The following is a 72,089-nucleotide window of genomic DNA, read 5'->3' on the forward strand; positions in this document are numbered from 1 at the left end:
AGAAAATTCATAGCAAGGAAACTAGCTACAAACATGAAATGTAAGTGGGTTTCAATCAATATTCAGTCTTTAAAGAGCAGCAGACTATTCCTGTTCAATTAACTCAATGTAAACTTAGTTTAACTTCTCAGGACTCATTCATCCTTTAAAATATGAAAAGTTCATCTGTCAAATAACCTTTGGGATATAATCAATATGGAAATCTTTTGTGGCAATATGCATGCACACACACACTCATTCAGCCAGTGGATGGCAAAGACTTGTCCATCTTTTCCTATAGGTGAGATTGAGATTTGTTAGACTTTTATACCTGAAAAGAACCTTAGAACATGTCTACGCTTAGCTCCTTATTTTGCAGTTTGGAACTTGAACCCCAAAAGATAACCTTACATAAGTTGGTCTAGCAAACTGCTAGGTGGCAGATACTGTCCTGCCACAGGTACGCAATGCTCATCATAGGCTGCTCCTCTAATTAACATTATTGAGTAGGACAGAATATTTGTTTCTGTCTTGGTATCATTAATTCAAAGATGCTCTATGGAATCATGCAAGAGAATTAATCTAGGGGTACAGAAGTCTCCATTTCTGCCCTGGCTCTGAAGCCTTTTGGCAAGATGTTTACTTATATATAGCACAGCTTCAATATCCATGTCTAAAATTAGAACATTCTTCAAGTAATATATGATCGAGTTTTATATACCTTCACTTTTGTCTGAGTCAATCTTGTTAGATATAACTAGGCCAAAGCAGACTGAGTTTTGAAAGAACGTTTTGACTTTGTCAGAACGACAAAGGGTGTGAGAAACCCAATGAGTTTGAATCTCTTGAGGCAGGTGGCTGCCCTGAGAGAACATGCTCTAACCCTAGAGTGAAGCCTTCAGGTTTGTGTGTGATAGGATGTGCCTACACTCTGCCCTCATGAGCAAAGACCTTTTTCACAAACAATAAGGGAGATGTGTGTTTGTATCCCTTCCTGGATGCAATGGGTCTATTTCCAGAAGGGTTCGTTTGTATCCCTTCCTGGATGCAATGGGTCTATTTCCAGAAGGGTTCTTCTGGAAAGTTCTTCTGCAGAGGTGGTTTTATTTCTTTTTGGAAATAGCTACCAGATGCTTGACTTGGCCCATTTCAGCTGCTCTAACAAAATAGTATAGCTTGGGTGGTTATGAACAAAGACATTTATTTCTCATGTGTCCGGAGTCTGGGAAATTCAAGGTCAATGTGTATGTTGAGGAGCTACTCTGGCTCATAGACCAAATAGACTTATCCTTTTCTCACATGATAGAAGGAGGGGAGGCAGGTCATTGGATGTCATTCATGAGGGCACTAACCCATTTTCAATCACAACCAAAGTCTCCATGTCCTAATGATGTCACATCACTGATTAGGCTTCAACATACAAGTTTGGAGGGATTTAAATGTTCACTGCACAGCACATCTTTTTAAGTTAAACATTATTATTTTTTTTACACGTATGCTAGTTTGCCTACCTGTGTGTCAATATATCATGAGAGCACCTGGTGCCTTCAGACGCCAGAGGAAATCAGTTTCCTTGGAACCGGAGTTGCAGATGGTTGTGGGATACTATGTGGGTGTTGAGAACTTGGGTCCCCTGGAAGATCAGCCAGTGCTCTTAACCACTGACCATCACTGTGACCCCCACAGAGCAAATGTCAACAATTGATAGTTGCTCATTGTATCCTAGGTCTTGCCCTGTATGGCTGCTAGTTTTCTAAGTCATGCCTTATATGCCTTCCTCCCTTATAGGTGGTATTTTCTGACCCCTATCTCTGGATTTAATCCTACCTCAGTTAGACAATCAATCAATCAATCAATCAATCCACCAGCTAACCAGCCAGTCAAATCCTGCCCTCAAGCAGAAGAAATTGATTAAACATATATTTGGTATTGTTATTTACATCTGTTTATGGGTTTTGGCAACAGGCCCACATCTTGTTGAAGACTAAACTGCCAGATTATGCACAAGTTTTAGTCTCTGAGAATCTGGGTTAGCAGGAACAGGTTTCTTATCGTTAAAATATTCTCCCCAAATTATTAGTTTGTTAAGCATTATTTTAAAATATGACTAATGTTATGATGAAGATACGTTGAGGAAATACTGGAAAATCATATTGAGCAGCCAAAAAAGAGTTAAATACTGAGAGTTAAGTACCTATTTTTAGATACTTATCTCCCTCCAAGTTGATCTCATGCCCTTTTCATGGGCACCATGCTAGAGTTCAGCTCTCGACTTCAGTTTCATGGCTTTATTGCTTCGGGGATCTTTGATACCAACTTACTATATACTTTGATCTCCAAATTATGCATATGCTCAACTTAGTTTCAATGATTGATGTGTTCTGATTATATCTTGCTGAATGTCTCTGCTACCTACTGATGATCTAAAGTACCACATTCCGTCCATCACTGTGTTGGGAAGATACAGTTGTCTCACCTCATCCATCCAGTCTTATGTCATTCTCTTCCTATTTTTAATCTTAACCTGTTCATTTTCCAAATGCCATTCAGTTCCCACACTGCTGCCTTCAACAGTCACTGGTGGGATGGTAAAGATGCTTAGAAATATGGTGGGCAAAGCTGGATTGAAAGTCCTTTCTATAGTTTACACAATTCTTTGCTTTTCTGTGCTAATTGGATGACCCATAAAGTAGTGGGATAATAATGTAATAAAGTACCTTCCTTTCTTCTAACTATTTTCTGTTTTATATGAATGGGCTCTTTGTCTAATTCAGGAGTCCTCCTGACTCCTATCTCCCTTCAAGATTTATAAATGTGTAAATTAACCTTTTCATAAAAGTGATATTAAATAATGTGTGTTCAGTGTCTTAGTCTGAGTCCCTGGGGTAAGAGAGTCCGTGAATAGCTTCTAGTGAGGTTGATTGGGGCATCCTGTCAAGAGCACATGAGGGAGGAAGGAAAGAGCATAGATGTGAGAGAGGCCGCAGGTTCCATCAGACAGCTGAGAGAGTCCTTCAGAGCTCTGAACCGAGGCAAAGGGGATGACCCTTTCTCCACATACCTTGCGTAGGTGATGGGTGTGCTGGGCCAGCAATGCGTGTAATTTTACTGAGTCACCTTCCTCTCTATGAGAGTACCACTGTAGAGAACTGAGGTGTGAAATGTATGTGAGACATGAAGTGTGCATCTAAATAGCTCCTCACAGCATGCACATATTGCCAAAATACAAACATATACTGTATAAACATAGATCTATGGACATTTGCATATATTACATACAGCATACACACAGCATACACAGCCTTGTGTATGTACATATTTCATATGGTGTCTTGACCCACATCCAACAACTAAGAAGATGTTTTCATTCAACTACACAATTCCTCAAGAGAAGAGTTCATTCCATTTCAAGAAGAAATCCTTCTGGAATTCTCAAGTTCAAATCAGGCTATTTTATACGCAGCATTAAAAAGTCATTTTAGAGTCTTAAAAATAGCATTCTCCCTACCTCCACACTATCACCACTACCCCACAGCTACACCAAGAAGCTTTTATAATAAATTATCTGAAATGTTTCTAACGGCTCTTCTCTCATAGGGAGAACAATACCCTCATGTACAAAAATCTATATCTCAGCTAATGGCTAAGGATTACACTGAGTACAAGCATAATGAGGTCACTGTGTTTGCTTGATATAAGGATAGTCCTCTTTAGTCTTTTGGGCCTAAGTGTCAGAGTGGTTATTTCTCTGTGTTAAAAATTCTATATTCTTCCTCCCTACTAATAAAAAATTCCATTAAAATAGAACTCTGGCTATAATCTCTAACCCTGGAATCAGTTGTGTAGTTCATTTCTACTCCCAGTTGACATTACACACACACACACACACACACACACACACACACACACACACACACATGTGCGTGCACATCTATATTTTTCCTTTAAAAAACTTTGGGTAATGTCTGATTCATACCAATTCCTATTATTATAAATTTGTTACTAAATTAGTTGGGTTCATTGGTTTCCTATCTTGTTATGAAGTGAACTGAAATAAGTGTCTATGCTATGGTAAGTTATATCTTGTAGTAGCCATTGAAATGGACATTTGGAGGAAACTCTACTACAAGTAATGTTGTTTGAAGTAATAAAGTATGAAGCAAATTACTTATCGAGAAGCATGAGTTTTTTTTTTTTTACACAAGCATTAGATTCTTTTTCTCTGCTCCTTGGACAGGAGAGGGATGAGACTCTACACTAATAGTCTCTGAGCCACTCAGAACAGGAACTCTAAGTCCTCCCTCCCATTAGAACTATTATGAGTTCATTTTTATTGTTTGCATTACAACCATCATCAGTGACTAATTATTATCCTTGGCACTCAAGATGAGTGTTAGAGAAAATAAGGCGTTAAAAAGTGAAGGTAACAGGATGAAAGCTTTAGATAAGCCTTAAGAGATGTTAGCAGGTCGCCTTTCCTGAGAGCTTAGTATGCGGCAGACAGAGCCCTAAAAGCTTTAGTGTTGTATTAATATATAAGGCAGAGATTAATTCTGAAATTTCTAATAGGAAAAACCAAGGCACAGAGAGAATAAGAAACAGCCTAATCCCAAATTGGCCAGTGTGATTTTAGAACAGACAGTGTTGTTCCATGATCAATGTCTGCAGCTGTTAGACCACAGTGTCTTCTAATTGCAAAGGCTGTTTATATTTGTCCCAACACTCCTGTATTTTAGGATGTCTTTTGTGTGATGCAAATGATTAATTATTAATGATTTTTGAAATACAGAGAGAGATTATAGAGAAATTAACACTGGGTCAAAACCTACCATAAAAATAAGAAGGTAAAGTTTTAAAGACGTATAGTTAGTGGTATATATGGAGCACTTGGATCAGGACTCCTCCAACCCCATCTTATAGCTCTTTGGGGTGTGGTCCAGGTTGTAGATATCGGTGGTGGATACCACTTCCAAGATGCGGGTCTATGGTTTGTTTTATTGTTTTGCTCAAACCCAGAGATGGAGAAAATTTACAATGATTTGATCAGGAGCCACATTTTTTTGAAGTAGTGATTTGTAACTGGTCAATAGTGACTGCTAAAACATGTATGTCTATGTCATGAAACTTGCATGTTAATGATACCGTGAAACTCACAAATCATTGATGTTTCAATCCAAAGAAGTGAATGTATTCTTTTTGTAGGTAGAAGATGTAGGAAAACAAATTCTTAGCTGGGTGTGCAGGCACAGTTCTGTTCTCTCACCCGAGATGGGAGGGACGTGGGTTTAAGGCCAGTTTGTCCACAGAACAAAAATGGCAGAATAAAAAAGAAAGAAAAATAATTCACTCATTAATTTCCTATTTATTTCTTTCATTGGAGAAGGAAAAATATAATCTATTTTGCACTCATATCTACTGCTCACTGCTGTTTTGTGTGTGGCTTGCTCTGGTGCTGCTATGTATTCAAATGCTAAATTCTATACCCTGATATCTGGTTGCCCCATATCCCATTGAATTTCTAATGTATATTCACTATCAATAGAAGTTTCTTGAAGGAGTCACCACTATGCTATAAATGCTGTACTGGAATTTCTACTTCCACTGTGCAAATTTCTCAGAAGGGTAAGCCTATTTATGCTGCAGTCTATACAGACTGGAAATAAAAATATTAAATCTTTTTAAAATTCTACATGGACCACTCTGAGTTCAGAAGTTATGATGGTCTGGTAGCAAAGAGAATAGATTTTACCAATTAGGAATAAATTGTCCTTAGAGTAAAAACTTTTTGTCTCTGTTTAAATCCTAACTTACTTTGTAGCATATGAGAACAGGTTGTAGCCCTCCTCCAGGCTCAAGGCCATTTTTCCTTGGGCATATCTGGAAGTATTGTAAGCAATTTGCAGTGCTACAGTGATTTTAAATAAAGGAGAATAATTTGAAAGTATCAATATGCTTTAATTTTTGCAATTTAGAGTACTTAGAAATATCCATTTGCTTCAAGGGGAGATTATGTTATGGGATTACATAAATTATATCAGAAGTGCATAGAAAAAGAGCCACTTCTGGCTCTAAAATCAAAAGAAGATTTTAAAGTAAAACAATAGTTCGGAAGATAATAGCTCATAGGAAAAAGATTATAAAAATTCCCTGAGGGTGTTAGAAAGAATGGAGCCTCAAGAACTCAGAATTGAATACTTCTTCTCTAGTGTAAAATGATTTCTCTTTCTGACTCATATCGTGAGGCTTTCTTCACAAAGCCGCTCTCCTCTGAGACATACAGCTAGAGAACAGCCCTCAGCTTCCCTGACAGGTACAGTCATATCAATGAATCCTACTCAGTAGAACTGAGGAAGAAATGGTTTGCATGACAGTGCCTGGCCTACTTCATAGCAGCCTTATACATAGGGTTCTGCAAAGATAAAGAGAAATCCAGAATGACATCATGGAAGAAACCTTGCCTCTGACAAAACAGACAGATGGCTAGCCAGGAGTGTCCATACTGAACTGTGACAATATGAAAAGCCAAACACAGGCTATGACAGGTATATTTGTTTCAGCAGCAAATATCCTCTTAACTGATATAAAGATATGATTCAAAGCATATGGAACCCTCCTCCCATTGGTTGCAAAGGATCATGAAAAGGCATGTCGGGGAAAGGCAAAGGAATAGTGTCAGGGAACAGTTCTGATTACCCTTCTGTAGGCCTTGGCTTGGACAGTGACTATATCAAAATAACAAGGCTCAGCTAGTTACAAAGGACTAGAGGACAGATTTCAGATCTTTCTATTCCTCTTTTTGGAAAAGAAATATAAATATAAAATATCTCTTTGGATATTTTCTTGTACCCTCGAAATGGAATCCAATGTTCTTAAAGTGGCAGGTTGGGGACATCCCTAGTGTTTGCGGTGGGGGGGGNGGGGGGNGGGGGCTGTTAAAAAAAAAAGAGGCACAGTGAGTAAGAGAGCAGCGTTCTGGGGTTGGTAGCCTGAAGTGTGGGTATGATTTTGTCATACTTACTTGAAGTTTTTATTACTGTCATAGAATGCCATGACCCAAAGCAACTTGGGTAGGAAAAAAGTTATTTGACTTACATATCCCAGGCAACAGTCCACTGAGGGAAGCCATGACTGAAACTCAGGCAGTTTCCATGCTTGAATCCATGAGAGATTGTTGCATATTGGATCTTCATGGTTTGGCAGCCTTCATCTACAACTCATCACCCACAGTGATCTGGGCCTTCCTACATCAATTATTGATGAAGACAATGTTTAACAGGCTTGCTCAGAGTCCAGTCTGGTGGGAGCATTTTCTCCATTGAGGTTTCTGCTTTCCCAATGGTTCCAGTTTGTGTCAAGATGACCAAACAAACAAAAAACAAAAAACAAAAACAAAAAACCAAACCAAACCAGACAACAAACTAATAAGGATGGTATGTGTTGTGTCCAAGTATGTATTGTATGTGTATGTTTGAAGATTTTTTAACTAGAGAAGTGAGAAATATTCAGGAAAGGGCCCTGAGTGTCATTGCTGCTCCCCCAAAACAGACCAACTTTCAAGTCTTAAGAATGTCCTAACATCAGCTCTTCAAACTTCAGGGTGCTAAGCAGTCAAGTGGTGACTGAAAGAACTTGCTGTAGATACAGAGGCAGCAGACTGCTGTCTGGAGGATACATGAGCCATGAGGCTCCTCATATTTGAGCAACAAGAAATGGGAGGGGCAGAAATAGGAAGGAAAACAGTCAGCTCTGGTGGCTCAGGTCTGCAATCCTGGTATGGGGCTGAAGTGGGAAGATTGCCTCAAGTTCTACACTGGTCTGAGATATATAGTGAGCTCTAAGTTAGCTTGAGCTACAGAGGAAGAGAGAGAGAGAGAGAGAGAGAGAGAGAGAGAGAGAGAGAGAGAGAGAGAGAGCTGAAACATGCCAAACCCAATCAAGGAAAGGAGATTTCAAAACCAAATAGATAAGGAATTACATTCTGACAGGCTGAGCATTCAAATTGAATGGAGGTTTAAATTGCTGCATTAGGGTCATAGAACATTCACTAGGCATGTTCTAGAAACTGAAGGAATCTCATACTGCTTAAGTCTTAGTGTCTCTTGTTGAGTCACCTGCTTTCTGCTTTCACTTATGGTTTGTATTATTGCCAATGCATGTTTTCTACACAGGTTAACGGGATTCAGCGTCATGCTTTTCTACATAAACACCTCACGTATTGATCATGTCAGTCTTTCTTTGTCTAACCCCACTTGTGTTCCTCTTTCTGTCTCATCTTGCCCATTTGCCCATTTTCCTCTCTGTAACTATCACTCTCTACTCTTTCTCTCAAACAAAATCAACCTTTCTATGGAGACTAAAGATAGCCTCCCTTCTGTCAAACCTTCTTTCCCTTCCTCCCTCCTACCCTTCCTTACTTCTTTCTTGCTACCCTGGGGATTGAACCCAGGATCTCATACATGTTATGGAAGGACTCTGCCATAGAGCTGTCTCTGGCTTTCAGGATGGGTAGGAGTTATTGCGGTTACTTTGTATTCACACAGAACTTTTGTTCAGTTACAGAATATCAATCTGTCAAAAGATTCTAATTCCTTAGAGAGGCTATTTGATTCACAACAATATAAACTACATTAGAGAGAAAGAAAAGAAGCAAACAAAGAAACAAAATCCTCTTAGTTAAACCAGTCTATAGTTAACCCTAGTGCTTTGGAAGCAGAGGCAGATAGATCTCTGTGAGTTCTAGGGCAGCCTGGGCTACATAGAGAAACCTTGTCTCAAATGACAACAGCAGCAACAACAATCCTGAATTTAGCTAAAACGGAAGCAGAAAACAAAGACTAAATCTTAATATAATTAAATTTAGTTTGAAATGACTGTCAATCTTAAAAGAGTCAAGACTATAGACACTGGTGAAAAGCTAAATATATCTGCCCAGTGACCAACAGTGATTTAAAATTGTCTCTCTGTATCCTGTATTTGTCAAGAAGGTTTAGATGCAAATTCTGATTTAAGTACTGAAACAACACGAGTAAGTGATGTCTCAGTTAATTTTTAATAACTGTGTATATTTAGATTAGTGCTTCTAAATTCTCTGGAGAGCTCTTATAAATATGAATGGTGTGTCTTAAGATCAAGGACCTCCTAGACAATAGAACATGAGTTTATTACCCGGCTCCCCCTCCTTCAAGATCTTGTCTCTGCTTTGCAAATGATCCCATCATCCTTCCCAAAGTCTCAGTGGATAATCCAGCTCCGCTGAGCAGCTCCCACCTGAAGAACTATACTGGGCTTCTTTAAATTCTGCATCTAACTTGCATTTCTGCTTAGCCTGCTTTTTCTCCTACCCTCGAATGCAGTTTTCCTGGCTAACTCTTCTTATTACAAGACAGAACTCAGACATTCGACTTTGGAGTGAAGTTTTCCTGACTCTGTATCAACTCCCCAGTATACCCTGTGCTTGTCCCTGGCACTGCGCTTTCAGTGCCGTCTTATATTTCTACTTGCATCGATTCAACAACACACAAACAAAAGCAAACATATTCCTCGTGCAGCATGGCCCCTCCACGGGAGCCAAGTTCTTCATCTGGTGCTTAGCTGAGGAAATTACGATCTGTTTCCATGCAGCGGGTGTGTGATCACACCGCCTGTGAGAACTATACTGACTCATTACAGTTTGCTTTAGAGAGTTTCAGGACTCTGTTTGGAAAAAAAAGGGGGGCAGGGGGGCAGAAACTCATTCTGTTTGAAGCAGGATGAAATATGATACAGAAAATCAAGCCCTACATACTTCTGAGAATTGGAAACATTTACAGCCGAATCTTCCTGATGCTCCAGAGGCCAGGTTGCTGTTCTTTCTTGAAGGAGGCAGGATTAGGGGTCCACTTCTGAAATGATTGCGTTTAACAGTGCAATGCCTATAGGGAGCGGAGGAAACCCTGAGTGACTCCTGAGGGTATGTGTATTGTAGACATGGGCACACAAATGACAAAGACCAAGGCCTTGGGCCCATGGTAAATTGGCAAGCTGTCCACATATGGACCAGGTTCAAGAGGGATGACCAAGGTTTCCTCATGATGCAATTGTAAGTGACCAGTTTACACAAAAAATAGCAACAACAGCTTCCTCCTCCCAGATGTTTACAGTCTGAGACTGTTCCTGCAGGGACCTCCAGGAAACTAGGCAACATCTGCCCCATACTGTACCAAAAAACATCCCTGGGTTCTTGGTTGCATGGATAGTAGGTGCCACTTCACCAGAGTGTGTGCACCCCACTTGACTCTAGTGTATTGTTGCCCATAGTCAGGGTTCCAGGGTTCTAAATAGTTCACATTGAGAAGCCATTGAGTGGTTAAAGTGGAGGAATCATTGGTGAGTTTTTAACATTTAAAATGATTATTTTCTTTGTCATGTGAAATAAGGGTTTGAGGCAAGGAAAGGTAACTTAGAGAGGAAACCTGCTAGAAAATAAATTATGTGGGCTCAGGCCAGAGATTGGGGTGACTTAAATTGGCAAAGGTTAGAGAGAGGAGGCAAGGTCAAGTAGATTTGGTGTTTGATTATTTTGGCAAGGGTGGGAGGTAAGGGAGACACTGAAGGAGGAAGAGATGCTTAGGATGGCTCTGGCTGGAAAATGGAGAAGGATGCTGGTGCCATTTACTATGGGAGGAAGGAAACCCTAAGGAACAGGCAGTTTTTGAATAAAGCTAATGACAGAAAACCTGTGTCCTTTGTGCTTTTCTTGAATCTATAGATGACTTTGGATTTCTTTTATCCAGTGATTGTTAACCATGAACAGTCTCTCAACCTTCCCATAGGGGACCTTTGGCAATGTCTGAACCCATTTTTTGATCGTCATTACTTCAAAAGCATTTGGGTGGCTTTGCCCTTGGTGTCTATTAGGTAAAGACCTGGGATGTTCTTGAGTCTATTACAATGCACAGGAAGGTTACCTGAAACAAAGAATTACATGGCACAGAATGTCACAAGGACTGATGTTGAAAAATGTGCTCTAATTATTTCCTGCTCTCACTTCTGTCTGCCATAATATTCTCCTGTCAATAAATCAGAGCCCTTGAGAATGTGAACATGGCCAGAATTTAAGCCCTCATCAGTCTTCTTCCTCTTTGGTAGGGTTTCCCCCCTGTAGTCTCTTATTACATGCTAATCATTTTCTTCACACATGCATTAGTAATGGACCTCCGAGATTCAGGCTGGCCTTTAAGTCTCCCTTGGAGAACATAGTGGAAGAAAATTTTAGATGTCACATTTTCACTTTTTTTTCCCATACTTAATTTCACAGTTCTAGATTTGAAATTAAAATTTCATCCCATTTAGATAATGCTTCAAGAGAATGACAAATGTTATTCTAATCTATTTTGAATGTTGGTGGGCAAAAATGCTCATTTTATTGAAGTTGAATTGAATTTTGTCTTATATTTCTTCTTTAAAAAAATACATGACAAGTGAATAGCTGGTGGTTTTTCCAAGAAAGATTAAGTCAGCCAGTTATCTCAGCCTGGGAGAGGTAGCTCTTAGTGATTCTTAGCCAGGAAGAGACTCTCAGCATTCCCATGGGGGACTTTTGGTAATGTCTAAATACATTTTTGATTGTTACTATTTCAAAAGTGGGCAGGTGGCTTTACCCTTGGAGACTATTATGTAAAGACCTGGGAGACCCAGGAGTTCAAAAATCACCCTTAATGGCACAGTAAGTTCCAGGCCAGACTGAACTACATTAATAAACAATGCAACAAAACCCAACCCAAACAATGACATAAACAAATAAAGGAAAATCTGTCCTTAAAATGAACTTTCTAGAAAAATCCAGAACTTCTTTTAATTTTGAGAAATTTGTTGAATCTTAAAATTAGATTCTTGGGAAAGTGTAAATATAATTTAATAAACACCATAGTTATTTACCACACATAGGTAAGGCCTATGTCTAGTATCCAGCCAAATATATTGCTGAACATAACAGGGTAACTGGATTTGCAGTTATACCCAGTTTAGTTTTCCAGCAAGCCTTACTGAGTACAGACTCTGCTTGGCTGCTGTCCTTTGAGAATATACTAGTAGGCAAGTTATACCTCGCCACTCTTTCATGGAGCTTGCCCAATAAAGTCAGATCTCACAGATATCAATGGGGATTTCCTTATTAAATCACAGGGTGGTGTAAGAGTTAATACAAAATCCCATACTATTTATAATCTAATCAGGGAGATTTCTGTAAGAAAGTAGTAATTAAACTCATACCCGAAAGCCGCACACAGTGGAAGGAACGGCACCCCTGGCAGAGCATATGTAACACCCTCAGGCAAAAGTCAGTTGATTTTATTCAGAAAACACACAGAAGGATTTGGGAGGTAACACTTCATGTTGAGAAGCCATTGAATCGTTTGAGTGGAAAAATTATATGATGAGAATTTACATGTAAAATGATTCCTTTCTATTGTCATTTGAAAAATGGGGTAGAGGTTAAAACAAAAAGTGGTCTAGAGGGCAAATCCTTTAGAAATAAATCATGTGGGTTCAGGCAGAAGAGGAGGGTGATTTAAATTAGAAAAGGAAGAAGAGAGGAGGCAGGACCAAGTAGATTTGGTGATTGATTATTTTGGCAGGGGTGGGGGAGCTAAGGGAGACACTGAAGGAGAAAGAAATGCTTAGTAAGGCTCTGGGTGAAACATGGGGAAAGAGGCTGGTACCATTTACTATGGGAGGAAACCCTAGGGAACAGGCAGTTTTCTATCAAGGTAGTTAAAGATCATAAATTTATTTGAAAGCACCCCACATTAAAAATTCTTAAAACACATTTCAATGTGGTACGTAGAGCTACTGTAAGGATTCGGAACCATGTTTCTACAATTTCGAAGAATGATCTGGATTGAAGATGGGATGTTGGGAGACTGACTACAGATGACAATGGAAGATAGGAGAGAAGATGAGCTCTCTTCAGGAGAGAACGTGGAGAGAGCTACACGCAGGCTCAAGGTATGAGCAAAGACACATGAAAGGCTGAGCAGAAAGGAAGTGTGTAAAGAAAACAGATGTCAGAGGATAAACAAAGGACTTATGTGCATCCATGTGTCTTCTTTTAACCAAGGAGCAAAAGGATATCTAGAATTTCCCAACAGACCTCTGCTTACATCTGGGGCCAGAAGCTGATAGGAGTCTAGGAGAGAATGACTTTAGCTGGAGACTTGGTAGGAGAGTATGGAATAGCCTTTGTGCAGGGCAACCAAGAATATTACTCAACAATAGTAGGGGAAGGAGGCATAATAAGGGAAGAGTGGTATTTAAAGGAACTGAACTCACTGAACCATGCAATGAAAGTAAAAGCAATGAAAGACGAGGCCAGGGCATTAGGCAGAACTGGAAATACCAGGATGATATCAGAGTGGGGGGGAAGAAAGACAGAAAGAAAGAAAAGAAAAGGAAATAAAAGAAAAGGAAAGAAAAGAAGCAAAAGCTATACAGAAACAGACTCTCTGTAAGAACCTTTCCTGCTTTATCCATAAGCCCATTATTAAGAACTTAGCACAGATAGCACATTGTAAATGGTCACTGACTTAATGAACAAATGAATCATGTAAGAACATGGAAGCCGGGCAGTGGGGGCGCACGCCTTTTATCCCAGCACTTGGGAGGCAGAGGCAGGCAGATTTCTGAATTTGAGGCCAACCTGGTCTACTGAGTGAGTTTCAGGACAGCCAGGGCTACACAGAGAAACCCTGTCTCGAAAAACAAACAAACAAACAAACGAGCACGGGTGAGGAGCCTGGTAGTGGTGGTGCATGCCTTTAATCCAGTGCTCAGGTGTTGGAGATTGGTTCTAACGCTTTGATTCAACCAAGAATCTGCATGTCCAGACGCTGAAGGACCTTCTTTTCAATTGGGTTTTGATGGATCAATAAAGATGTCAATTGGGCATGGGGATGGAACACTTAGAGTTGTAGAGAGGAACAGGAAAAAGAGAATCGTCATGACTCAGGGAGGAAGAATGGGATGCAGGAGTGGCAGGAAATAAAACCAGCCATTTGAGACTTCCAGTAAGTAGCCACTGGTCAGTTCCTGGATTTGGCCTGGGGTAGCAGGAGAGGGTTTAGGAGTATCAGCCTTTGTGGTAGGTAGCTAAGGCATTTTAAAGATAAGCTAATGTGTGTGTATCTTTCATTCGAGGATCCAAAGATAGCTCCTGGGCAGGTTCGAAACTTTGATCTGCAGAGAGCCCAAAGCAGTGTAGCTAAAATCTCACTGCTACTCTCAGGAGGCTGAGGGAGACTGATCTATGAGTTTGAGTCCAACCTGGTCTACAGAGCTAGTTCAAGGAGAGTCAGGGCTGCACAGAGAAACCCTGTATCAAAACAAAAGGGGGAAAAAAACCCCAAACAACAACAACAAATCCCACAACCCCCAAAACAAACAAACAAACAAACAAACAAACACACACACACACACGCACACACACACACACAAACACAACAACAAAACAAAAGAAAGAAGATGCTGAGAAAAGAAATCACTCCACAGACTGACTATGCCTCCCATTCTGTATTTTCAAAACATACATTGAATAAAGGGTTAATTAGCGTGAGAAAATCAATAGCAAGAAAACAGAAAACGTGCAGAGGACTTTCACAGGTATTTCCCAAATGGCTAAGACATATGAGGAACATTTTCGTTGAGCTATCACTTCCCTGTTAGAAAGAGAATGTGGGGTCAAGGCAAATTTGCACACCATTAGCATGAATGTAGATTAGTGAAGCCACTGATTGTGGAAAACACAGCTGGATGCTCCTAAAAAATAAAATTGCCATTGAGATCCCAAGCAAATGTAGAGTACATTTCAAGAAATGGGAAGAAATTGAGGTGGTGAATATGTGGATTAGCTTGATTCAGCCATTCCATCTTGTGCATATATCAAAACATTACATGAGACCCCATAAATGATTTAATTATGATTTAACAAAATACAATACCAATTGGTGAGATAAAACCAAGGTAACAGACATAGGAATGTAGTACTTGTTCAATTTGCAACTTACTTATTCTGTTGGCATTGGGGTTATCTTGACTAATTAAAATGGTTACATTTCACAGGCTGGGAGCAGGACACACCCTCTTTCATTCTTTTTCCAGTGTCCGTCCCTGAAAGGGAGACCTGTTTACAAGAAACATAAACAATAGTAGAGTTGAAGATGGAGATATGTTTTAAAGCTTTGCCAGCTGAAGTTGTTACCACTTAGGGAGACTGCAGACCACTGTGTGAGATGAGTATGAGGAGCAAGCCAGCTTGTCACGTCTTGTCCTGAGAGGGTATTTTGTACTTGCAGTTAGCAAGGGACCTGAATACTTGTGGAAATCTCATTCCTGATTAAGAATTCCATTTGCCTCTCAGTTGAACTTGTTTAATAGAAAGGAGAGAGTGAGTGTACCTTGTGCTTTGCCTCACGCAGATGAGTCACAGTGAAGTGAATCTTGACAATTTTTGTTCAGTCTTCTTTAGTCTGCTTAGTCATGCGTATCCCCAAAGTTCTCAGTATATTGAAATTAATTTTACAAATGTGAAGATTCAAAACTCCATTTTTTGTTTGTTTTAGAATACATAGGGGAACTAAGCAAGCTCTTATCTCAGATTTAGTAATTTACCCAAATCTGAAATTTTTTATATTATTTGACAGTGGCTTTTTTTCTTTTTTCTTTCCTTGCACTTCATTGTTGCAGATGACAGAGTTATAATCAGTGTTTCTATAAAACATGCTTATTCTAAAAGCCATTTTCAGTGAACTATAAAACTGATGAAAAGGCTCTTCTCTCCTTCCTGAGAAAAATTTGAAAGTTAATTTGTCTGAAGCCACAAAGGGACCAAAATATTAGAACAAATAAAAAGAAGAAAATTAGATTAAGACTGCTTTTGATATCTTTTCTCAGTGTGGACAATTCTTTCTTCCATTGAGAGGCGATGAGAAAAAAAATCCGATAAGTAAAATCATGTACGGCTCAGGCTATATTCTCCTCACTAAATTATAGCTAGCTCTGCTCACTTGCTTTTGAAATTCAAACTAAGGAAACTTCAGTGGTTTTCATTGCACAAAATAAATTCTATTCCTGAACTTTATTCTGTATATGGATGGGAAAAATCAAAGAAGTGAAGTTAAAAAGAAAAAAAAAAAAGGTAACCCCCAACCAAAATGGAGGAAGTAAGTGTATGTTTGAGACCTACCCTAGAGAACTACATTGGAGTTAATCAGAATGGATGAGATGAATACATTTAAGCAGACACATACAGAGGACAAACGGAAGCTGAAGTGTGGTATGGGTCTAAGCTGGAAAGAGGAATTAGGCCCTAGGGAAGAACAAAAGAGGGGCAGGGATGAGGAATGAACAAAGAACCGGAAACAGGAAGTTGGAGCAGGAAGCCAGGGATAACTGAAGGGACAAGGGTGTGTGTGTGGGGGGGGGGCGGGGCGGGGGAGAGCAGATACAAGTGTGTGTGGGTTCAAAATGTGTGCAAGAGAAGAAGATCTACGCTTGAATGTAACCTTGTTTGGCAGACAGCTACTCGTGTGACCACATGGGCTGTCTATTTTAAGAAAAACCGCTTCAAAGGAAGAGAGGGAAAGACAGGGAAACAGGGAGAAAGGCAACGAGAAGAGAGAAGCCTACCTGTAAAAACTGGTAACACATGTCCAAAGCCAGGTAAATGGATGTGGGAAAGAGAAACACCCCATGCTTTAAAGAAAGGGCTGGGAAGTAAAACAGGCTATGTGGCTCACTATATTTTAAGTGTATTAACACAAGCTGCTTGTCAAACTCTGTGGTCCCCCTGTATGACTGGCTGCACAGTGATTTATCATTGTCCCTTAAACATCACATAAGTGACTTAAGCATTAGTCACAGCTTCTCAACGTAAAAAACAAACACAAATTTAACTTTCAGAGGTACCGTCTGTGGTTCTTACCAGAATTATAATGTGTGGGGGCGTCTAATTATTGCTAGCTTTTAACCTAGATTTGTAGTATCTAAAACCTCATCATTGATAGATGATAAGGAAATTAATAAAAAGTGTACAACTTTCTGTATGACATATATACATACATATTCAATATCCTGTATGTATACACACATATCTCTCCCTCATGTATAAGTGTGTGTACACATATTTACTGTGCTGCCCTATATTAGCAACTGACAAAAAGTCCAGTAATAGAAGACCAACAAGGATACTTTGAAACATTAAAGAGCAGAGTTTCAAAATTGTAAGACATGAACTGTAGGGATTGAGGAAGAGGCTTGGTGGGGTAGCTATCGAAGAAGATTCTTAACTTTGATGAATACAATCTACTATTTTGTTATTGGAGGTACCAGTCAGAGGGTGTTAGCACAGTTTAATTTATCTGGCTTCTAGATCCCTACACATGGCCAGTCCTTTTTTAATGATTAGAATTCAAAGCTTCAGTGAAGTCTGAAGAGTGTGACCTAACATCTGGAACCTGGCACAACTGTCCAAACTCTACAGTCCTGGGTAATTTTAGGCAAATCAGTTCTGCCTCTCAGTTTTAGGTTCCTTCTTGGTGAGTTGGACCAAAACTTTGGCCCTCAGTCTTTTTTCTGTCTCAATTTATTGAACATATAGCTGCTGTCCAGTCTATGCAACGATATTAATAGAAGCAGTAGCAGCAGTTGTTAGACATCAAAGTATTTCTGCATTCCTGTCCATTATTATCTCATGTTCAGAGACAATTATATTAGCTCAGAGTAGTAAATCTAGCAAGATCATATACCTGTAGGTTACATAGCCTTTATTCACTCAGGCCTACCAATGTTTAGGTGCCTGTTCTTAGTCTCTACAATAAGGAGTATTGTAAGGCTTCCCAGTGTCATGATTCTCTAGTGGCTAAGGATGAAGTCATGTCCCTAACCCATACTAGGGAGAGGTTAACTTTCAAAAATTTGCCAGGATATATTTTTTTTCAAAAGCCGAGTTTGGAAATCCCATCTTTATCTCCTAACCACACATTTAAATATCATAGAACCAAGTAACTTTTAGGCTTTTTTAAATTGCTAATCATTTAAGTTTTGGCGATCCTCTTGTTGAGAGAGGAGAAAGCATCTATTGTGGTAGAAACCACTTGTGACTGAATCCAGTAAATTCCATTGATTTTCCTTTTGTTTTCTGACTGTGTCCATAAATTTACTAGCTATCAGCTTCTCTTTGTCTCCTGCAATAACTCACTGTCTTCAGAGAAGCCTCTGATCAGAAACTTCATTAAGTCAGCTCTGATTTGTCTTCTGATCATACCTCTGAGATAGCATATTGAAAAATGCCAGCTGGGTCGCCGATGGTGCGCCTCTAATTGGGCTGGCATAGGCACGATTGCGTGAATATTGCTCTAACAACAAATAACCATGTCACTGATGGCTGTGATCCAATTACAGCCTGCAAATCAAGCAATTATTGTCTTAATATTGGGGAAATATAAGTTGACCGAGGATCGCTCTAAGGGAGTGTGGCACCCCACTTCAATGTTCTGATAACTGAAAGATGTGTCGCAGCTTTCATCAGGATACTGTCCTGTGAAAATATCCTTCTGCAACAATTAGTGGGAAGAATACAGCATCAGAATCAGACTTTTGCATGAACACAATTTCTTGTATTTCTTTTCCTATCCTAGTTAACAGCAGGGGCGAAAGGGAGCATCTAAAAATAGGTGGAAACCTTGACCAAAGAAAAAGATTGGGGAGACCTATTGGGAGCTGCCCTTAGAAGCTTGGGCAGATCCTGAGGGCTAAAATGTCACTCAGGGAGGGAAAAAGGATGGCCATCCATTCCACTAAATGGCCCGAGGAGGCACTCTATGCTTTGTTTGTTACTTGGTATAGCATGTGGTATATGCTATGGTCCAGCTGTCAATAGTATTTTTACAGCTACTTAACCCCAGTACCCCTGCTTGGTAGAAATGTCTTTAGTGCATGTCTTAGGCACTGGAGGCACTATTTGGAGGAGACACGATGACTAAGGCAATTCTTATAAAAGAAGGCATTAAACTTGGGCTTGTGTACTGTGTCAGAGGGTTAGTTCATTATCATCTTTGCAGGGAGCATGGTGGCACACATGCTAGAACATTAGCTGAGAGCTACATCTGGATCTACAGGCAGAGAAAGGAAGGGAGGGAGGGAGGGAGGGAGGGACGGAGGGAGGAGGATGCATGCATGCACTGGGTCTAGCATGGACTCTTGAAACCTCAAAGCACACCTCCTAGTCCTTCCAAATAGTGTCATTCCATGGTGATTAAGTATTCAAATATATGAACTTATGGAACCATTCTTATTTAAACCGCACCACAGTCATGTCATAGCTTCAGCTGACCCAAATATAGTCATTTGGGGAAGCAGGAACCTCAACTGAAGAACTGTCCAGATTAGATTGGCCTGTGAACATGTCGTTAAGGCATTTACCTAATTGATAATTGTTGTAGGAGGGCCCAGCCCACTGTGGGCAGTACCATACTTAGTCAGGCAAACCTAGACTATCTAAGAAAGGAAGCTGAGCAAGCCAGAGGGAGCAAGCCTGTAAATTGTTTCTACTTGGTTACTGCTTCAAGTTTCTGCCTTGAGCTCCTGCCTTGGCTTCCCTCCATGGTAACCTGTAAGAGGAATGAACCCTTTCCTTGCTGAGTTGCTTTTGGTCATGGTTATCCTATGAATAGGAAGCCAACTAGAACAACGCATAAAAGTCTGTGCCTAAGCCTCAACCTCTACCTTGTTTCTCAGGCCTACTGAAAGGTTTTCTTTCATCTTCTTGTCTTCTTTCTCATTCCATCCTGTCTCATGCTAGAATAAGTCTCATGCCTTCCATTGTTGCTTAAGCACTAGGGTGGAGGTATGGAGTGGAGGACGGAGAGAAGAAACAAACATGAAATGACAGGAGAACCCCATAAGAGCCCCAGACCACAGCTTCCAATTTCATGATCCCAGCTCCTGCCCTGCCTCACTGACAGAGTCTGCCACCAATATGCCAAAGCTCATAAAGGCTTGGAGTGTCCTATTTCTCAAAAGAGAGTTATTTTCCAAATGGGTGTGTTTTAATACTGCTTAAATACAGCTTCCAAAGCAGTGTGGAGGTAAATTGTAAAGAGAAGAGTCTAATAGAAGCAAGCAGGTCACTGGAGGAATGTCATCTTGCTGGGGATGTTGGCTTCTGCCCTGTCCTCTCCTTTTTGCTTCTTGGCTGTCACTGAGTGGCTTTCCTCTTACCCACACTCTGCCAGGTGTACTGTTGTATCACAGACCCAGAAGTAATGGGCCAAGTGATGTGGACTGGAACCTCTTAAATTATCAGCTCAAATGAACCACTACCTCTCTAAAACTTTTAAGTTACAATTTGTGTGCCATAGTTCACCCATATAGGCACAGTGGATGTCTCCTTCCACCATATGAGTCCCATGGATCCAAGTTGGTGGCAAGTTACCCACTGAGCCAGCTCACTGACACAAACCCTCCTTATAGTTTGGATGTCCCAGGTGTTTTGTCATAGCTACAGAAATATTACTAATACAAAAGTTTGTTCCAAAGGATAAACAAGAGAGGAAAGCCTGTAATTTGGGGACTAGGGAGATACTCTTTTGGTAAAGTACATTAAGTTTGAAGCATGAGAACTGAGTCCATTCTTAAAATCCGCATAAAAAAGAAACAATTACACACTCAACCCAAAACCACCACCACCACCACCACCAAATCCCACCCCAATGAAAACAAACAAAACAAAACAACTCCAACAAAACCAAACCCAGGGGTGGTGCCCAGTGCTTGGAATCTCAGCGGTAGGCAGAGAGAGACAGGTGTCTTTATTGATCCCCGAGGCTCATTGGCCAGGCAGTCTAGCCTATTTGGTAATCTGGTGAGAGACCCTGCTTGAACAAACAGGTGGACAGTGCCTGAGGAATGATAATACTGTCCTCTGGCTTCTACACACCTACACATAAATATGTGCAACACACACACACACACACACACACACGCCCCTTATATTTTATTTATTTATGTTTTGGTTTTTTTTATATAGGGTCTCACATAGCTCACTCAGGTCTTACACTTACTATATAGCTAAGGAGAGCCAGAAGCTCCTGGCCTCCTGCTTCTACTTCTGGATTACTGGGACTATAGGCATTAAATACCAGACCAGAGAGTGTCTCAAGACTTTGGTCTTTTAACACAGTGAGGCACTTGGCCTCATCTCAGCCCTAACTTTCCAGACATTCTCAGTAGCCAAACAAACAAACAAACAAACAAAAAACCAACAAACAAATAAAACCAAAACCAAACAAACAAAACCAAAAAACCCCCAAAACAAACAAACAAACAAACAAACAAACAGAAAACAAATAAAAAACCAAAAAACCCAAAACAAACAAAGAAAAAAAACAAACAAAAAACCCCTGTCTCCTTCCTTACTCAAGAGTTCTCCCACTTCAGATTCTTAATTCTAGAGTTCCTGCCCTACCTTTCAAACTTAGTTCTTGTCGTTTGTCCCTAACACCCAAGTCCTCTACGAGTGTCTGCAACCTGGGGACTTTTCCTTCCACCATCAGATGTACCAAAAAAGCAAGGGCTGTGGGAGTCCTGAAGGAGTCAGCTGTTAGCACTACCATTCTTGTGTTGGTTTTTAGGAATATATGTTAGCATGAGAACACACAGAGGCTTGGCTTTGCAGTTACATTACCATCTCAGGCACTTCATTGTTATATTTGCCAAATATAACGAAAAGTCCAACAAATACTATATATTTATGATGTGCTTTCTGAGTTGGAGACCTTCCAACTGAAGTTTCCCAGCATAATCCATTGATATATTGGCCACTATCTATATTTTTGGTGGAACAAATATTGCATAAAATATTGTTGAAATTATGGTTTTGACGAGTAGCCTTGTCTTTTTGTTTTGTTTTGTTTTTTTGTAACAAGAACTCAAGTTGTGTCCCAAGGGGAGGGAGGCAGGAATCAAATTTTGCATGAGGTTAGTGAGTTGTTTTAAGTCCAACTCTAAGCAGCAGGTCAATAGATTGGCAGGTAGAAAGAATACCAATTCAAAGTGCATTTCTTCAGAATAAGACTGCTGTCTTTATCTCTAGCTGATCACACCTAGCTCAGCTAGTTCCTGGCACAGTTCCAGATTTCAATAAATGTTGATGAATGTTGTTTTTAAATAAATAGTGCTCTTGGTGAATATGTTTATTGAAGCAAATATTCTTAACTTCAGTAAATTTCTTTATATTAAACTCAGTCTTCTTTCTTCTTTCCAAAATCCTTTCCTTTGTTGCTTATTTATATAGAGTGCAATTAAAGGTTGGCGAGCGGCTGTTGCAGATGATGGAATATTGGTTGCATGCCCAGATCAGGAGGAGAGATTCACACCCTGTCTTATTCTGATCACACTATCTTTGGATAAGGGAGTCGAGAGTCGGTTTGAAGCTTTTGTGTTTAGCCTGTCACTTTGTTTATTATTAGTCTAGAGCCCTTTATGGTTGATAAAAGGAGGCAGAGTCCTGAAGGGAGCTCTTTGAGGCAAGGTCCCTGCTCCCATTCATCTTCCTGCTCCTTCTTAACACCCTTCCATCTAGTTAAAGAGGGAAGGAAATGACTACCCTTTATTGAGTATCTGCTAAATCAGGCACTCACGGGCACACAGAATGCATGATCTTACTCAATGAATGCAATGATCGAAAGACACAAATTGCTCTTAATTTAGAGTTGAGAAAACTGAGAAATGCCAGGAATAAGGGGAAAAACTCCATAATCACATAGTCACAAGCATTGCCACCATATACAACTGTGGGCATAGTGGCCAGTTCCAGCTATCCATTCAGCGAGGAAATGTTCTAAAGTCTGTTCTCTCAAAGTCTTCACTCTTTACCCCGTGTTGGCTGCCTCCCCAACAAATGTGCTTAATTTATAACAACAATGGTCTGAGATGTTTTGGTGAAGGTACAATGGATTTCATATCTGCGTATGTATATGAATGTATATTACTATATACTTGTCTAATTTATATTTATAGCAATGTTTTTCATAGCTATTTAAAGAAAATATATGGTTGCATGAGTTAAACTCTCAGAAGTCTCAGGAGATTTTTGATTATGCACAGGTTTTAATTTAAGCTGTGACTGATCCATATGTTGGAGGAATACTTGGCACTGGGGGATCAGCTAAGAAAACCAGGTAAGATCCACAAGAACAATCAGAAGAAGCCAAAGAGAACCTTAGGGTGAAGATAGAAGCTGTGGGAAGAAGAGAAGAAGTTAGGAACAGAGAATCGGCTCTTGAATTCATGTAGGAGCGTGAGAGAAAGGCAAAGAAAGAAGGGAGCATGCAGACAGTAACTAGGTGAATATGATCATAAGTGGGGTTGATAAAAACTAAACTGACCGATGAGCCAGTTAGGGGAGGAGGGCCGGCAAGATAGGTCAGTGGGTAAAAGCCCTTGCCACCTGACCCAAGGACCCAAAATTCAGGTGGCAGAAGTAGAGAACCCACCTACACACAAATGAAAAACGATAAAAATAAAAGCCACGTAAGAACATAAAATTAAGGAGCATAACTGCTAAGACACTGAGGCATGGGAAGAGGAAACATGGGAAAGACCTGAACTACGAGTAGAAGTGAGCAAGTGAGAGATGTGTGAATTCAGATCCGCACTTCTGAGCCTCGTTCCAGTCTTAGACAGTCACGTGAGATCTTGTCAGAAAGCCAAAGCTCCCTCTTCCTTAGAGCGAGCTTAGTTCACCAGGATGAACATAATCATCTCTTGAAGCCTTGAGAAAATCACGTTTCAGACAAAAACCCTTGATTCTGTGTCTCTTACTCCTCCCATCCTCCTCCCCCCTCTCCCCCCTCATCCTCCCTGTCCTCCCTCCTTTTCTCCCCTCTCTTTTTCTTCCTTCCTTTTTTTTCATAGGAAAGTCTATTCCATCATACATATCCAAAAGTCTGGGCTGTTCTGGAGTAAGCTTGTGATCCTCCTGCCTCAGCCTCCTAAATGCTATGAGTGCAGGGGGCACCACTCCATCCAGCGTTTTCATGAAGGTAAAACACGGGTTAAAATGAGCATTGTGAGAAAGAGTCCCTGAAGAGAACATGAGGCCCATGAAAGGTTTGAAAGGACTTACTAGCTTGTCTGTACTTCATATAGACTCAATGCTTGCTGGCTTTTATTTCCATGTTCCCTCTCAGCCTCACTCCTGTGCTCATGTCTGTTTGTCCTTCTGTCTGTCCTCTTCTCCTCCCTACATTGTGACAGACCTCATGAGTGCTCCTTTTTCTCCAGTACTGGGAATCGTTTTTCTGTTGCTCTCTGCAGCCCACCCCCATCCGTCATGCCTTAAGGGTTGTTTGTCTACACACGTTTTCCATTGTGCTTAGTTAGTGCTGTGTGTATAAACAATAGAGAACATCTTTTGTTTTCTCTCTTATTCTTCACGAACTCTTGTTTCTGTGGGGGAAAGATCTATCAGAGTAATATAGTTCCCTTTTTACAAAAAGCAGAACAAACGTAATTACAATTAAGGAAAAGTGTGAGCGTTAGAGCTTAGGTTCAGAACATACACCTTGTGATTCCTCACACAGGCATTTGTTTCCTACAGAGCAGTTTCTTGCAAAATCTCCGACTGTCTGATATATATTCAGGAAGTGGTAATGACATGTGCTCTAACACTCAGAACCACTAAATACCTCAGCATGTACTGGTGATCCTTCTCTTTTGTAGAAGCTGTTTATGTCGCCATTTGCCTAGGTCATGTCTTCCTTCTTCATGTCTGGGTACACAGTGTGCTGAACTAGGGACCTAGCTGATCCTTGCACATTCCTTTGCTGTAGAAACTTACATAGAGATTCACCATCTAAGCCGACGCATTTAAGATTTACTCTGGACTTTATTAAGTGTATTGCATATGGGCGTATTTTTAAAGCAATGTATTAAAGGCTATTGTGTACATACATATGTAAATTTGTAAAAGAGGCTCAAAATATTGGATTTATAAATGAAAAAAATTGGTGTTATATAATAAATACCAAACTGAATTGGTTTTACTGTATTGCTTTTCGAAGCTTGCTTGTTCTTCATTCTCCAATTGCTAACTGGGGCTAATTAAAACTAGTACATATGTGGAGAATATTTTCAGTTTAATAGGATGGATGCAGTAGGAAAGAGGACTCATTCAATGGGTTAAGAAGTAAGGGAAACCTTTCTAACCCCCTGCTTTCTGTGCTATTTAGAAAAATGACATTACAGTAACAAGAAGGTATGACGTCTAAGATGAAGCTTACCCTGGGCATCTCACTAGGATATCTACCCTGCCATGTGAAGATTTGTAGTGTTATAGTGATGAGGTTCACTTTCTTCACAAATACATCTTTAGCTTTTGCCTTTTTCCTCTGTAGCAAATGTGCAGGACCTTGTATCTGCCTCCTTTCAAGAAAATGTAAAAAATGCCGAACTGTATTTCTTCTCATATCTAATTGACTAATACAGAGGAAACTGACGAGGAAAGAAAAAATATTCTGCTGTTGTAATTCATATTTTCCTTGCAATAACTTGGACTTTCGTGTGTGTGTGTGTAAATAAAATGACTTTGTTTGATGGGTATGTGTGTGGCTGAGTTTATGCGTGTACATGTAGATGGCTCACAGAGGCCAGAGTGGGCACCAGAACTCTTGGAATTGGGGTTTCAAGCAGTTGTCAACAGACTGACAGGTGTGTTGGGAACCAAACCTAGGTTTTCTGTAAGAAAAGCAAGTGTTCTTAATGTCTGAACCACCTCTTGGGCACCAATGCATTCTTAAGTTTAATAGTTTTGAAATGGATTTTTTTTTCTTGATGTTCGAATTTTTGTGTCTCATATCACAGATTTATCTGCCAGGGCCACTAGAACTGATGTGGAAGCTGACAAATATCCCCATTTGCATTGACCCTTTCATTCTTGGTTCTGATTATTTACGAAAGCACACACAGGTTAAGTCTTCGTGAACTGCTTGGGAGTTGGTTCAACGAGATGACCGATACAACTCAGTGTTGGATTGTGGGACCTTTGTGGGCAGTGGGCATACACACAGACAGCAAGCTAGAGTTCACAGACAGAAGAGACACACATGACTACTCGAAGCAAACGGGCTACATTTATTTTGCCTCAAGCCAAGCAGGAAATAACTCTAAAGTCGAGTTATTTCCTCTTTTGAGGAACCGAAAAGGCAATAAACATAGTGGAAAAGAGAGAGACAGATTGTGGCCAACCTCCCAATGGCTCCGGTGAAGGCGTAGTCTCTCTGGGGTATGATTTGTGGTTCCTCAGGAAGGATGGTGGACCTAGACAGAAGCCACTGCATGAATTCCTCTAACTTGGTGGCACTGAGGAAAAATCTCCAATTTCCTCCATGAACAAAAGTGAGCTTGATCCATGTACTGAAGTCAGGGTAAATATAAATATTTGACCTTACCTTTTTGCAACCCACTGATGCATTTCGGAGGCTATTATTTTTCTTCAGAGTTATATTCTGAGGTGACATTGTATTTTTCTTAAGCTCACCAGTGGGCTCTGGGTAACTGGGCACTCTCTCTGGCTCTGCTGAAGAGATGACAGTGTCTGGAGAGGTGGCTGTGCCCTTTGGGGTTTCAGTTTGTAGGAGTTTATGGAGGAGCTGTACAAATTCTTTACCCCTTTGTCCTTCCAAGACCTCTAGACAATGAATGCTGGAGTAAGAATTCTGGCTTTCCAGCTCCGTCACCTTCTTCTTTAGAGTGTTGATATCTTCTTTCATGGAGAGCATGTCTTTGGTGGTTGCAGTCTGTCTGTCTTCACTAATGTTTATTCTGGCTTCCAGGGCTTCCATCTGATTCTGATAATGGTTGATCTTTTCCTGAATATTTGATATTGCACTGACAATGTTCGTCATTTGGTTGAGGAGTTCCGTTTGTCCCGTCTTAATGTCTTGGAGCATTGCTGGTAGATTCATTTCTTCATTCAAACTGAGAGTATCTCCGTCGCAACCGTAAGAAGCCCTTGTTGGGTAGCTAGTTGAATATGAGTGGTGGGTCTTACATTTCTGGTAAACATTTTTAAGAGATCTTCTGATCTTGTGGAGGTTTGCAGTCCACACCTGGCCAGCGGCAGCTCTTACTCTTCTGGTGTGAAATCTGTACATGTTTTTCACTGAGACATAAGACCCAAAGTGCTGAGACACATGACATCGGAAGAAGCGATTTTTGTGAGGTTACGGCTTTTCTCTTCCTATGTACTGGAGTTCTTTCCTGGTCACATCATTGAATACCTGTGGAGAACATCAAAGGCAGCGTCAGGCAGGTTAGGTGGCTTACTTCTTCCAAGCAGCCTAACTTCAGAGCTTTGTGTATTAACTGTCTACTGCATGTGATCATTCCTGTGGTCTTCATCTGATTGTGATGTCACAATGGCCACTGGCCTAGATCATTTCTGCTCTCAAGTTTCACCAACTGCCACACTTTGAGAACTGTTGCCTCTGATGGTAAAAGTGTTCTTGGAAATATAAATCCTTTGGATACTAAATAATATTTTGTCCATATGATGCATTGAGGTAAAATTTTTATTCTTTGAACACTTAAGCCCGAACACTTCAAAATCAAAATGAATACTACTGGATACCTATATGTCTCTCTGGAAGCAACCCTTTCTAAGAATTAAAAAAAAAAAATGAATGTCATTTACAACCTGCTACTAAGTCACTATTTCTCCCATTTGTGCCAAATTGCATGGCCCGTCTTGGCATAGGCTTTGGTATAAACTCTGAACTTAGCCAAAAGTGATTTAAAAATTTTGGCTCACTGACAGTACCCAGGGTTTTGCATCACTATGCCTCTGAATTGCTGCCTGGCTCTTTCTAAAATGGCTAGCTATCTCTCCAGACTCTTGCTGGGAAAGAGAATGTTCTCCAGCAAACAGGCTACACTGGGATGGGGCTTGAGGCCTGAATGACTAGGGTCAGCATGGTCCTGTTTACCTTGGCCAAAGCCGTTCTTTCCATCAGCTCCCACAATACCAGTGCTTAGGCCCTGTGAAGATTTTCTAGGGCCAATACAAGCATCTGAGACCAGCGAGCAAATACAAACAAACGATGGGCTCAGCATACTAAATGAGAGCTGTAAGACTGACACGATAAATGTTCAATTAGGTATCTTAGAGTTATAATATATCACCTTCATTAATTGTCAAGTTTAATTTCATTGATATTGTATACATTCAGAGGAGGAGGTTTATAGATGATATTCTAGCTTATTTTAGGGATTTTCAAATTAGAGTCGTTGCTTGTAGCAACCGTTCCATCCAGGCTAAAACCAGCTCACTTAACATCACCGAGACACAGTGTATGTGTTATTTTTTCTCTCACACAAAAAATACCAGCCAGGCAGTGGTGGCACACACCTTTAATGCCAGCACTTGGGAGGCAGAGGCAGGCGAATTTCTGAGTTTGAGGCCAGCCTGGTCTATAGAATGAGTTCAGGACAGCCAGGGCTACACAGAGAAACCCTGTCTCAAAAACAAAAAACAAAAAACAAAAAACAAAAAACAAAAAACAAAAAACAACAACAAAAAACAAAAAACAAAAAACAAAAAAACAAAAAAACAAAAACAAAAAACCAAAAACCAAAAACCAAAACCAAAACCAAACCAAAACAAAACGAAAAGAAACAAAAGACAGATAAAGGAGACTTGCAGTGGGATTCTTTTGGCTCTGAGTTTGAGGGTCAGGTCACCATGGTGAGGAAGGCATGGCCTTGTTGAAAAGCATGAGGCAGTTAGTTGGTCACACTGCATCTACACTCAGAAAGCAGAGAGAGAGATAAACACAGCGCATAGCTTGTCTTCTGCTTTGTATCCAAGACAGAGCTGTACTCCCAAGAGATGGTCCCGACCCACATTTAAGTGGTCCTTCCCACTTTTATCATCCGAATCTAGAAACTTCCAGACATACCTAAAGGTTTGTGTTCTAGGTGATTCTAGATCCTATCAGGTTGACAAGATCAACCATACCATGTGGTTACAAATTCTACCCATTTATGTGATGTTCAAAGAAGTTAGGCTACTTCCCTATGGTGATACAGCTAAAAAAATAGGTAGCCAAAGGCTTCACATCTTTGTATCCTGGTTCTAGAGGCTATGCATTTGATCTCTACTGCCACACCATGACAAAGATGTATGCATTTATCATAATTCAGGAGAAAATAGACATCTCTTCTTCAATTACACTAAAAAGTACTTAGCAATATGAGAATCCAGAAGCTTCACCTAGATACTTTATTTAGTAAAGATGTTTGAAGTAGAAATTTGGAAAGATTTTAGAAGCTGGATTAGTTCTAACTCCTATGTTAAAGTGAGCTACATAAATGGTAGAATCTTGGGAAGGTATCCAATTTTTAACAACAATAAAAAAAGAATCGTGGATTCTGATTACTTTTTGAGATATTTAACTTAGCGGGTTTCATCCAAACATGTCTATCTGATGTTGACACATACCAGTGCTACTGAAGGGAGCAAGATTTGGGACTCGTTAGGCACTGAATGGACATCCCGGGAAGTCCTGCCGATGCTGATTTGGTGACGTGGGACAAGTCCTTGGGAAACGGGAAACCAGATGACTTCCTTTCTTAGAGTTCATGCCAGGGATACACGGGCAGCTCAGAACGAAGCAGCTTGAGGTTAGGGGGAGGCCTTCTGAGGAAGACTACACAGGAAGAGGCCGGTTTTCCCAGGAATGGTGTGGTTTCCCCAGGAATCTAATTTGGAGCCAGAACAGTTGGAATTCAAAACTGTCCCATCGCTCACCATGCTCATAGACACATGACTGCCTTCCTCCTAAGTGTGTACTGGTGATGATAACTGTCTTTGTATTATAGATTTGGACATTCAAGTGCTCAGTGGAAGGGTGACCTTTTCCCCTTCCCTCTTTGACATTTCACTTTCCTTACTCCAAATGGAAGAAGAAAATGGTCAAGAGTTTGCAGCTTTGGCTGAGGTAATTCGCTCAGTTTTGTCTTTGTTTCTCTCAATCAGTATGATCAAGATAGAGAGTGGGTGCCCTCATCCCACATGGCAAGTGGATGGAATGCTTTTGTCTAAGAAGGACCTCAGCAGGCAGACAAACCAGCAGCCTGTTTCCTTACACGCAGCACTGCTCACTCAGGCAGATGGAATGAGATAACCTCTAGAGAGGAGTTTCTAATAATAAATAATATTTATTCCCAGACACCGATGTATTTGGGTATAATGGTTATAACTTTATTACGACAGAGTCAAGACTGTCTGTATAAAATATATTCACCCTACCTAACCTTCCTTTTCCTGTGTGCACATGTGAGAAGGACTAGGATAGTTAAAGGCTTTTATTAGCAACTGTACATGACTGGGAGAGTTTATGATACACCTATCGTAATCATGGTCATAGTGGTTACAAATAGAAAAATTTATTGGGTCTTTTATTTTGCCTATGAAATTATGTGGCCAGATTTACAAGAGCTCACTCCTTCCACCAGGAATTTCTTTCAAATGATCAGAGTAGCTAACCCTAGAGAATCTGAATATTAATCAAGGAGCTTAAAGCTGATGTTTACTCAAACCAAGTATTGATGAATAGTCTGAAGGTGAAATCATCTTCCACTTCTTTTTTTCCATTTTAGCTTTGAAAAATATAGAGACTGGGGAAAAAAATCAGATATACCACACTCACTAAAATTAGGGAAGGAGGGGCAGGCAGAGATGTAATGTTTGTAAAGCAGCAGATTGATGCACAGTCCATCGAGGGAACTGCTGGGACCCAGCAACACAGGTAAAACAACCTGGGCACAGTGACACTCGGGGAAATAAATGTCACTGACGGTACCAGTGAAACTGTATGAATCCAGAGGCTGAAACAGTATGGCAAACACATTTAGCAAAGAGTTAGAAGAGTAACTGCCCTTTATGTGATACTTGAGAATGGGAGTTGCTCCGTGGCGGCACACTTGCTTGGCAAATACTGTGTTGCTAGTACAGTCTCAACTACAGGTGTATGTAGGGACACACACACACACACACACACACACACACACACATGATAATGCTACTTTACTTTCTCACTGCTACTAAAATTGTGTGGGCTGTTTCTGGATTGCTCTACTATTTATTGCCCTGGCAAACTGGTGCTCATCCTTCATGAGTCATCCATTCCTCCAAAATGTTTTCCTTTCCTTCCCAGTCAGCTCCTCTCATTGTCTTCCTAGTGCTCCTAACTGGCTGAGTATCTACCTGTCACTGATTCACATATTAGATTGTCATTGCTGGGCAGCTCCATCAACAATTAATCAGTGAACTCCCTAATAGACATAGTCAACTCAACCATGCTTTCTTCTCACAAACAACAAGATATGGTTTCCGCTTGTAGTGATTTGAATATGAAGTCCCATCCCCTACAAAAAGACTCATATGTTAAAGGCTTCATTGCTATGTGACAGAATTATGGAACACGATAGGATTATGAGAGACTCTGACCTAATCAATGGATTAAACCATGAATAACTGATTTTATGCTGTTATCTTAAATTATTCATTTTCGTGTGCACATGCTTTCAGAGTCCATGTGTACCATGTGCATATGAGAGCCATGGGAGGCCAGGAGAGGATATTGGTTCTGCTGCAACCGGAGTTACAGAAGGTTGTGAGACACCTTGTGGTTGCTGGGAACCCAATCTGGAACCTATGTAAGGACAGCCGGTGGTCCCAGCTGCTGAGCCATCTCTATAGGCTCCATCAATAGATGCATAATCAAATGGATTATTAGGTGGTGGTAGAAACTGTGGAAGGCAGGGGCTGACTGGAGGCATAATCCGATTTGAGGTCTCTTCATTTGTTTGTCTTTCAGCTCTTTTAATGCACGAGGTGAGCAGCCACTTCCAGCATACATTGCCATGCTATTCTGCTTGATCACAGGTTCAAATCAATGGATCCAGCTGACCTTTTGTGTTGAAATCTCTGAAACCATGAGTCCAGATAAGTCTTTTCTCCCTGAAGTTGTATATTCCGGGTATTTAGTCACAGTGATGCAAAGCTGTTTATATAGTACTTAAAAGTCCTTATCCAATGAATCAGTGAACAAATGAATTAGTGAATTAATGAATGAATGAATATACCTGTGGATGATTATCAAGGAATCCATTGAGTTTCTCCTCGGCCAGTTTCTATGGACTGTAGGACACACACTGCTGGCCCTATAGAAGGAATAACTTTTCGCAATCCCTCCAATGTCATTTAACGATTTCAGCACAGGGATTCATTAATTGCTTCCCCAAAGGCCAGAAGCAGTTAAATGGCAGAAGGGGTGAATGGAGACGAGGGAGAGATGGTAATTATGTGTCTGGAAACAGATATGGCATAGGTAAAAGGGAGAGCCAGTAATGATGGTAACAGCTCTGAGGTTAATGACACAGACTCTGGAGGTGTCTAAGCTATGTAGTATACTTTCCCTGTGCAGCATATTAAGGCCTCCAGAGTAACAAAGGCCACCAGTGGATTCTCCCTGCCCCTGTAGGGTTGCCAGGGGAATTTGTCCTCCGTTTAGGAACTCAAGCACTTGTCTCTTTATATGCCATCTTGTATTATGAACTCCACAATTTAAAAGGAGCCCTCCCTACCTTATCTAAACACACCGGTGGCTCACCCTTCAGCTCCAGAACTCCGGGGCCTGTGAGTATTTTATGTCATCTCTCTCTCTCCCCTGCCGCCTTTCTCCCATTCTTCTGTTATGGTTGGTTTTCCCTGTCGATATATTATATGAGGTTGCCTGGTTTCTGTAATGCTCAACTTCATCTCTTGGTTTCCCTTTTCAAATATTACCTTTACACCTCTGCTCGAGTTATCTGATGATTGACACTCCTCTTGCAGTGCTCGCTCTCTAGGTCCTGATGTGCAGGATTGATGTAGTCATAAAAATAAATGGCTGGAAAGGGGGCGAGAAAGCGAGAGAGCTGTGCTTTGCTTAATCACTCACCCTGCCCACAGTGGGGCCAGTGAGGAAGCACAGTGCACCCATCGAGCCAAACACTTGGTTTCCCCTGCTTTTAATCATTTAGCAGGCTTTTTTTCTTTTTTGAAACATTATTTGATGAATACAGCACAGTGTCACCTTTCTGACTCATTTCTTGATTGCACTGCATAAAAAAAGGAAGAGAGCCACAGAACAAGTAGTAATCACACAGGAGACTGTAAGCAGATCCAGAAATCATGCAGTAGAACTAGCACCATGTTCTGTTTCTGAAGCTTTCTTTGATCCTCAGACGTTAGAACAATTTCCCTTCTTTGCTTAAAGCTACCTGCCTTCTTTCCAGTTCTTAATTATAAATAGTGCGGACCTCATTATATGAGCATGTTAATATGATATCTTTTCCTAATCTCTTAGAGAAACTGATGGGTTTTTCTGTATCATATTTGATAGTGTGTCAGACTACAAAACCCAGGCTAGCTTCTTTTATATTCTAGAATTTGAAAGATCATTATGTGAATTGTGGTGGGCTTTTTTTCTTGATAGTTCCCACTCTGAAAAATAGCTATTATTGTGGCATTTTATTTCCAGGGGAATTGGCACCAGTGTCTCTGTGAAGTAAACAAGTGTTTATCCCTAGACCCTCATTTTTATTCTTCTCGTCATACTTTGTCCTGGGCATATTATTTTCCACTCTATTTCATCCCTACCATGAGCAGCACTAAAGCACAGGCAGATACTGATGGGGCTCATAATTAACTTTAAAACGTCTAATACATCTAACTTATAAATTCACACCTTGCCTCTTACTTAAGAACCCCAAGCTGGCCTCACGTTCTGTTTCTGTAGTGTTTTTCTTCAATAGCTTGATATTCGAATCATTTCCTTCCTTTGTTTAAAGCTACCTGCATTCTTGCTCCTGTATGGGTTTAGATTACAAAGAGCTATTTAACTTCCAAGCGGTATTCTTTCTCCTTACTCTGATTACATACAAAATAAGTAGCACCCAATGGCAATAATAAAATGAAGCTTATTTCTCTCCCCATCTCCCTTAATTTCCAACCTAGGAGTTTTACCACTGAGATCCAAGAAAAGTATTTATTCACTGTTTTAAATATTTATTATGATCTCCCTCCTTGAAAATGTATACTGCCACTGCAGATGTTTCTAGTATGTCAAAAGCCAACTAGAATACAAAAAAAAAAAAAAAAAGGATTTATAGATGCCTAATTATAAGATTGAGATTTTTCTTTTTTTTTTTAGGGGGGTCCATTTCTTTCTGGAAATTTGAATTGTTTACCGATGGTTTTTGAAGTATTTTTGGTATCAAATGACAGAAATGTAGATCAACAAGGCTGTTCTATTAAGCATATATTTTAATAATTTGGGCATTGTCAGTCATGGTTCTTTCTACACTGTAACTGTTATACCACTTAAACATAATTCATTCTAGTGAACTTTCCAGGTGTCTCTTTCATGATATGTAGTGAAATCACTGCAATCTTGCTGAAACTGATGGTCATGTTATATCCTAGAATGAATAAGCTGTCATTGGAGTTTATGATTTGCCTAGTTAGGACTTCCATTGTTGTGAAGAGACATCATAGCCAAGGAAACTCTTACAAAGACTAGCATTTTATGGGGGCTCGCTTACAGGAAGAGACCAGATTTGTTTCACACCGAGGGGTGGGGAAAGAGCAGGTAACTTAAGCATTTAAGACCAAAGCCCACCTCCACAATGATGAACTTCCTGTAACAAGGCCACGCCTCTTCCAAGAAGACCACACCTCCTGATAGTGCCACTTTCTATGGACCAAGCAGTCAAATCCATGAGTCTATAGGGGTGTGGGTGGGGCAAACTTATTCAAACCACTACATCCATTTTTATAGCAATTTTTAATAAAAGCATGCTGCTGGGGGTAGGGGCTGGGGAGAAGGCTCAGTAGGTCAGAGTACTTGCGATTCAAGCATGAAGACCTGAGTTCAGCATATGCTCAAAAAGCATGACATGGCCACCCACAATGTTTAGCGCTGAGCAGGGTGGCAGAGAACAGGAGACAAGACAGGAGGATGATTGGGGCTTACTGGCTTCCCGCTTGGCCAAAACAATGTTGACCTGTAGTCTCACGGCGTCTCTCTGTCATGGACATAAAACCGAGTGCCACCACCGCCCGGTGCTAAGTTGTTTTTAACTTTGCCTTTTCTTCTGTGCTCTTTCAGCCTCACTGTTATTATCAGACACAGCATCTGTTACCTTCCCTCATCATTCTTGGGGTCTGCTCCTTCCAACCTTCACAAGTAACCTCTCCAAATGCTGAGTCACCTCCGTGGGCTAGTGAGTCAGCCAGCCATGGCTTGTCTTCCTTCTGAGATGTCAATAGAACCATTGGCTATTAATATAGTTAATCCTGACTCACTGTTGAGTTGTTCCTTTGTCTCTCTGCACATTATTTATATCCACATGTTTGCTTATTTTACATGCATAATATGAGTGGTTGGGAGACGTTTCCTTTTTAAAATCTTAGTTTTACCCACAGTAGGACTATGTTTTTTCATTTCTTATATCCTACTGATTGCTGGGAATAAGATGATGGGGTAGTGAAGTGCCTGAGATGAAATGCAGAGACTAGAAGGGAGAGAGAGAGAAAAAGGAGGGGGAGGGGAGAGGGGGGAGAAGGGGGAGGGGGAAAGGGAGGGGAAAGGGAAGGGAGAGGGTGTTTCAGAATGAGATAATGGCATGGTGATATCACCTTTCTAGATTCTGTGTTTTCAAAAGGCATGACAAGAATCAACAGCAGTAATCTCTATCTTCTCCGAGGAGGCTCATCCTCCCTTTGTTATGGAGTTTGGGACTGGGAGCTGGGCCTCTATACCACTTATCTTTTGTACTCTCCCTGCCCTGGAATCCTCCTGCCAGCCTGTGCACATTTTCCTCCAGGAATAGGATGAATTCTGTGCCTCCAGGAAGGTGTGGCACATGGCAGAAGTGTGGGAATTCAATTTTGAGATAGGGTAGTGGAAAGATTATGGCTGCCACACATGTAGGGCACATCCATCCTATGAATGACATTTTGATCTCTCATCTGCTATGTGTTTTTCCCCCGTTATTTCAATGATAGAAAATAGGTATTGAGTATCTCATATGCCCAACAGCACAGGCTGGTTGGCAGTCATTATAAGCTTGAGTAGTATTTCGTGGCTTTGGAGTTTGGAGAAAACCCAAGTACAGCCTAGTTAGTGTGAATTATGTTTAGAGAAGTCTAATGTTATAGCAGCAATAAAGGCCTATTAGGGGAAAACAATTTTATTGCTTTTGGGTCAAGAGAATGGAATCTCTGGCTTGAGTGGAAATGTAACATTCCAGTAAGACTGGGTTAATAATCTGGCTCAGGGACCACTCCTAGCAAGGAGGAATAATTATCCCTTGGATGAGATAACGTACTTTTCCTCTCCAGAATTCCAGGTCCTAGAATAATCCCTCACACAGATGCAGCCAGGCAGCTCTGTCTACATTTCCGAATTACAGAGAACAGCAAGACATCCCCATTTCTCCTTTCTCGCTCTTTTCCCCCCACACTTTGGGCTTCTTTCTCTAAAGTTTTCCCACATATGGTTGCTTGTCTGCCATGTCGCTGACCCCTGTGTCAGTTTATCTTAAACGGTGGCGTGGCTTTTTCTCTTATCTCTTTTACCCCTGTGAGCAGCTTCCAAGATTTACGGCTTGTCCCCGCAGCTTACTAAACTGTAATAAAAATTGTCCTCAAGCTGCCATTTAAATTTGTTCTTTAATTCTTTTATTAAGGAGATGAAGAACCTGAAGAAAGCTCTGCTCTCATTAACATGTGGTAACTCTAGTGGGGTTTCCTAAAAATTACCAGTAAAATTATACATTTGAATTTTTGTTTTTAGATACAGGGTTAATAATTCAGATTTGATTACCTTTTCTTTTCTTTTTTTGCATAAATACAAAAAAATTATATGTACCTGCTTTCTAAGAACACAGTTTATTGTAATCTGAAATTTCCAGGTCTTTGTTTCATAAAAATCTCTATGTCTTGTTGCTTTATGTAAGAATGATAGCTTTTTACAAAACTATCGACAGAGATTGAATTATACAAGAAAATAATACCTGAGAAATAGTTTGGTACCTGACCGACCGCAGGCATTTGATAAACGTTTAATTAATGCCTGCAGTGTGCTGCGGAGTGTACATTGGAGAGCCTCCTTTGTATTCCAGTAAATTTAGTAACCCAGCATTTTCCCATGCAAGATAGAATATTTGAAAGTGTGAGAGACAGAAACCAGTCTGTTCCTGGCGACCTCATTTTTTTCCTTCCTTGCATCTTCCCGTAAATTTCTCTTTTTAACTTCACTGTAGTCAGTGATGTTGATCCTATAAGACCTCATTTTGATGTTCCAATGTGATGGGATTTCTTTTTTAACACACTTGATAGTGCTTTAAGAAAGAAGGAGATCCAGAAGTCAGCAACCAGCTGGGCCTCTTGGGTGGTACTTCCCCTGTTCTGTGAAACTATCTGACCCTATTCAACAAGGGAGCAAGTTGGGTGGGAGCTTGGAAGGTCCATCACGCTGCCAGAACAGCCTACATGGAGTCTGGGGGACAAAAGGGGGAGAGGAAGACATGTGTGAAGACTCTCAAAAATTTCTCCTCTGCTTATGCTGAAGGTCAAACAAACATTCGATAACTTTAATCCCTTCAATATCTCCACGGATTTGCCAAATCCTTTGTGTTTGAGTGGTCACACACCATGGGTTTTGGGGACAGAGAATGGATGTTAGAGTTCATGGTCTGATTTCATAGCAACTCCAGCATAGATAATTTTTCGGTTCTTTCTGTCCATGAACTCTGGAAGAAAGCAAGCTGCTACATAAACTCATGGTGACTCTTTTTCTAAGAGTCTAAAGTCCTTCCCAGAACTCAGTGGGGCCAGTGATCTATTATCAGGGTTAAGGTTCATGAACAATTCATCTTCTCTTTGCTCCCACTCTCCATCTCTCCTTCCTTTAATTTCTGTTTGCATTACTTATGTCCTGTGAGGACGGTGGGCCCTCCTTGGGCAATGTTGGGAGGTTGTGTCTACTCTAGTGTGGATTTGATGCTCTGAAGTTTGACAGGCTGAAATGGTGTGGGAAACCCTGGGCCTATGAACAGAAGGCTCTGGTTCTGCTCCACTATTAACTCTGGGAGGAATAAATACCCCTGAAAGACAGAAAGTAGAGGAACTGCCTGGGCAGAGAAGCGTACAGCTCTGAGGGAGTCTCAGACTCCAGAGCCAAGATGGCCCATGACGTCTAGTCTCCCTCAAAGAATAGTCATGCTATTTTGTTGCTGGATTTCATGACCATCTTCAGAAATGAAGGCCCTTGACTTAGTGACAACTTATTTCCAATTCCAGCAGTAGAGATGGAATGCCTTCATTTTCCAAAGGTAGATTCAATTCCCAGAATTCTAAAACTGAAAATCCCATTTATTAAATGTCAAAATTCTCTTATACACCACTTTTGCAATATAAGCCAATTTTATATGCTTATTAAGCTTGGGGATTTTTTTTAAAGACACCATTCATTGTTATCCAGTACTTGGCTATTAACAGTTTAAATTAAGTATTGGCTATTTAATTGTGAATTATCACATGGTGTGCAAAATCATCCAGGAGTTAGAGTCTGATCATTTGTTAAGCCTGGAAATGTACAGCTAATCTACCTGCCGACAAACTCCCGCATGCTCTGATCCTGCTTTTCACTGAATCCATGATGCATGTTTGGGTTTCTATTACTATAGCTTGCATCTTAGCATCGTTGGGTTCCGGGTGGAAGTCGAGAAAACTCACTTTAGAGACAGAAGCTTAAAAACGAAAGCTTTATTTTCTGAGTGCTCAGGGAGTCAGAACCACGTCCCAGAATGGAGATTGTACATTTTTTTAATAGGATGGGAACACAGCAAGGGGGATCAGAGTGGGTTGTGTATTTTGACACTAGGGGTTAAACAAAGAAGTTAACGTTGGTGACTTGGCCTTATCCAGGTCACCTGGTTTCAGGGTCCTTGAATCAGCTTTTGCAGTCATGCCCACTCCTGGACTTTGACCTGGAATCTAGAATGATAAAGGAACAAAGGAGTGGGCAACCAGCAGTAGTCAATTAAGTCAAGACAGGCAGGACGGTTTACGACTTGTGTGCCTTAGTTTAGATAACGGAATAACAGCGTCTTCCCTCTTTACACCCTTTATTGATTAACAGACAAACCCGAGACATCTGAGGAAGCAGGAGAGAAGTGGAGTTCGGGGGCCTGGGAATGTGAACTCAGTTTTGATCCTGCCAGCCAGGTGGAATTTGTTCCTGAGATGGCTGAACTCAGGAAAGTGTCTCCTAACAATGTTAATACCCACAGGCTAATTAAAAATAGTTCCTCTAATAATGCTAAAAATCAAGAGTATGAGGGCTAGGGATGCTATAGCTCAATTGGTAGAGTGCTTGTCTAGCATGCACAAACTGCAGGCTCAATCTCCAGAACTGCATACATTTGGTGCAGGGGTGCAATTGTAACTCCAGTGCCCAGTTGGAGGGAGGCGGATCAGGAGAAATTCAAGCTACTCTTTAGTGATGTATTAAATTCAAGGTTAGCCAGGGTTACATGAGACAGTATTCTAAACAAATAGGTAAGCAAACAAACATACAGACATACAAATAAACAAATAAACAAGCAAGCAAACAACAATAAAACCCCAACATGATTGTAGTGAGTGGCTTCTTAGATATACATTCATGTACAAGATTGATCTGAGTTCGAAACTAGTTTGCCATTCAGGGAGATGGCTCAGTGGTTAAAAGCTCTTGCCTCGAAAGCCTGCCGACTTTTGAATCCGATCATTTCATTCGACCTTGATTTTTGAATTCTCGATTTTGACGTCTGTAACCTATGGTGAAGGATAAACCAGAACTCATAGGTTGTCCCCCTGACCTCTACATGGCATGCCCTAGCCCAGTGGTAATGGCAAAGTACATAAAATAACACACACATCTGTGACAAAGCTTGCAAGTAGAAGTCAGAGATAGACCTGCAGGACTGGGCTCACTCTTTCATGGGTCAGGCCCTCAGTCTTGACAACAGGCCCTTTTGCTCTCTGAGCCCTCTCAGTGGCCCATTTCACAGAGAGGGGAGTGGGAGGGAAAAGGTGGAGCAGGATCAGGTATGGGAAGAGACAGGAGAGAAGTCCAGAGGGCCAGGAGAAAGAAAAGAAAAATATGTAGCAGTAGGGGTAAGGAACTGAGGGTGGGTGGACTAGAAAGTCCCAGACACCAGGGATGCAAGAGACTCCCAGGACCCAATGGGGATGACATTAGCCAAAATACCCAACAGAGGGGAGATATAACCTGAAGAGATCACCTCCAGTAGATAGGCATGGCCCTCAGTTAATGGATGGGGCCACCCACCCATCTCAAAAATTTTAACCCAGAATTGTTCCTGTCTAAAGGAAAAGCAGGGACAAAACATGGAGCAGAGACTGAAGGAAAGGACATCCAAAGACCGCCCCACCTTGGGATCCATCCTATCTGCAGACACCAAACCCCGACACTATTGCTGATGCCAAGATGTGTTTGCAGACAGGAGCCTAGTATGGCTGTCTTCTGAGAGACACTCCCAGCACCTGGCTAAGACAGATGCAGATACCTATAGCAAACTATTGGACTGAGACCGGGAACCCCAATGGAAGAGTTAGGGGAAGGACTGAAGGAGCTGAAGGGGATTACTACAATATAGAAAGAACAGCAATATCAACTAACCTGACCATTCAGAGCTCTTAGGGACTAAACCACCAACCAAAGACTATACCTGGATGGGTCTGTGGATCCCCCTACACATGTAGCAGAGGACTGCCTTATCTGGCATCAACAGGAGGGGAGGTGTTTGGTCCTCTGGAGGCTTGTTGTCCCAGCAAAGGGATATGCTAGAGAAATGAGGCAGGAGTGAATGGGTGGGTGGGGGAACATCCTCTTTAGAGGCAAAGAGGAGGGTGGATGGGATTGGGGGTTTTCTAAGGGGAGATCAGGAAGGGGGAACAACATTTGAAATGTAAACAAATAACATAATCAATAAAAAAGAATAAGAGTGTAATCATCTTGACTACATCAGAAGTTATTTGGTAAAATTCAATCAACATTCTTTTTTATGGCAAATAAGAATCTAAAAAATTTTTACTGTTTTTAATAGCATATTTACATTTAAATACATGATTCAGGATGCATGTTAAATAAATACGTATAAACAGGAAAAAAAAACCACCCTATCGAGTCGTCACAAGGTAGTATTGCTTGTCTTTAATCCCAGCACTAAGGAAGCAGAGGCAGATCTCTGTGTTTGAGGACAGCCTGGTCTACAGAGTGAGTTCCAGGGCAGCCAGGGCTGCACAGAGACAGCCACTCTCAAAACAACCAAAACCAGAACTAAACCCAAGCAATCCAAACTACAGAATCTCTTTTCTCTATGGCAACTTTACAAGTCATGCACAGTATCCCGAGGTGAGCTTGGATTTACTTTTGTGTGTAGGATAACTCCCGACCTGTTTATTTACCTTTCGTGGATTTGTGTTTCATCTCTCTGCCCTGAACTATAAACTGGGGGGCAGGAACTGTGTCCTGAACTTCATGCATTCACTAGAAAATTCAAATTATTTCTATGCCATAGTTGGAGTCTAGTATGTGTGCTTTGGATTGTCCTAAGTTGTGTGTGTGTGTGTGTGTACATGTCACAAGAACTACATGAACATTTATTATGTGTGAAGATTGTATGTTAAGAATGATGAAGGGCCGGGCGTGGTGACACACGCCTTTAATCCCAGCACTCGGAGGGCAGAGGCAGGCAGATTTCTGAGTTCCAGGCCAGCCTGGTCTACAAAGTGAGTTCCAGGACAGCCAGGGCTATACAGAGAAATCCTGTCTCAAAAACCAAAAAAAAAAAAAAAAAAGATGAAGGTACCAAGGTCAGGCTTGTTGCTGAATTGAAAGAGCCTGGAGGGCTTTGATGAAGTTTTTAAATAAAGACAGTTGGCTCACACACTGAAAAGAGTTCTCATAGCAGGATAGAGAGTGTTGTGTTTAGTTTATCCAAGATGAGTTTCCATCTGGACCAAACAGGCGGCAGCCCAGATGCTCAGGGAACAGTGTACTGTGTGGGCTGGAGGTTCTCTGGGTAACACTGCCTAGGACTGTGTTCTGCCTTTTTTCTAGCAGCAAGAGCCCAAGTCAATCTCTTAATCCCTTTTATCTAGAAAATGGAATTTTAAAAGTGCTGACCCTCTGGGGTTTTTGTGAACACTAAATAAGATATTTAAGGAATTCGACACGGTGCCTGTTCCGTATAGTAGCCCGAAATCAATACATGTAATCTATTATTTTATTTTGCTAGGGTGGATTAGGAAAAACACAGAAAGGTCTATACCCTTTCTGTTAGCAATGTGGCAGCAATCTTTTCACTTTGATGTTCTCGGATTCGTCTCCTTGCTCAGTGTCTATGCACTTGATCTCTGCTGTGTCTCACAAGGCCCCGTGATGCTGCAGCTTTCTGCGTGCTGCAGTGTTGGCTTTTACTTGAGGGCAAACCCCTCCTCCTGCACTTCTTTTGGATCTGCCGAGCCAGTACAGTACTCAGCAGGAGTCAAATGACCAGCAAATTGCTATTAAACATAACATTAACACATTATTTTAAAGTTGTAGCAAATAAGAAGAAGCAAACAACTTTCAACAGTGATTAAGAATGTAGAGGCTGATGGTGATTTGGGGCGTGATGAGGTATTCTAGCTGGCTAGATGCTTGAATTGCTGCATTGTCTAAAAGAATCACACTTATAAAGTTTTCCTTCTTCCAAATGGTCAGTATTCCAGTATAAACTTCATATATCTTTTTAAAGACTGGTTCTCCTGTAGCCCAGGGTGACTCTGTGCCCACTACATAGCTATAAGTTGAAATACTGAACCTTTCGCCTCTCCCTCCAGAGATTCTGGAACGATAGCCATGTGATATCATGTCCCTTCATCTCCTTGTTGCCCAAAAATAAAGCATAGGTTCATTTGTTTGTTTTGAAAAGGAGGTCTTACTATGGAGTCCAGTTATCCTGCCCTTGGACTCATGGTCTTTTTTCTCCTTTTATTGAAAGTAGTTTTTTTTTAAATCAATTATATTCTGATTATGATTTTTCACTCTCCCTACCAGAAGAACCTCCCAGTTCACCCCATTTCTCCTCATATCCAGTTCTACACCCTTTCTGGTAATCATTAGAAAACTAACTGGCATATAAGGAATTAATAATAATAATAATAAATACAATAAGATAAAGGTAAGTCAGAGTAGGACAAAACAATCAAACAAGAAAGAGAGCCAAAGATAAAACTCAAGAAATACACAGAGCTATTGGATGGATCACAGGGCTCCCAATGGAGAAGCTAGAGAAAGTACCCAAGGAGCTAAAGGGATCTGCAACCCTATAGTTGGAACAACATGATGTACTAACCAGTACCCCGGAGCTCTTGTCTCTAGCTGCATATGTATCGAAAGATGGCCTAGTTGGCAATCACTGGAAAGAGAGGCCCATTGGACTTGCAAACTTTATATGCCCCAGTACAGGGGAACGCCAGGGCCAAAAGAACGGGAATGGGTGGGTAGGGAAGTGGGTATGGGGGACTTTTGGGATAGCATTGGAAATGTAATTGAGGAAAATTCGTAATAAAAAATATTAAAAAAAGAAATACACAGAGATGCAGAGACACACATGTTCATACACACAGGAATACCTTTAAAAAAACCCCACAGAACTGGAAGCAGTAATATATATGCAAAGGACCTGCAAGATAAAGAAAGAAAAATGCCCTAGAGATTAAGAACCTCCAGAGATGCTGTTGAGTTGGCTTCCTGTTGGCCATCTACTGCTTAGAATGCAGCCGACCTTTAAGAGTAGATTGCTTCCTCAGAAAGTAATTCTTGAAGAAAATTAATTCGTAAGTGGCTATCAATGGAGACAGCATCTGGCCTAGGGATGGGAGCTTGGGTCTGCTTTTCCTTTCAGCTCGGCACTGAACCTAGCACAGACCTGCGCAAGTCCTCTGCATACTGCTGCAGTCTATGCTCTTATGAGTGCCAGCCCTGTTGTGTCTAGAAGGCCTTGATGCCTTAGAGTCGTCCTCTCCTCTTGCTCTTCACTGTCTCTCTTCCTCCTCTTCTGCCCTGAAGGGATGGGTTTTATGGAGACATCATCGTGTTCCCTCAGAACCCATAAGGTCTATTTTGGAACTTGGTTAAAGGATGACCCCTCAGAGCACCATTCTTTCTGGAAAAGAAAAAAAAAAGAGTAATGAAGATATAATCCAATAGAGGCCACAGATCCTGAACATAGGGACATAAGACTTCACCAAGCCCCGAAATCAAATGGGACCTGTACTAGTATCTCAGTGAGGATGTGGAAGGCCACCGAAGACCTCATCTAGCTATGTTGTTGCCAGCAAGTTGAAATGATACGAAGCCTCCGGTCAGTCCCTTGGGATTTTATAGTTTTAATCTCTGTGCCCTGCACAGTTTGCTCATGGTTTTGACACAGTAGTACTGCTTTCATAGTTAGCATGTGAACATTGGAGGATGCTTTTGTGCACTGTGTAAAGATTATCCCTGTATTATTCAAATGCTGATTTCTGAACCCTCAGAGATCTAATGGCAGGCTACATTTTGGTATCGTTACTCATCTCACGCTTTATCATTTTGTAACTAGTGTTCCCCATCACATCCTGACTGGTTAAAGTAGAAAGTCTATGGCCTATAACAAAAAGCAGACTAGTAATGTGGGACTTCTGGAAAGGGAGAGTGGACTCTGGATAAGAGTCAATACATTCAGCTTGCCAAACCCAGAGGAAAAAGCAATCCAGGAAGTAAGGAGAGGTAGCTAGTCGTGCAACAAAACTTAGATTAGCATAAAAGGGATAAGTGAGCTACGTGAGCTAATGGGAAACACTGCATAGCTATAAGGCCAAAAGCTTGTAAATAAATATAGTCTCCGTGTCATTCTTTGGGAGCTGGGGCAGGCTTAGAAAGGCCCATGGTTACACCTGAATGACTAGTCAGAAGGAAGCCATTTGGAACAAAGCTACTAGGCGTGTGGAATACCTCCCACCTCTCTGTACACATACCAACTCTGGTTAGGTTTCAATCCTGAAAAGAAACGAAATGACTTGCTTCAATTTTCACAAGTCATAATTACTTCCATAGGTTTCAGTCTGGGCTTCTGGCCTTCTGGTTCATTCAACACCCACTGAACACTCCACTCAGAGTGAGTCAGCATCTGAGGTTTGCAGGCAGTTCCACGGCTGATGAATGCAAGCCCTGGGATGGCTACTGTTGTATAACTCACTCACTCTCTCTCTCTCTCTCTCTCTCTCTCTCCCCCATCCCACCCAGAACCTTATGTTTAAATAAATGGCTGCTGTGGTTATCCACTCATGCCAATATGAGAATGCAATGCTATACCACTGACTCATGGGAGGCTTAGTAGTCACCAATAAGACTACTAGAACATAATGAAAAGGAAGAGTGAGATTATTTTATTTATCTTGGAAAAGCATTTCAAATCACTCAATTTCCAGTAGTAGAAGTATATGTTTTTATTTAGTAATTGTTTTTTATTTCTAAGCCAAGTTTAACTTGGCTTCTGTATGATAAACATTTCAGGTATGCTCTCCCCCCCTTTTTTTAAAAAAGCTCACAAAATGGTAAATTATAGTTAAGAACACAGGGAATTTCATTTTTGGACCTGACATAAATCCTGCAGAAGGAAGTCTTTCTTGGGTCTCTAGGATCATAGGAAGAAAGAAAACTCTATCAATTCAATCCATAAAAAAAGAAAACTCAAATTCTGTGATGCAATACAGTCATGGGCAGTGAACAGAGTTACTATGGCAAAGAGCCAAACTCAGAGAAAAAGATTGTCATAATTTTCACCAAGATTGAGTTAGCTGTCCAAGATCTGTGGACTAAGCTGTGATCTTGAAAAGGGTAGGATGGGTCACTAGCACTAGTTGAGTCTTAGAAGAAAGACATTCAATCCTTTTTAGGTTGATAGTATGTTCAATTTAGATCTCATTTCCCCCAAAACATTGTAGATAAGGGCTTACTAATAAAGACAAGACTTGGTAGAGTCCCTGTTCCTTGAATGGCTCCCCAACATGGCTGACTTCAGGAGTAGGGAAAATAACTGGAAACTAAGCCAGCACTTTCAGGACTAAAACAACCTTGAAGTACTGGAGGTGATCCCGGCTTGAGGGCCTCCAAGTGTTTGCCAAAATGATAGAAATTACATTCTAGGATCACAGGAGGCTGAGCTTAAGTTAGAAAATATTTTGTACATAATATCTGTCACTCAGTTAAAAAGCATATGAAGTAAATGAGATGATGTCAGAATCCAAAAGAAAAGAGCACATGAAGGAAGAGCCCCACAGGTGATCCGGAAATAAGGAGTGAAACAAGCATCCGCTCGAGTAACTATGCTATGCTTAGCATATTTCAACAGAGATCCCAGAACAATAATCTGGAATAGAAAACTCAGTGGTGACTTTGTCCTCAGTGTAGGCTCAGCAGACGAGGGGATTAACTAATCAGAAAATAGTCTAAAGATTCCACTTAAAGATGGAAGATAGACTGAACAACTATGGCATGGTAAGAGACACACCTAACACCTATATGGTTACAATCTCTGGAGAAGAGAGTGGAAGTAAAATGAGCCAGAAAAATCTTTACGGTGAAGTTTACAATTTGAAAACTGGATTAGAGACATCAAACCATAGTTCCCAAGCTCTCTGTGACACTGAAGCATGATAAGGGAAAGCAGCATCACCCAAGGCATGCCTCAACAAAGCCGCCAAAGTGCAACTGGGGACATGCTCCCAAAAATCCAGAAAAAGAGTTGTAAGGCCCAAGTCCTCAAAGTAGGAATAACCATGAAAACTTGAGCTACACAGATGAAGCCACATCAAGAGGACTTTTAAGTTTCAAATACATTTATTAGGAAAGGAGAAAGATTAATAAAAAATAAACCAAGTCTCTGTCTTTAAAGGTCAGTAAATAAGTCCAGAAGAGTAGAGGAAGAATACAAATCATAAAGAAAGCAAAAGTCAATGGGGGGATTGAAAATAATAAATAATAATAATAATAATAATAATAATAATAATAATTATAATGATAGTAGTAAAAGATAGGCAGCAGACTTGAGGAAAATGTCCAGATTACAAGAAGAGAGAGAGAAAAAAAACAGGCCAGAGAGTGATAAAGCCGATGACTGGCTTGGTTTTAGGGTTCCAGAGGCTCCCTAGGTCTCTCTAACTTCTCGATGGCGCACACAGCAGCAGCTAGTCTCTAGGAAGGAACACACCGGGTGGATTTACACCATGGTTGCTAGAGGGAAGTTAAGTAGTGAATATCTTGATGGAGACACCGTCTGTAAACAGTAATTGCAATCTCCAGTTTTAGTTAAAGCTTAATAAAGCTGTCTCACTCTGTGGCATGCTTACTTCCCCTTTTTTTCAGGCCACAAAAGTCTTTTATTTCTTTTTCTACCGTGTTCTAAATGTATGGAGAACTCTGGGGTTTTCAGTGTAGAATATTGACACTGGGACACTTGCCTCCCTTAGATCTCGTGGCTCTGTGTTTCTTCCTTTTGATGATTAGTTAGTTGGATACCGAAGGGTCAACTTTAAAGAGGTAGGTATTTTTAGAAATTGGGTGTGAAGGAAAGAAGGAGAAAAGGTGGAGAAGAGAAGAAGCCAGCTTCCTTTTTCCTGGTTTAAGACATGCAGGTACTATATTCACATATTGAAAGAATTAATTTTTCTTTTTTTTTAAATATTTTTTATTATGTATTTTCCTCAATTACATTTCCAATGCTATCCCAAAAGTCCCCCATACCCTCCCCCCCACTTCCCTACCTACCCATTCCCATTTTTTTGACCCTGGCGTTCCCCTGTACTGGGGCATATAAAGTTTGCAAGTCCAATGGGCCTCTCTTTCTAGTGATGGCCGACTAGGCCATCTTTTGATACATATGCAGCTAGAGTCAAGAGCTCNGGGGTACTGGTTANTTCATANTGTTGTTGCACCTACAGGGTTGCAGATCTCTTTAGCTCCTTGGATACTTTCTCTAACTCCTCCATTGGGGGCCCTGTGATCCATCCAATAGCTGACTGTGAGTATCCACTTCTATGTTTGCTAGGCCCCGGCCTAGTCTCACAAGAGACAGCTATATCAGGGTCCTTTCAGCAAACGCTTGCTAGTGTATGCAATGGTGAGAATTAATTTTTCTAAATGTCAGTTTCCTAATCTGATCCACGAGATTGAGCATCATTTTCATGTAGTAGCCTGACTCTATATATTGACAGGATCATTAGAAAATTGATGCAGTGGCCCAAGAAGCTAAGGGCTAAGAGTAATCAACTGTCTTAGCAGAAGAAAACTTACTATACCTGTTATCAAGTTTTTTATAAAGTTATAATTATTACCATAATGTAATGTTGTCACAAGAATGGACTAGTAGATCCATGCAAAAAAATACACACAACTCTACATATGAGTCTATTCAATTTATCGTAAAGAAAGAAGTATAGATCAGTGAAAACAAAGATCTTTCAATAAATATTTCTGGTCAGATGGATAATTATGAATAAAAAACCTAATACGTGATCACTATCTGTTACCTTTTAGTAGTAATCCCAGGTGATGGAATATCAGAGTGCTTTAAAAATAAAATAATATACAATATTGTCTATAAATATGAAGGCACAAAACAGAGAAGAAAATATTAATATAATGAAGCACTTTAAAATCAACAGCATTATTCTCAAGAGAATAGAGTGGGAACTTACAACATATGATCCAAAAGTGTGTTCAGAATATAAAAAGGGCAAGAGGTAGTGATATGTGATTTTAATCCTAATACGTAGGAGGCAGAGGCAGGAGTTCAAGGCTAGCCAGGGCTATACAGTGAGACCCTGTTCAAAAAAAAAAAAAGAATGGGGATAGGTTCTGATGTTTTGGTTGGGAATCTGCATGTGAACACTGATGGTCCTGTTCCCCAAACGGTTATTGATCGATCAATAAAAATGCTAGTGGCCAATGAGCTGGGCAGAATAGGCAGGACTTCCAGCTTTCTCTGCAGGAAAGCTAGCAGATGCAAGGGAGGATAGAAAGGCTTTTGTCAGGCTTCAGAGGGAGAAGGAACCACCAGCCATGTGAGATCGAGGGTGGAGTGACCATTGGCCATGTCCCCAACTGGGATTGCCAGGGCCAGGAATCAAGAGTAGGTGGGTTGGGGAACAGGGGGAGGGAGAAGAGGATAAGGGAGTTTCAGAGGGGAAACTAGGAAAGGGGATAACATTTGAAATGTAAATAAAGAAAATATCTAATAAAAAAGAACAAAAAAGAAGTATAATTAAGCTGAGGGCAAATTTGGGGGCTAAACAAAGAAGGAGAAGGTAACCTGAGCAAGGAAAGATGAGGACAGATTTAGGGTACTGAGCTAGGAGTGAAAAGAAGATGTGATAGTTGAGAGAGGCTTAGAAGAGCCCTGCCATTGAGCTAAAGCATATTAAAGGTAAGCTAGCGTGTGTGTGTATGTGTGTGTGTGTGTGTGTTTGTGCGCACGTGCGTGTGCACATGCATGTGCATGCATTTCATCTGAGAATCTCAAGCAACCTGGGTGCCTGGGTGAGGCTGGTACTTTAAAGCAGTTTAGCCAAAACTACACACTACAGGGATAAGTTATGGATCGAATGAAGAGAGAGAGAGAGAGAGAGAGAGAGAGAGAGAGAGAGAGAGAGAGAGAGAAAGAGAGAAACATAAGATGAAGAGAAGGAAATAAAAAAGATGAAAACAGAAAATGGGAGAACAAAAGCTCAAACATCCAATAGAAATGATTAACCATGTTAGTTTCTGAAATCCTAAGAAAGTCAAAGAATTTTAGCTTCACTGATAAATAACAATATGTGTTTTAATAATAAAATTGACATAACTATTGGAGTCTGTAAAAAAAAAGAATAGCAATCAATAATTTTGTGCCTAGATATTGGAAATATAGACATAGTGAATGATTCATTGGGAAAGTGACTTACAAAAATTAACTCAGAAAGAAATAGAAAGCCAGGATAGTCTTGTAAACATTATCTTCTCAAAGAAGACTCTAGATACTGAGAGTTTTACAAGGAACCTCTCTACCAAGAACTTAAGAAGGAGGATAGTAAAACCATTCAAAATGTTTTCTTGAGAACAAAAAATAATTCAAACTCATGTTATTCTGGTAGTTTGATCCTGAAAATAAAAACATAGATAGATGTTATGGTAAATTAACATGTAGATGTGAATTGCTTAATATTATTTCAAAGAAGAGATGAATTTCTTTTCCTGTACAGTTTTCATTGCCAAGTTTTTTTTTTTAAACCATTAAGTGGGATGGCAGTGGTGCCATGACAGTACTGAAACCAGCTTTTAAAAGGAAGGTGGGGATGCATTGGCTTCTTAGATGCTGGAGTTACTATGTGAGAAATAGTACTTCCCTTTGTGTAGTGCATGTTGCAAAGTCCTGGGACTTTATTGAGACGAGGGGCCCCAATGAGCCTAGCATTCCAGCCTTCCCGCCAAGACACATTTGATTGAATTTGTCTTGGAATGCAGCCCAGTTCATTCACTAGCTGAATGCTACTTCGTGATCTGAGTTAATGCCACACAGAACTGAAAACTTTCCCAGGGCAACGCTAATCAAAAGCCCAACTCACAAAACCGGGAAGCATGGTGAAATAGCTTGTTGCTTTAAGCCCCTGTGTTTGAAAGTACATGGTTAAGCAGCAGTTAAAAGCTGAAACCGTTTGTACAGTGGAGAGAACTCACTGTCCAATGTCGGATGTGAACATAGATGCAAAATAGATGGAATGACACTAGTAAAAGCCAGATCCAATGAAACACATGCACGCACACACACACACCATGAATGCACACATGCATGCATACATACATGGAAGCTGTGTTCTAGTTGGCATGAATTTTTTACCCTTTGGAATAAGATTTCCTAGAACTCTTATTTCTACATGCTTTTGTAAAGTAATAAAGGCCTTGCCATTCCTATATAAATGAAAAAAATGGCTGATTTATTCTGGAACTACTGACACCCCTCTCATGCATTCCTTGGTTATCTATATTATAAATACTATATTTTATAAATTTTGAAGAGTACTCTGTTCTGCACCATTGATCAGTATGTCATTGGCTTCATAACCATGCAAGTGTAATCTACTGCATTAAAAGATCAAAGATGGAGCTGGGAAGATGGCTCAGTAGATAGAGCACTTATTGTGCAAACGTGAAGTCTGGGGATTGGATCCCCAAATCCATATAAACATTGGACAGGAATATCAGCCTGACTGTAATACTATACTCTCTCAGGAAGAGATATGAAAGAGGTAACTAAGTCAGCTGAGCTAGTGAGCTCTGGACTCAAGTGGGAAGCCCTGGCTAAATATATAAAGTAGGATGGTTTCTCAGCCTTCTGGCTACAATCAGGTGTAGCACTGTTCTTATCAGCTAACTATCTGATACTTCCTTTATCCGAGGACAATATATTAAACCAGTGAGCGTACACATACAGCAAATGGGCACATAAAAATAATTTTACATGAGATTAAATTCAGTATTATTATCCATTATGAAAATGGAGTTCAAGACTACCATACATTCGATCATATGCTGAGCAGAGCAGCTAAATGAAAAATAAGATCACATGAGGGTGAGAGAAGGAAACTGGGTCATTCATACATTCCTGATGGGGATACAAATTGGTATAACCACTCCAGAAAATTGCTTAGCATTACTTACAGAACTGAGCATGGGATGTGGTATTACACATTTATGGATTGTTCTCTTGAGCTATTCTATAGATAAATGAGAACTTACATTTGAAGATAAAACTCCATAAAATATACATATGTGATAGGAACTGATGACAGAAGTTGCGTTACGGTTCACCTAAAGTCGACATCTGGCCTCTACACACTGTATGCACATATTTGTGAACCCAGAATACCAGACATGCCTCCCTACTATACACACTACATACACCTATGTAAGATTGATGGTGAAATTTTGTATTTTATTCCAATAAATGTAAACAAAGCCTTTTACATAAGTTAGGGCTTAATCACCACAAACTCTTTTCTATTAGATATTTTCTTTATTTACATTTCAAATGTTATCCCCTTTCCTAATTTCTCCTCTGAAAATCCCCTATCCTCTCCTCCCTCCCCCTGCTCACCAACCCACCCACTCCTGCTTCCTGGCCCTGGCATTCTCCTATACAGGGGAATAGAACCTTCACAGGACCAACGGCCTCTCCTCCCATTGATGACCGACTAGGCCATCCTCTGCTACATATGTAGCTAGAGCCATGGGTCCCATCACTTCCTCCAACAAGGCCATACCTCCTCTAACAAGACCACACCTCCAAATAGTGCCACTTCCTGGACCAATCATGTTCAAACTACTACAGGCATATTTTTAATTCAGTGAGGGATTTCTATTCAGACTGAGCAGTAAGCCTCAAGCCGCACGTCTACTGTTCTACTGTATTCGTATTAACATTGCATTAAAAACAGGAAGATTGCTTGTCGTTAGCACTTCTACTTAACATTATATTTCAAATCCTATTATCATGGGAAACTACAAGAAAAAAAGAAAAAGCACAAGGTGATATTTGTAATAGCAACATGATAGGCAGAGAATACTAGTTACCAATTAACAAAAAAAATTAACCTATGAAAACATTTAACATCTTTATCAAAAGATTCTGAAGTTCATGTAAATAGAAGGTATACCAATTCATTTATATAAAGTCATGCTATTATAAAGACTTATGCATTCCTCACGTTGATCTTTAAAATTAGTAGAATTTCAAGAGTGGCTTTAGTGAAAACTTAACAAGCTGATATACAATTTATGTGAAATGGCAAAATACCAACAAGTAGACAACACATTCTTAAAGAGGCTTACATGATCTAAAGCTATGGAAGTTAATGTATTTAATACTTGTGAGAAAATCGACATGGGGACACACAGTAGACAGTCTCTCAAAATATATAAAATGTGGTCATCATAATCAGGAATGTTAAAGGTGGCAGTTCTGTTAATGATAAGTCATGCATCACTTAAAACTTATTCAGAAGGGATGGTTCATCCTAGGATAAGCAATTCTCAAGAGGGGAAGATCCGTGAGTAGTAGACTCTCAGTTGACCATCTGTTGAGTGCATGGTGCAATCATGCCTCCCTTGAACATCCTGTTCTCTCCATTGCCTGATGAGTCCGTAATCAGTGAAACACTATGTTGAATATTGAGGTGCTCTGTCCTTGTGTCTGGCCTCACTTAAATCAGCAGTCCGTCAGGTGCTCGCCACAGTGTGTTTGTGGTGGATGAACATCACTAATTCAGTTTTGCACTTTAATCACACCACAAACTTTCAATGTTTGGTCAAGTTTCCCTAAGATGGAGTTGCCGGTAATGTTTGTTAATCTCTAGACTGCTATTGGAGATGAAGTATGGAATGAAATTAAGTGGATGGTGGTTATAGTCACAGAAAGGATTGAGAGAGAAAGGAAAGTTATGGTGGGTTCTGTCTGTAGTAGAGCCATGGAATTAGCATGCTGGAATGAACTTTAGGCCAACTACCAAGGCTGTTAGTTTAACAGCATTAATGCTCTCAGGGTCAGGGGGCTCATCAGTCTCTGCAGTTGCAAAAGGCATAGAAGTCTAGATATCCAGTCTCCTTGTCTACTGTGATTTCTCTGAATGATTTCTTATTCTGGATTTTCAGAAATAGAAGAGAGAATTTAGTATCACAGACCCAAGCACATTATCTGCGCATTCTATCACCAAACTGTGCTAGTGCTGAAAAAAAAAAAGAACTGTTTGTGCTTATTCAGGCTTATGCATGAGGTTACAGCTGTTACGAGTTCATGTGTACAATAGGCTTGGCATGTCTACCAATCAGTGTAGGCGGGGAGGGCCTCATAAAGTCATGCCTCTAGCCGAGAAGCTATTGGCAATTGATGACCTCTCGGGGAAGGACAGTTAAGGATGCAGCCCCACACTCCAGTAGATGAGTCCTCACCCATGAATACACAGACAGTATTACATAGACTCAATGGGTTCAAAAGGACATAGGAAACTGGGAAGGAAAAGTGGGTATGTGGGGGACAGAAGAATGATAAGAGGTGTAGACTTGATCAAAGCACATTAGATGAGTGTATGAAATTCTTAATTATCAAAACAGGAACAGCGTTAAGTTTACTGAAGAGATATTTCATAGCATAGCCTTCCTTGTCGACATACTTACAGATTATGTGATTTACTATTCATAACTCTGAATATCATTGAATTGTTCTAATCTATATTACATAGAGAAAAATTGGTATGAATTCTAGGCTAGACAAACACCATTATTTTGATAAAAATTAATTTCTGTACATTTATAGAATGAAATATTTTTAAATACTTTGATTAAACAATTTTCTATAATTACATCATTTCAAAGCCTGCATCTAAAATTTGTTTAAACTTTGGTTAGACCCAATTAACTAGAACAATTTTACTTAATATTTGCTTTTAGAGTCTCACATAAGGTTGAATAACACACCTAATCTGATTTAATGTTTTATGGTCTGAAGTGGTTTGAACAAGATTTTCCTCAGTTACTATTAGGATTCCTTTACTCAAAATATCCCAGCTTCATTCTGATTTGGAGAATCAGGCGAAAATAAAATATTTTTCCCTGGCTTATAATGATGTCTCAATTTGTGTCTGTGCCATTGTATCATCCAGTTAACTGGAAAACATTCCATTAGATATTATGCATGATCTCAAATTTCAGTTGCTAGCATGTTAGGCACGTTTACCAGTGATAAGTGGTTATTAGTTAGTGATCTGAAATCAGCTAAATTAGTGTATTTCACAGAAATCCTATCCATCACTGCAACATCAGGATTAGTTGTAAACTGTTCAGCCAGAACATATTTAATTTAGATTTGCATCCTAACTGGAAGTGTGAATTCAGTAGCACAGTTTTTTTTTTTTCTTGACTCTTTGGAAGCATGAGCTGAAAGAAGAAAGACTGTTTGTGTATAGAGATGAATGATACTCAAAACATCCCTGGTTTCTGCTTCATACGCAGCTGGAGACACGCTGACCTCTCCAAAAAGCAGGCTTTTGGTTGATCTTTCTGAGAGTCTGAAACTCTCAGCTTTCCATTAAAAAAAAAAAAAACAAACAAACCAGTTTTTAAACCCTAACTACATAAGCAGATTATCAAGTGAGGTAGGTGTTTATTACCATGCTCCACAATGATGCTGTTTGCATGTGGCGAAGATGATATATAAAATTGACACTGTTCTAGTTTCTACTGTGTGTGCTTATGTTGGCATGTAGATCGATCTGTGTTTTTATCCTGTGTTCTCATTAATAAATGTTCCAATACCTGCCAGCTGAGTGATGCACCAAGGTAGCAAGGCCTATGCTTTCGCTGCGTGCCTCTGCACCTCCCTCTTTCCCTTTATGAGAAGTACCCTAGTCATAGGGAAGATGACCAGCTATAATGGACCCATTGCCTTGGTTACAGTGACCTGAACAGGGGCAGCAGGGAATCTGGACCAGCATAGCTCATGTCCTCTGTAGAGAGTTTTAAACAGAATATGGAAGAAAACCAGTATCTTTCCCCTGTATCCAGGGACTGGGAACATGAGGCATGCCCCTTGTGATGTATGTGAGGAGAGAGGGTCACAACATCATGAAGTAAAGAACAGAGTAGAAGGGACAGGGAGGGGAGAAGAAAGAGAAGGAGGTGGAAGAGGAAGAGGAGGAAACGGAAGGATGGCTTTCTTTCACTGGGCTAGTAGCTTTGGATCCTGTTTCGGGTTTTGCCCCCACAGTGGTCTTGTTCTTGCTGCAATTCCTTCAGTTTGGGTGTGGCCCCAGAAAAAGCACTTCTCACTCAAATGCAGCTTTTTTCTTGTGTTTCTTCCACCTCGTTTGCTTTATTTTTTTCTTAAAAAATGGAAAGCATATACCATTAATTTTGGATTTTAATTATAGATTCATTTAGATATAAATCATTTAGAAAAATAAATTCCCCTATAAACACCAAAGCCCACAAACTTTGATATGCTACGTTTTTATTTTCATTTGACTTCAAATATTTTATGACAACTGCTCTTGTCTTTTGTTTTGTTTATGAATTGTTCAAAATTATGGTCTATAATTTCCACATTCCTAGTGATGTGTGCGTATTTTCTGTATCTGACTTCTAGTTTAATTCTGTGGTTGTCAGAAAACATTGCTATTGCTATCATTTGTTATTGAGCCTTGTGCCCCAACATCTGGCCTTATCATTCCTCATGGTCCATGTAGGGCTGAATTGAATATACATTCTGCAGTCTGGGGGAGATGTTCTCAAAATGTCAGCTCGCCCTCATGATTGATGACATGGTCAGCTCTACTGCGTCTTTACCTGTTTTCTGTCTACTTGTCCCATCAGTTATGGAAGTAGAGATGTTGAAGTTGTGCAAAATAGATTTATACTGTGATAATATAATAATCGATTTTTTTCTCTAAGAGAAAGTGACAGAAATAAAAAATAAGAAACTGCTAAAAGTGGGGGAAGTGCTAAGAGGCAGTCATCTATGGTGTTTGCACACCTTACCTGGGGGATAGATGCCGGAGTGATTTTTATTTGCTTGCTTAGTTGCTGCAGGTGTCAACAGACAGAACACCTTTTCCATGGTGCTCTTTGTGGCATGTGAAGTGCTCCATGGAGTAGCCCATGTATGGAGGGGCGAGTCCTGTGGATGGTTACCCTCTTTAGACAGCAGAACTTATGGCCCAAACCATCACCTCAATGCTTTTCCAGAAAGTGCCCGATGTGACCACTGAGCATGCAGCTACCTTAGGGCAGCACCAAAAGGTTTCCTATAGGAATTTACAGCCTCGATATTCTTTTCAATGTTTCCCTCTGTAAGATCACTTTTATAAACAAGAGTTTTTAGCAGAAAATTCATGGTAGGATTAGCGTGCACAACTGCAGCCAGGAGACAGGTATTAGGCTGTTTAGTAGAGAAAAGGGTCTCTCACAGTCTAGGAACAGGCCATGGCTTCCAGGCTTCTCACGGGCGTAGGTGTAATGACAAGAGCAGTATGCTGAAAAGTTAGATGGCCCTGGGAAGCGTAGTTTTGTCTTAAAACCATGTGCACACTCCTAGGTTTTCCCTGTGATAAAAATAAAATGCTCTAAGAGTTTTTTTTGAAAGCTGTTATACCTCTGAAGAGTGTTGTAATAACATCAGTTTCTGGCAATGGAGCTGACATATTTCTGCCCAAATTACATACACACAGATGTTATTTTAAAAGCAACAATCCAGCAATTATCCACAATGTGATCACATTCCTAACGATCGAGTAGTCATGCTTGGGAGGAAATGTTGCATTTTAATGGATGACACCAATATGGAGTTTCATACCGTAAAAGTGCAGGCAAGGACAAAGGCGATGCATCGTTGATAATATCTAACAGTGATGTCCAAGTGCTGCAAAATCCACCTGCACACTTTACATAGAGCTGCGTGTGTGTTGTCTTTATTGATTCATTTACTTTAGTACTTGAAGAATATTTTCTGTAATCCTTTAACCCATCATCCACAACAGGCTTGTTATGAACTGATTTTATATATAGTCATGTATTTTCTTCCCTGGGATTGTTTTATTTAAGCAACCTGTCTTTCATTTGTGCATTTAAACTAATAGATTATAAGCGTTATTAATAAATGAGTCATTGTGTTTGTTTGTATATGTTTCAATTATATATGTAATTGGAAACAATGGGTAGTCTTTCTTAATTGCAAGATAAAATGTCTCCGATGATTGAACTAAAGATTGAAACAAGCGACAAATGAGACAGGTAATTATCTGTGACTGGGTGATAGAATTTCCTTGTGCACTGATGTGAATAGTACAACTATCAGACTTTCATTCTTTACACTTTCCTGGCTCATGTGCACGTCATCGTCAGCAACTTGCCCAGACGATGTCTCACACCACGATGGATTGAAGGAAAATGTCCCTTCCTGATATCATGTTTGCTGTGCCATCTGACCTTCCATGTCTTTATGTCTTGTGAGTTTGTTTATAAATTCAGAACCTTACTGACCCAGTATCTAGGTAATGGCCAGGAGTTCAAAAGTTAGTTTTAAAATTAATTATAAATTATCTATTGTTTGTATGCTGTGTGTGTGTGCATGCACACACACACACACACACACACACACACACACAAAACAAACACACACAACTCTTGAGTATATGTGGAAATCAGAGGATAACTTTGTGGACTGGTTCTTCACTTTGGTCTACCTTTCTGTGGATTTCTGGAATCAAACTTAGGTCTTCAGTCTTGGACAGGGAAGTGATCTACCCGCTGAACCATCTCACTGGCCCATGTTCAAGAGTTCCAACAAGCTTTCCTAGCAAGCCAGTGAATGCTGAAGTTTCAGTTCTTCTGGACTTGAGATGATTGCATTGCATTTCCTTGGGTGGCAGAGCTGACTCCAACTCTGCTGTTGCGTACAGAGCATTTTCCAGATGCTCACAGATTGAAGCTTGGACCACAGCTGGTGGCAGGTAGTAAAAATGCAAAGAGGTATCCTGTGTTGGTTATCTTCCAGTCACTGGGATTCCCAAAGGCATTTGGATAGTGGGATCCTGCTTGTTTCTCTCTTTTCATCTCCTGGCCATGAAGTGAGTTCTGTTCTACCACGCGGTCCTTGCTAAGATGTGCTCCTTCATCACAGGTTCAAAACCAGTGGAGTCAATCAATATTGAAACCTCTTAAAGCCATGAGCCAAAATAAACCTTCTCACTTTATAAATTATCTTAAGTGTTTTGTTACAGTAATGGAAAGTATTACACTCTTCAACAGTCATCACTAGCTCTAGGACTTCTTCTTTCTCCTGCCACCTGAATAAAATATCCATACTCCTTTAGGGAGGGTCCAGGTCAGTTTCTGCTGTTGTGTCTGGAGTGCTTGCTCTTAGGTGTTTGTCTCTTTTAGTAGATGGTCTGTGATACTGAGAATGGCTCAGTTCTTCCAAGTGATTATGACAATGCTTTGGAAAGGCTGCCCTCATCCTCCTGCACATCCGTTGTTATTATATTGTTAGTATACTATTGTTACTGTTCATCCATTGTTATTCTTGAGACTTATAGAGATTCTCGTTTGGTGTCTGCGGTGGTTTGAATTTGCTTGGTCCACGGGAAGTGGCACTATTAGGAGATATGGCCTTGTTGGAGGGTTTGTGTACCTGTGTAGATGGACTTTGATGGCTCCTAGTGTTCAAGCTCTGTAGTGTGGAAGAGAAGTTCCTTCTGGTTGACTTCCGATCATAATGTAGATCTCTCAACTCCTCCAGCACCATGTCTGCCATGCTTCCCAACTGATGGTAATGGACTGAACCTCTGAAACTAACTGTAAGCCAATTTCTATTGAATGCCGTCCTTTAAAGAGTTGCCTTGGTCATGTCTCTTCACAGCAATGGAAACCATAACTAAGACAGTGCCATTACTACAATGTAGTTTTAGAGTATTTCCCATACATCCTTGCCCCTTGAGGACATTTAAAGTCTGTCTTTGCTCTCATGTCGAATCCCAGGCAACATTTTTTGCTCTTTGATGTACATGAATGGAATCACATGCTATGCACCCTTCTGCATCTGCTCGTTTTTAGTTTTCAGGGTGCATTGTACTAGAGAGGTTTCTGTGTCTCTGTGACCTACGACAGAAATACCTGCCAGAAACAATTTAAGAGGTAGGGAGTTATTTTAGTTCACGGTTTCAGAGGTATTTCAGTCTGTCATCTCAAGGAAAAGTATGAAGTGCTGGCTCTTACAGTAGAGATGAAACACGTGGCAGAGGTTTTCCCTATGGTGTGAACATGTGGCAGACTCCTATGGTCCAGAGCAGGATGCAGAAAAAACACAGCCTGGGACCAGGGGTGAGTATAATGTTCAAAGGCTTGTCCCTACCAACCTATTTATGAGAGCTATGCTTCAGCTGTTAAAGATTCCAGTATTCAAAATAGTGTCACACGATGGGGACCAAATGCTCAAAACAAAACCTGAGGTCAGACATTGGGAATTCAAATGGTAATACATTTTTAACATTTTTGTTTTTAGCACATATCACTATCTGGTTCATGTATAGATATTACATAATATCATCTACTTACCAAATATTAGGGATTAGGTTGTTCATAGTTTCTGAGTATTGTGAAAATAGTCCTTTGGACATTCAAGTACATTTTTAAAAAAAGATTCATTATTTATTTTTATGTTATGTGTATGAGTGTTTTGTACATGTCTGTATGTATACCACCTGTGTGTTTGGTACCTGTGGGAGGTCAGATGATGATGTCAATTCCCTTGGGAACAGGGTTACAGATGGTTGTGTGCCTCCATGTGTGTCCTGGGAATTAAACCCGTGTCTTCTGCAAGAGCAAGTATGCTTAGCCTCTGAGGAAGCTCTATAGTCTGCATGTACAATTTTAATGTGAATATATTTTTATTAGATATTTTCTTCATTTACATTTCAAATGCTATCCTGAAAGCCCCCTCCTACTCCCACCCCACCCCCACCTGCTCCCCAACTCACCCACTCCCACTTCCTGGCATGAATATATTTTAATTTCACATGGGTGAATACCTAAGAGTGAAATCTGGGTCATATAGGAATCTCATGATTACGTTTTGAAAACTGCTCTAAATGTTTGACTGTATAAGATCCCAAGCTTGAGTTGCTGTTTTGGGAGGTTATGGATCCTGGGAGATGGGGCCTAGTTGGAGGAAGTGAGTCACCAGGTGGCAGGTTTGGGATCTACAATCTAACCTTCCTGCCAGCTTTTGTTTTGTAAACTGCCTGGGTGTGAGTGAGCCACTGCCACCATAACTGTGGATTGCTCCTACATCTTGCGTTCCCTCTACAATGGGCTGTAATTTCAAACCATGAATCCAAGAGATTTCTTCTTTAAGTTGCTTCTTGTTAGATATTAGATTGTGATAATAAGAAAAGTGATAGTGGCCAATCAGGTTTCCAAAATGGCTGCACCTTTTTTCGTGCCCCCAAAGTGTGAAGAAAAGTTTCCATTTCTTGACACCTTTCCTAATAACAATATCAACTTTGAGTTCATGCGTGTGTTGCATGATAGGTGAGCACTTTACTGGTTTCTGTCGTCCTCAGACCTTTTCTGTTTTCTATTTTGAGACAGCAACTCAGTGGAAGATTGCACGTCTGGCTTTGAACTCGAGAGCCATTTGATCCAGCCTTCAGAGTAGCTGGGATTACAAGGCTGTTTATCAGGCCAAATCGTTCTGTTGGATTATAACTCGTCTAATGGGTGTGGAATATCTTAACTGATTTTAGTTTACATTCCTCTAATATAAGGATGTTGAGTACTTTTTCGTGTGTTCACAGACATTTGACAATACTCAACGTCTTTTTAAGTTCTTTTTGAGTGTTTTTATAGTTAGCTGTATCTTACTATAGATTTTGTTTGTTTGTTCATTTAAATGCCAGGGATTGGACTCAAGTCTCCTGAATCCTAGGCAAATGCTCTGCTATTGACTTACATCCCCATGCATTCTGGGTGCCAGCTCCCATCAGATAAGTTGCACATGGTTCTGCTTCCTGCCCTGTTCACTTTCTTGATGCAGCCGGATACATAATGGCTTCTTAATTTTGGTGACTCTCAAGTTATCAGCTATTTTCTTTTTTAACTTAAAAAAAGATTTAATTATTTTATTTATATGAGTGTACTGTCACTGTCTTCAGACACATCGGAAGAGAGCATCAGATCCCATTACAGATGGTTGTGAGCCACCATGTGGTTGCTGGGAATTGAACTCAGGACCTCTGGAAAAGCAGTCAGTGCTCTTAACTGCTGAGCCATCTGTCTAGCATCCCACCTTGTTTTACTTTTAATTGTGACAAATATTTAAGATGTTTGCCTAGTTCTAGTCAGAAATTTGTCCTATGATATTTTATTGAATATGTATAGTTTTAAACTTTCCATTATTAACTGATTCACTTTTAATTATTTATACATGAGTTAGCTAACTGACTTAATTAATATCCTGAATTAAGTGTTTGTATTTGTGATGATAGTCAGTTTTCCCAGTTCAGTCTATTGAAAAGAATGTCCTTTATCTTCTGAAGCATCTTTATATATTTGTAAAAAATTGCCTTAAAGATGTTTCATTGGTGACGTCTCATTGTACTCAGTTGTATCTCTTCATACCAGTTCACTAAGGCTTTGGAATAAGGTTTGTGAGTCCTTTGTCTTGGGGTTTCATTGGTGTGAAGAGACACCATGACCATGGCAACTCATATAAAGAAAAATATTTAATTAGGGCTGGCTTACAGTTTCAGAGGTTCAGTCCATTGTCATCATAGTGAAAGGCATGGCAGCATCCAGGCAGACATGTGCTAGAGAAACTGAGATTTCCATATCTAGATCTGAAGGGAGCAGAAGGGGACTTTATGACACATTGGGCACAACTTATGCATAGGAGACCTCAAAGCCTGCCCTAACACTGACATTCTTTTTCCAACAGGGCCACACCTCTTCAAAGGCTACACAGCCTAATAGTGCCGTGCCCTATGGATCAAACATTCCAACACACTAGTCTATGGGGTCTATACTTATTCAAAGCACAGCATCCTCCACCTTGGCTCTTTTTTCAGTATTGATTTATTCTCTGTTCTAGTAGCAGAATTTGATATCATCCTAGGAGAAATGATAGGTCTAGGATAAGGCCATGTTTGCATGGGATACACACAATTTTTCCATAAAGATGTTGACGGTATTAGATACATATAAGGGTTCCTGTGTATAGAAGAGAACTTTAAAAAATTACACATGATAAAAATTTCTGAGTTTTAAAAATATCTCTGTGTGTGCCTGCATATACTACATGAATACTGGTACAGTGGAGGCCAAATGAGGGCGTCGGAGCCACTAGAATTTGAATTACCAGTTTAAACCACTGCCTGATGTGGGTGCTTGGAACAGACCCCGGGTCCTCTGCAAGAATAGAGTATGTATTTGCCTTCTAGAAGTAACAAGCTTGTACTGCTGCACATTCTCTCCAGGCTCCAATTTCTGGTTATTTTTACCTTGTGCTTACACTATATATTGTATTTCTACTTTTTCCCTATATGATCTAAGACCACCGTGAGAATTTGGTGTTGAGCACAGTTTGACATTTAATGGCTCTTTTTCCCCAAGCCTTCATGGGTGCCACTAGTGACCCGACCTCTCTGAGAGCACAGTGGAAAGTGTATGTCGCAAAACATGGCCGTCTTAATAAAGTCTTCCTGTTTTTCCAACTGGGCGCTGTCTGGCAGCTTCCGTGCTCAGCTTAACTTCACTTCTTGTGACCGTATATTAATTATCTTAATGTATCAACAATAACATTTTAGAGCATTACATCAGGTGTATGGTCTAATTAAGACACTGTTTTAAGGTTTTACTGAACCATTTCATTCAGATTACCTGAGAGAAATGAGAAAGATTTTTTTTTNNTTTTTTTTTTTGTTTTTTCCTTTTTTTTTAATTTTTAATATTTTTTATTACATATTTTCCTCAATTACATTTCCAATGCTATCCCAAAAGTCCCCCATAGCGCCCCCCACTTCCCTACCCACCCATTCCCATTCTTTTGGCCCTGGCGTTCCCCTATATTGGGGCATATAAAGTTTGCATGTCCAATGGGCCTCTCTTTCCAGTGATGGCCGACTAGGCCAGAGAAAGATTTTTTTTTTTTCTGACCAAACAATATGGTTAACTTCAGCAGTCTATGGAGAAATTTGTTCACTTTGTCTTCCTCTGAATAACAATTGCTTCCTTACTTTCTCTTCGTGCCTGAAATTCTAAAATAAACTCTGCTGTGACAGTCTCAACTTGCTAATCATGTTGCCTCCTTTGTCCTCAGTCACGGCTTTCCCCATCATTTGCCAGTTGTGTTACACGTGTTTCACTAACTGTTTTATACTGTCAAGCAGCCTTTACATTCCTGCCATTATCACACAGTATTTTAGCTGCTAGAATGCTGCCTGGCCTGTTTCCCATAATGCCCTCTTTGTGTGTCAAAGGACACCAGCGTTTGGCAGCACAATCCATAATGAAATATGTCCTTTTTCAGATGCAACATTTTCAACAGTTTCCATCATATTTGTCCAGTATCTTCTTATTGTTGTGAAAGCTACATTTTAAACATGCATAAGTAATCCAGTCACTAATGAGTTCTTATCACTACCACTGCTGGTGCTCACATTTTTTTTTTTTTTTTTTTGTGAAAAATGTCTTCTTTTACATCTAAAATATTTAAACCTCTTAATCATGATAAGTTCAATTAAAAAGGGTTGAACATATAATTTGCAATAATATGGATTCTCGAATTTGACTTCTAGAAGTGATAAGCTTATACATTGAGGAAAAAAATACACACTGATGAATGGAAATTTGATATCTGTCTTCGCCAGTGTTCTATTTCTGTGAAGAGGCACCATGACCAAGCCAACACTTTTTTTTCCCCCGAGACAGGGATAGCCCTGGCTGTCCTGGAACTCACTCTGTAGACCAGGCTGTCTTTGAACTCAGAAATCTGCCTGCCTCTGCCACCCAAGTGCTGGGATTAAAGGTGTGGGCCACCACTGCCCAGTAAAGGCAACTCTTATAAGAGAAAAATTTTAATTTGGTCTTGCTTGTAGTTTCATAGGTGAGTCCATTATCAGCATGGTGGGGAGCATGGCAGCAGGCAGGCAGACAAAGTGCTGGAGAAGGAGCTGAGAGCTACATCCTGATTCACAGACAGTGGCAGTAGGCAGAGAGAGAGAGAGGGAGGGAGGGAGAGAGAGAGAGAGAGAGGGAGAGAGAGAGAGAGAGAGAGAGAGAGAGAGAGAGAGACAGAGACAGAGACAGAGAGAGACAGAGAGAGAGAGAGANAGAGAGAGAGAGAGAGAGAGAGAGAGAGAGAGAGAGAGAGAACTAGGTGTAGCATGAGCGTTTGAAACGTCAAAGCCTACCCCAGGTGACACATTTCCTTCATCAAGGCCACACCTCCTCAATCAAAGCCACACCTCCTCCAACTAGACCACATTTTTAAATCTTTCTTATCCTCAAGCAGTTCCATTTCCTGGTTGACTAAGCATTCAAAGATCCGAACATGGGGCCCATTTTATTTCAAACCACCACAATACCTAAGAACTGATACCAGGCACCTTAACAGCCATACTGCCTTTATTCAAGTAAACGTGTGCCTCAGCAGAAGTTTTAGTTAATGAATGCTCGACTCCTTTATGGATCTGCCTTAGCAACCACATGTAGTCTAAGAAGAGCATGTTAGTATGTCAGTACCTGCTTAGCCCTGATTACCACAGTAACAATTCCCTAGTACACGTAATCCCATAGGTGAAAGCAGAAGTTCTGCTCTTTAGCTTCCTGATAGTTGTTATAAATACCTAACTATGAAAATGTTGAAAATATGTGGAGATTGATGCATGGGTGACATGTTCCAGATACTTTTAATTCATGTCCTTTTGCTTTGGATATGCTAAGAGTTCTGCTCCCCCACCCCCACCCCATACTTTATGTAGCACAGTAGAAACTGTCTATAGTTTGATTCTCCTAGTTGTCTAAATAATATTTTTTCTTTAAAAATTCCAGAGGCATCAACCAGTTTAATAAGGAAGATAAAGGATGTGAAAATTGAGGCATCTCCAAAATATACTTCCTCTCACATAGAGTCATCGTGACATAATAATCATATGCTATAAACGTGTGATGTTTTGAGAGCTCCAGATGAAAGACACTGTGGAAATAAGGCATCATTACCACTGATTTTTACTATGCCTGCCAAACAGCGTTTGTGAAATTACCGAAAAGCCCCTTAGCACGGCCTCTTCATTTGCAACATGGGCAAAACTTTCTAGCCTATCAACAAACTTCAATAACATAATAATAATATAAAATAACAATAAACATATTAATAAATATAATAATAAATAAAAATAAATAAAATAAATAAATTAATTAATTAAAAATAAGTAATAAACATAGTAATAAATGTAGGATCCAAACACTGAAAAGAATTGAATAATGTTTTTATGAGGTGGAAAAGGTGAAATTTGACAAATTAATAGCTTTACAAAAATTTTTAGACATAGAAGAAAGCCAAAATAATATCTCATCTTAAATATTACTGTCATTTTTGTGGTCGGCCTTCCCAAGGGAACGAGAGTCCTCAACTGACTTTTTTCTTTCTTTTTTTCTGCCTAGGATTAGGAATGACTCTGTATACCATGCAGTTTAGTTGGTAATTTTCTCTCCTTTCTGAGAGATTTGTCCCCTGAGATGGCAGGCACTCCATTCATTTTCTTGCCATTTGGTGTGGTTTTACTAACTGCGTATGCTATCGGATAGACTCGTATCAAAAGAGCTTCAGCTAAAACAGCCAAGGACATGAGCACGCTCGCCGTGACCCCTGACACCATAAAAGACTATTCATCATGTCTTTTGACATGATTACCCAGAGAGACATGGAAACCTCTTTGTTTGGGTCATGCACACATTTTTGCTGTGCTATTAAAAAAATTACTTAAAAATGGAGATAAACACATTAAACATTCATTTTCTTTTAGTGTAGTTAAGAAATGAATCTGAATTATTTTGTAATGTGAAATGCATGTTTCCTAGGACCGAAGCAACATGTGTTTGCAACTCAAAATTAGGCAACAGAAGAAAATAGTGCCTTTCTGTATTCTGTGTTTAGCATACTTTAGCTAAAATTCTAGGCTATTCCAAACACTTAATTTTTTAAAGACAGACATTATATAATGCTTTTGGAAAAATTACAATCTTTTATTTTCATTATCCTCATTTTGCATATTATTTTACTACCTTTTTGACATGAGAGAAAAAAATGCAAATATCCAAACACACTAAATTCCAGCAGCAATTTCTGTCACAAGGTATAGTGATTGTTGACATATCCTTCTAGAAGTTTCTCAGTTTTTAAATCACCTTCAAAAAATAACCAAGCTCTTAAGTTAGCTCATTTGTTATAGAAACTCATTGACCCCTCTTATAGTGTATGTTAATCTGTCATCTACTCCAGAGGCTACTAAAAAAAGTCTTTGTTATAGTGTCAGAAATAAAAGTTTAATGTTGTCAATAAGGGTGGAACAAGAAATGATTTTTTATTGCTAACTGATATCCCGGAGTAGAAAATAAGGGCAGGGCATGAAGTCCTCCAGTGAAAGTACAGAATGGTCATCCATCTTTGTTGCATCAATAATAATAATAATAATAATAATAATAATAATAATAATAATAATTGATTTTTTTTTATGTAGGGTCCTGCTGTTTATCCCAGGCTGGTTTTTGAACTGTCAATCCTCCTACCTTACCCTCTGTCATTACAGGCATAAACCACCATGAGTTGCTGTTTATATATTGCTTTTAGTGGAGAAAAGAGTAGGGAGATGAGTCCAGATGCAAGAAATGGGCTAATGTTATGCTGCGAGGCCAAAGAAATTCCACTTTGGTTATTTTTCTTTTCTCTGCCATAGAAAGGTGCTTCAGTGACAGAAAGAATGGAAGCAGGGCATCATGTTTTCCCTTAGTTCCGTTCCTATGAGGAAGACTTCCAGGAACAAGCAAAGAATCATTCCAACCCAAACTGACTTCGGGCTTCTTCAGAGATTGAGATAAGGAATAGCTGTCTTGGAAAAGGCAGCAAGGATGGACTAGGGAAGTCAGAATTTCTGACCAGCACTTAGTTTATTTAAGAGCAGAGTTGATACTGTTAGAAACCTGTTGGCTGTGGTCACATTTCCTTGTCCAGGGCAGAGTCAGCAGACAGGTGTCTTCCACCGTACATGTAGTAATCACGTAGAAGGACAGGACAGTCAAACACTTGTCATATACACCCAGCCACAATGAAGAAACCACCAGTAGACAGGATAAACAGAATAGGAAGCAGTGAACCACAGCCCCAAACTCAAAGCAGAATAGCCCTTGTGGTTAAACAAAAACCACAGATATACCCGGTCAGCAGACTTTAAGACAACAAGTTCCATAGCCAACATGCTCTGAGCTCTGAAGAGCATGGGTAATGTGTTGCTTGCTCAGTCTTCCTGTTTTTTGTGCTGTGGGCTTAGTCATAAGCCTGTCAAGTGGTGTCATCAATAGTGGAACTCTCTAAGTATTATGTTAATTAAAAAGTCACATACATATTGCTGATCACTATTTCAGACCCCATATTTTCAACTCACACCTTTGGTAAGAATGTATTTGTAATCCCCATGTCAATGTTGGGATTGGTTTCATAGTCACTCAGAGATAGGCACAGAGGAGTGAAAAATCTGTCAGCTCACAGGCACAGACCCCACTGAAGCTAAACAAGGCGATTTTCTGCCTTTTCCGTTTTCGTCATCATATTGTAAACCGGTTCCCTTCTGTGGTCTTGTTAGCTCCCCGCTTTAAGCATTTTTGGCCTGGTTCTTTTTCTGTGCATAAATGTCTCTTTGTAGAGCTGAAGTACTGATCAGTGTTCATAAGCACAGGAAGGCCCTGTGGAGGAAATGCATGTCTTGAATAAGCTATGTTCAGGTATGAGTAGTGGTGCACTTGGCCATGAATTCAGTGTTAATTAGCAGCACATGTTGAATAAGGTGTCTTTAAAGAAAAACACAGCCTAAGTCAAGGGTAGGCATGAGTGGTTGATAAAAATGGTATGAGTAGGGGTATGATGGGAAAGGGTCTTGGGGGGAGGTGGGGGGTGGGTGTGGGAGGAGGGGTGGGGGAGGGCTCCCTTGAACCGGATCCAGAACTTCCCCTAGAAGCAACAGTTCAGCATTTGCTAATACACTGTTTGTGGTAGGCTTGATGGAACACAACCACTTGAAAAACGAGTACCAACTATATGCTAGGTTATATATACAAAGCATATCAGAAATGAAGGCCTCTTTGTCAGCTTCATTCCAGCCCTTGGAGCTCACCCCAGCCCCCTTTCCCTGTAGTCTGACCTATTGGATTTTCTATGCATCACACACTGGGTCCTATTGTAGCACCCCACTCATGAAGGTTCCCTTTCCTCTTGTAAACATTATGCCATTGACTCCTGCACTGGAGTCTCTGTCAGGGTTTGAGGGTTACAGTCTCATGTCACATCTGTGTCTGGTCTCCTCCTCCACACCCCCTGTTCTGTTTGGTAAATGCTCCTGCTTCCTACTATGACTTTGTGTTGAGTCAGTTGCCTAGGCCGAACGACAATCCTCAGCATTTCATGTCCAGCATATTTCTGGTTAAGGTGTGATATCAGAGCAGTTCTCCTTGGGGGCGGGGTTGATGGTTTGCAACACTGGAGCCTATACAGCCCTCCAGCTTGCCATCCTGACACTAATCTAAGTGCTGGTATGAAGGGACTGTACAAGGGGCTACACCCCCTAATCATCTGAATTAAGTTGATCAAGACCATGATTACCCTTTAGGAAAAGCAGAAACTTAAACTATCTGCTCTTCATTTTCACCTCACCTGCTATGTTTTCAGACTTACTCAGTTGGAAGCCTTTTTAAAAAGGCTTAAATCCTCCTTGAGTGACTAGTAAAGTAGCTACTGGGTCTTTAATTCTTTTTCCTGTATGTTCTTCTCCTACAGATGTCAGACTACTGTACCAGCACTAGAATTGCCTATCACTAAAAAGTAAAATAAAATAAAATAAAATACACCTCTTTAAACTTTATACCCATGCCTCCCTATCATTCTTTCTTCCTCTGTAAGTCTACCCTTTGAGATAGCACAGGATAGGCATTCAAAGCCTGGCACTGCCACTTCTGGTTCTATGAAAAGGAAACTGACCTGATCATACCAAATCTCAGTTAGCACTTCTGTTAAATGGGTATCCCAATGATATATGTCCTGTAGAACTGTTGTGGAGACTGGGGTAGCTAATGTGTGCTAAGCACTGAAAACAACGTTTAGTATACTAAAATGCATCAATAAATGTAACTTGTAAATTAGTAGTTATTCAAAGAGGCTGTATTTCTTTCTCCTGTAGTTCTGGCACTGTGGGGAATACACAGGAAGCTGGCCACAGGTCTTTCTCTTTAGGATTTTATAATATGCTTGGGGAAGGAGGATGGGTGCAGGGTTACTTTTTGAGCCAAAAAATAAAACCAGGAAGTGTGACTGACTAGCTGGTGTTAATAGGGACAGTGGCGACAAGGTGGGACCAGCCCCCTGGGAGAGGGAACACTGGAGCTGCCCGCCCTTCACTTTCACCTCTTTTTTCACTCCATCAAATGAATTCTTGGTCTGGATAGAGCCAGGGATAATGATTGAGTCATGCTGATGTATCAACTGTCTTCAGAGCATCACCGGGTCCTGTGTGTCTGCCTCCTATACTCTAGTGCCTCTCTCAGAAGTAAGTGGCCAGGGGCATCAGTCCTGCAGCACACTGGGGCCAGTTTCTCTCTTCCTTGCTGGAGCAAGGGTCAGGAAGGCTGAGGCATGTGCCGACCAACTCTCACATACCTGCCTGTCCCCTATGTGGTTCAGGGAGTCCCTGACCAGCCAGAGAAAGCCTAGAGAAAGAGAGCTTCAGCATGCAGAAAACTCTCCTAATTCTTTCCTCTCACTGGAAGTAGTTTTGGGCCATTTTTTACTGGTTCAATGAACAATTCCACAGTTGATCCAATAGCAGGAGACAAAACATAAGACCTATGCTTCAACCCCTTCATTTATTGAATATTTACACTGTGCCTGAGGAACGTGTCATGCTGGCTAGCAAGTCCCAAATGGTGTGCTAATAATTAGCCCACTTTCTCTCCAAATCCTTCTCTCCATCCATAATTTGAAGTGAGTTGACTATCTGAAGTTGTTACTAAACTGAGATGACTGGGCTGTGTCTCCATCGCCTTCATTGTGCTACTTCCACACCTGACTCATACATGTCTCCTATGTGCTTCTCTGAATCGTTCACTGTGCACACGAGTACATCCATCTTTAGTTTGGGCCTCTTTTCTGACCAGACCCTAAGACTTTCCACACACTAAGTGCCTAAGTAGACAGTCTAGTGCACTGTTAAAAAATTATTCTTAATGAAAATTTCTTCTTAGTTCTGACATTTGGGGTATTCTCTGTTACACTGTGCCCCCCAAAAGAAATGTGGAACTCTTAACTCCTAGTACTTCTGAATGTCCCCTTACTTGGAAATTGGCTATTTGCACAGATGGCCATTAAGATGAGTTCATATGGGTTATGGTAGGCCCTACTTCCATTATCAAGTATTCTACTAAAACAAAACAAACACTCAAAAGCAAGCAAGCAAACAAACAAACAAACAAACAAAAACAATGGCAGGGATGCTCAGGAGATAACACACAATGTAAAGTGTATGCTGCACAGATACAAGGACTGAGTTTAGTTTCCATCCATGTTAGAAATAAAGTAAATGGGTAGATTTAGATATACTTGTTATCCCAGCACCAAGGAGGCTGAGACAGGCAGATTCCGGGGTGGGGCTGGCTTCGTCTATTTCACAAGCTCCGTACCAGTGAGAGATCTTCCTCAAGTGAACAAATAAATGAAAAGCAAATTTTAAAAAGGAAAGAGAAAAAAATGTTAAGTGGACTTAAGTGACTACAACCATGTTTGTCTTCTGATCGCCAGAAGTATGAACACGTGTACACGTAAGCAAATGCACATGTGCACATATATGTACACATACACACAGGAACACATACCACCACCACAACAACAAAAGAGCAAAAGAGAATTTAGAGAAAGACACATGAGAAAAAAGAATATGAAAGTTAGGGGCAGAGAGTTATATGGCCACAAGCCAAGACAGCCAAGGACCACCAGTGGCTGGAAGTTCCAGGAAAGCTATTTCCAGGAAGCCCCCA

The 72,089-nt window shown here is 40.4% G+C and overlaps 1 protein-coding gene and 1 pseudogene across 1 annotated transcript; one reads left to right on the forward strand and one right to left on the reverse strand.

The window, feature by feature from the left end:
• Positions 1–26,119: 26,119 nt before the first annotated feature.
• On the reverse strand, positions 26,120–27,411 carry Ccdc54 (coiled-coil domain containing 54). Its single transcript, XM_021185328.1, has one exon. It carries the CDS (start codon positions 27,162–27,164, stop codon positions 26,175–26,177), a length of 990 nt encoding a protein of 329 aa, XP_021040987.1. The 5' UTR covers positions 27,165–27,411; the 3' UTR covers positions 26,120–26,174.
• Positions 27,412–51,569: 24,158 nt separating this feature from the next.
• Positions 51,570–51,681, forward strand: LOC115029664 (annotated as a pseudogene).
• Positions 51,682–72,089: the final 20,408 nt, after the last annotated feature.

The sequence above is a fragment of the Mus caroli genome, chromosome 16 (genome assembly GCF_900094665.2).
Source record: "Mus caroli chromosome 16, CAROLI_EIJ_v1.1, whole genome shotgun sequence".
Lineage (NCBI taxonomy): Eukaryota > Metazoa > Chordata > Mammalia > Rodentia > Muridae > Mus > Mus caroli.

What these genes read in the sequence shown, in the direction of transcription:
- Ccdc54 (XM_021185328.1), bottom strand. Translation starts at nt 27,164, where the DNA reads ATGTACAGATTTCACACCAGAAGAGTAAGAGCTGCCGCTGGCCAGGTG.